The following is a 72,089-nucleotide window of genomic DNA, read 5'->3' on the forward strand; positions in this document are numbered from 1 at the left end:
CTCCCTGAAGGGAGACTGTGGGGAGAGCATCTGTCATTTATTTCAGTTGCCAGTCTGGCCAAACCCACAAAAATTGCTTATATTTCTGTGGTGGGATCATACCTCATCTTCTGTGTGCTACATCTGCTACAAATGACACTTGCTAACAGAGTGTTGTGAATTGGAGGTGGGCCTTCACATGATTTCTAACTGTCTTCTCATTGACTTCAGTAGTTTGTTGTTTTCCTTTTGCTCTGTCTCCATCCTTTAAACTCTGCGGCCACTAAAACATACTCAAAAAAAGAACTGTTAAAAATTACAAGGGATTTTTTCAACTTTTCACTTCAAAATGTATTATTGAATAGTGTGTTAATAATGAGAAGATAATATGAGGGGAAAACCCTAATAAAATCTGGATTTCTTTTTTTATACACAACCTGATTTCAATAGAGGGTAAAGATTAGCTGTGAAATCATGTGGGTCCCTGGTAGCAAGCACTTATTTTGGGACTTGTGAGATCATCTGACCTCTGTTATGACCTAGACAGAGAGAATAACCTCATCTTGAACCACAAAGAGAAGAATTTTCTATCCTCAGTAGGAAGATTAGAAGGGGAGAAAAAAAATAAAATCTTGCTTAAGGCCATCCTTTTTTTAAAAAAAAAGTTAGTATCAAGGGAGCATTTTATAACAGATTGGATTTGATCTTTGCTTGTTTGTTTCTACCTCCCCACTGCAGTGTGAGCTAACCTGCTCACTGTGACATTGTGATCAATTAATCCCCTTAGCCTTCCCGCCCACCTTCCCATTGGTTGACTGTAAGCATAGTGTAGGTCAAAAAGTACTGACTGCAAGCTTGCTCAGTAGTCCATTCACTATTTTAGACCATTTGTAAAAAATAAGCCCCCCACAAAACATCAAAGACGCCATACTTAATACCTCTACTAAAAGCAAATATGTGAATATATAGATGTGCTTGATTCCCGCCAACGGAGCCTTACAGAGTATTAAGGTATAGGCACACAAACAGTGTGCTGGACAGCAAATAGTTGCATAATATCCCTTTCATAAATATGTGATCAGAGAAGTGGGACCAAAATTTTTCGCAGTTCTATATTGTTTTCACTCTTTGGTGTATGCATACACACACACACACACACACACACACGGCCATATTTAAAATGAAATGGGTTTGCAGACCCTCCACCAACTGTAAAGGTTTGACTTGAAGCCACATTGACAAGAAACGGAAACTGATTCCTAACATAATCTGGGTCAAGATGATCCAAGTATACCTGCATGCATGGCAGGGGTTTATATAATGCCACTTGCTGTTTCAGACCTGCTCTCTAGCTCTTCAGAACAGTTTGAAATGCATTCTTCCATAGAATTACAGGAGAATATAAAAATGTTCTTTGTACTGAAATATGAAAAATACATTGCTTTTGGTTTTTACATTTGCCATGGTCCTTGTAATGAGAAGTTGCTGATACTGTAATTAAAACTTTGCAGAAGAGGGTTTGCAATGAACGCCAAAATTCTAAAACCAACTTGGACTTCCATTTTTTGAGAAACTACCTCCTGACAGCTCTCTTTCAGTTATATATAACATGCTGTCATTCTGTTACATTCAATATTAGTTCATCTAGGCCAACACGTGTTAAATCAATGTTAACCTGAAGTGTCAGCTCACTTCATTTTAAAGTTCTCAGGCTACTTCAATCAGTTACAGCAGCATAGTTCAAGGAGACTTGACTGATGTTTCAAACCACTGAATTGTTCAGGTTTTCATTTAAATATACCCCTTTCTCCTTTTTGGTTTGACTGCTTAAAATGTTGTTTATAACTTGTAGATGCACTCCACTGTGTATATTACTTGTGAAAAAGACAGCAAGTGTTTAGATTTCATCAGCTGTCACCTTAACCTTTCTGTATAAGATTAAATTTGTATTATTGAAAGACTGTTCCTGGGCTTCGTCATTGTTAAAATACAGCCTCGTGCTCCTGATGAACAGAAGCAAACTGGCATAGAATGTGGACTGACTCAATCACCTGGTATTATTGAGGCAATTCAAATTAGTTTTGTATTAAAGTGCATATATCAGTTGGTATTCAAAGGGAGGCTCTTCTGAATCTTTTAGTCATAAATGTGTAAGGAACAGGCAATCACACAAGCGTTGATCTTGACCAAACTTGCAGTGTTCATAAATTAAGAGATCCACTGCTCTGTCATCAATTACCGATTAAATACTCTTCTCTTTTCACAACTGCTATAGTTACAACTTTTTATTCTCTTTGTGATGGTACCTGACCAGCACTAGAAAACACAGAGCTTTATTCCAGTTTATGTGACAGTCCGAGCTCACGCAAACTAAAAAGGGCTGAAAACCGTGAAAAGCAGGCCCACGTTAAGGACTTGGGAAAAGAGGACCTTAGTACTGTAAGAGACCTTTGTCCAATTACCTGTGGTGAGCAGATTTCCAAGCGAAATCATAAAATTCTAGTCTTAAGACTAAACCAGCTTGTTTCCTGGCCCCACTGCTGTAGCAGTCAGCACAAGTTAGATGTAGTCAGCAAAGCTGTTGGCATGAACTGACAAACTCTAACGGACTTTTTGCTGTAACAGCAAAACAAAGTAGACGAAATATGATCCAAACCTGTTGCAAACAACAGAGTAGTTTCGGTGTGGTCAAGGAAATATATAGCCAAACTACACACTCAGCCTTTTGGACATCAACATGTCCAAAAGTGACCTGAACAGGAAGATTGGGAGCACCAACAATGACAACAACAAATCAGAAAACAACAGTGCAATTTGAGAACACTAATACGCCGTGACTTATACTGTACCCAAGCCTATAACTAAGGAGACTTAAGAATACTGGAGATAACCACAATATAAAAAAAGACCTTGGTGAGCTACCCCATGACACTCTCCAGAATCCAGGACCATCCCTCTAACCTCCAGGAAACACAGAGGAACCCGGTGGACACCACAGCCCTGAACTATGCACTGCAGCACTGACACCTCTGCGCTGACCCACCCAACCTTCCTCCTGGCTGCATCATCTCTCCCACTGGCTGGGGAAGTCGTGCAATTAGTAAAATAGCAAGTCTGTGATTAAAGTGCCTTGATACCTAAACCCATTTATTTACAGTATCATCTGGTCTTAAACCTGTTTCAACGGGAAGGCAGTTCTCTCTTTTTGTTAGGAAGAAACCATTTTCTAGGACCAGCATAATCATGTTTAAAACCAGCAGGCACCTCTTCGTTCTTGTGTTAGCATTGTCCTCTAACAGAAATGCTGCTTCTCCCTGAGAGGAGAGAACCTTATTCTCTCTGAATCTTGATGAGAAACCCATATTGTCTGCCAGCACTTACTTTGCAGGGCCCAACTGTTTTCCTCTCCTTGTATAAGACAGACACTTCACCTTGCTCCTAGGAAGATTCCTGGTTATGCTTGACTGACGGCCTTCCACTTTGAATTAATCTCTCTGGACATTAACAACAAAACCATAGTCCTGTATTCCAGTATCCTGTATAATGGAATTTGTCTTTTTTCTATTTGAAATAGTTGCTGTGATATAGCCTTGCTTTCTTTCATTATTGTGTCACATAGGCAGGTCTTACGTTCAGTGTTGAGCTCCAAGTTTATAACACGCATCCTTGTTGACCTTTACAGAGACATAGCTTCTATTTTGCACTATTAAATGTCATCTCATTCCCAGTTTTTAATGTCACCTAGCGCTTGCTGATAGTCTGACCCTTATATGTTTAGACAGCACTTTCAAACTCTGAACCATTAACAAATTTTGTTAGCTGGCAATATTTATGTCAGGGTCACTAATGAAAAGGATCTTAAAGACAAACACCAAGATATGAAAATGATCTCATTCCAATTATCTCTCCTTTGACCACGTTTCACAATCATGGCCTTGGCTTGGAATATGAAAGTGATGGCAAATCATGAAAACCAGAACCACAACATTTTAATATAGTTCTGCATATAATTTTGTCTAAATGGCTATCTGAGTTGGAATTCCTGAACACAACACCTCAGAAAAGGTTTTCTATTTGGTTTCTTGTCTGTATGTTGATATTCAGTCAAACAGCAAATCAAAGGAAGATAGCAACCCCACAGGATTTTTATATAACTTTATGGACACATAAAAAAAAATCATTTAGAAGAGATGAATAAATCTTCAGATCAGTCAGACTCAAAATTCAGTATTTTTTCCTATTTTATGTGAGCAGTTTTACATCTGTTGTAACTAACTGTTTTTTTTTTTCTTTATTTTGCTTTTATTTTAAACTAAATCGGTTTCAATATGTGAAGCCATTTTAGATGAGCAGAGGTGAAACTCTGCTTTCATTTTATAGGGTTTTTTATAGTAGCAAGCTCTAGGGAAAAAAAGAGAAAAAAAGAATAGCCATCTAAAATTGAAAGCTGTTATTAAAGTGGATCGTTGTATTGTGAAAACAAAATTGTTTTGTGAGTGCAGCAATTTTTTTCTGTGCAAAATGGCAACAGTAATTCTCCATTTGTTTTAAGTGTCAGTACAAATCCATGGAGACAATATCATGTCAAACTGATAGAAAAATAATTTCAATGCAACTATGCTATGAGACATTATGATGTCAAGACAATGGTAAAAGGATGTCAGCAAAAAAACTTATGGGAATCCGATAATACGTCAACCTAATATTTTAATGTAGGGATTTGGAGATTATGTTATGTTGCCAAGATAATAGCATGTTATCATATAAATACTACTATTTAAAAGTGGAAAATTAAATCAACGCCATATTAAGAATCATGTAAAAGCTCAATAAAATTAAAGTTGTATTCATCATCCCTTAAACAACCTGCTGTCTGTCGGCCGGATTCATGGTTGATTTCAGCTGGCACAGCTTCACCAACTTACCCTAGCTGAAGATCAGTTCCTACGTTATCACCCTCTATTAGACATCCTCTGAACACTAGGAGGTGGAGATGGGTTCATTTGTATGAGCTAAGTAGATAATTAAGCACAAGTATTTCATTAGATGTAGAGTAAGCAAAGTATTTGGATCCTGCTGAGGGTTAAGCTAGCATTTGTATTTCAGGTCAAACCCAGTTTCTGTAGTAATATCTCTCATGAGCTGTCCTGGCAAGATACTGGCTTTGTCTAAATGGAACCTGGAAAGAAGCCTATTCTGTTGAATACAACCCAGAAGGAAGTTATTATGACAGAATTAAAAACTAGTCCCATAAATAATGTGCCAGTCTGGCCTGCTTTTTGGCCCATTTCCTTTTAATGCACATCTAAAATTCTATGTCAGCTTTCTAGAAAAAAAAAAAGGAAAAATGTCAAACTTTATATTTTTTTTTAAATTCTCTTGCCTCTCCATGGTCCGCAGGGAGGCCCCTACACCACGAGCTCTCCCTATGTCAGTATGCAGTCTGTTTACATTTGCTACATGCTACGACATGGTTTCTGCTGCACTGGTCGTGACAGCCCCTCTGACAGACCTCATAAATTCAGTCTGTTTGAATATAGACTGGTAGGAGAGTTTATTTCTTTCTCGTCCCTGATCGTGTTTCTGTTTCCTTTCCCCCCTTTAATTGCTTTCTACAGAACTTGACTTTTTACATCAGATTATGTCGGAATATGACTTCCAGTTTAACCTTGCTCTGCTTAACATCTGGATAAATATACAATTACTGTTTCCCTGTAATTCAATACAAATGTTGCCTTCATTAACTTTTATAAACATTTTCATTAAAGGAACAGGAGAAAATTCTGCTGCACTTGTGAAGTTTCAGCTAAAAGAATGAAATCCACACTATTACTAAATCTTCATATTAAAAACCTCACACTTTAAGGTCTTCAAATCCAGGACGGAACTGAATTTTGTGAGCTTTGTTTCAAATTTTTCTGATATTAATTTTTGTGCATTCAGAAAAGGCATAGGCCTATGAGTTGTTAAGCATATTGAAATTCTTTGAAAATCAGTGCTCTACTAGTTTGAGTTAGTTCTTATTTAAGAAAGTGAACTGAAAACAAGAGGAAGACAATGTGTTTATCTTTTGCCCATTTGCTAAAAATAAAATATGATTATAAAATTATTTACACCTCTTCCTTAGAAATAATACATTTATTATAGCATGTCAAAGTTGAAAATAAAAACTTTTCTGAGCCTTCTTGGAAATGGATCAATAATTTTAAAGACTAACATTCAATTGTTTGCATAGCAAAAAAATCCAAAATATTGGCAGAGTTTCAAAATCAATATGACTATTGGAAAGCAGCTGAAACAGCTAAAACAGTTACAATACAATTGAGGAAATCACATAGAACCAATTATTCCTACTAAGTTAAACTATACAACATCAGGAAAACACAGTTAGTGAGGGTTGAAGGCTGCTTGTGAGAAATAGCTGTTTAATATTTTTCTCTCTGTTTTTAGAAGTGTTTTTTTTTTACTTAGTAATTCCCACAAAACCAATCAAAGTAGGGAAAAGAAAGGTGGCATCACTGAAACCTAATAATTTTAATAATGTGTGTTCAAAGTTTATCTATAACTTCTATGTAATCAAACATTTTAGTTTGGAACTGCTGTTTTGAAGTAAAGGGTCAAAATTTTCCTTAGCAACATAGTGTCTATTAGCACAAAAGAGGCAGCGGAAATTTTAGAAAAACAATTATTATGAATCAGTTACTTTCCATTTTGAAGCACAGTCCAACTCCAGCATTACTTGAAATCTATTTCTTCTAGCTTCATGTGAAGACCAAGGAGGAGTCTCAAAAAGGCTTTATGATGTCTTTTGTGTCAGATATTACTCTCAAGAGTGGGAAAGGAATGAGACGTGCATGGCTAGTTAGGAATTTTCTCCACGGCATACGATCCCAGCTTAGTCTTGTGAAGTATTAGAGCCAGGCAAGGATGTCTGAAAGTGATATGTTGCATTAGCACTTGCTATTATGGGAATGGATTGTGGTTTGTTCTTCTAGATACTGGCACCATTCCCCTTAGATTTGAGTTTCCTTGTATTTATTACATCAGTGCATTGCTTTCACATTCAATAATTAACCTTGCTAGCTAATATCTGTTATAAAGTTTTCAGCATATGTTTGAAATAATTAATGTTAATTGCTTCATGAACTTTGGGTGATCCACCAGGAACAAGTTCATTCCAAAAAGAATATTTTCCATTTGAGCATACAGTCATTAAAATACATTAATCTACTAATTCTTATACCTTTATGCTGTTTCCCTTTTCTTGTGCCAGGAAAACAACAAAAAGGGAATTCTCCCAGAATAATCATTGATTTCGATTTTATAGGGAAGAATTCAAGAGAATACATTTTAAATCTTGGGGGCTGGAATTTCCCTAGGGGTAATGGTTAAATAATGTCCATATTTGTGGAAACTAACAAACCCTGAAGTTTTGTTCTTTTGAATATGAATTGCTGTGTTAATAACTAGTTGAAAATATGGGTGCTCGTGCTTCATTTACCACAGTTTAAATACTGTGCATTTCAGGATATGTCCCAAAACTTAACCTCCTAGTGCAAACAACAGGAAAGGACTGAGAATTGTTGAAATCGTGGCTAAGTAGTACAACTGGAAGTTGGGGGCAGTCTTTGCTGAATTACTGTACGGTGGGGTTGGTAAAGTTACCACAGACTGACCACACAGAGTCAAGTGCCTTCAGGCTGAAACAAACTTCTGGGTCTTGACTAAAATTGTGCTTGTGAAGGGCTGGGTTTCAGTCTTAACCATCAGCATTCCCAGTGTTGATGGAGGGTTGAGCCTCAGTCTCGATGAAGTTCTCACTCAGCTTCTCTGCTGGGCCATGCCCTTAGAAGCAGTGAGGAGAGACTAGACATGAAGCGTACTCAGAAGAGAACACAGTGCACATTCTCTCACTGTGACGCAGCTTGGAGTCCTCTCTTTTTTGTGGTAGCTGGGGAGCAGCTGTTGTCTGGAGTGCAACACGAGTCTGAGTGTATTACCACTTCTGCACCCAGGGCACAGGACAGGGAGCTAATGGTAAAATTATATCTTCTTCATCTTTCCAGCTACCTAATTGTGTGTCAGAATTATTTCCAAACTACATAGGAGGATTTTGTATTTCTTATTTCCTTTTAATGGTTGTCTATAGATTATATCGCCAAGTAATTTGTATAAGGTTTTAACAACCATAAGTGTAAGGCTCAGGAAAAAAACAACAAATTACTAGATTAACTTGTAAGATTTTGGGGTTTTAGCAGGCCCTTTCTGAAATTTTATGATAAACTCTGCAGTTAGACACCCACTGCAGCCACAATGAAATCAGCTGGGAGTAAATGACAGCAGTGTTTACCCATAGCTCTTTTCAGACTTCCAGCTTTTCCTTGACTTGTCAAGGGAAACGACCTTTCTCCAAACCTGCAATTGGCAATTTGTGCTCCACTTTTCTGTTGCCCTGGTGAGACCTTTATAAGCCTAGGGGTTTCAGGAAGAGAATGAAACATCTGCACAGAAGATTACTGAGCAATTTCTAAATATACCTGCTGGATTTGACCATGACAATTTCTGGAAATGATTGGTAGCTCAGTCTGGAGGCTAAACTGATAATTAATTCCAGGCATTGCTAACAAATTCCTTTTTTTTTGATGACAATTTCTATGCAAATGACCATTTCTGAATGTACCGTATCTTAAAGCTAAATAAGATTTTTCATGAAACCAACATGAAAATGAAGAAAGATTCTAATGGTCTTGGGTTCACAGAATAATTATAGCCAGATAATGTAGCAGACACTCTAAGTCAGAAGTTCATAAGGACACAATTTTGTGTAAAACAAATGAAAATCTTAAAACATACTTTTAGTTCATAAAGAATAAGGATTTAAAAGAATTCTTGTGCTGTATCAATTTATTTAATTCAATTCAGATGTCAATTAAACTATGACACCCCAAAGCAGAAGTTATCTCAAACACCAGAGTTTGAGGTAGTTTGGGTACAATATCATAAACCAGGTCAATGACATCTTTCGGAAAAAAATGAAGTAAATTCCCATTATGCAGTTCATCAATATCAAGGATCTTCAGGGTTTCCTTAAGCTTAGTATACAATGAAGCCACCAAATTCCATGTGCTCTGGCAACAAAATCTGGTCCATACACCACACTATAAGAGCAAGTCACCACAGTCAAAAATAAGGTGTTTTTTTTTAAAGAATGTTTGGAGGTCTCAAAATCTGGTTTGAATTCATTGAGAAGTTCAAGAGAAGAGAATCATCTGCAACCTGATAAGATGATAGAGAAGTGTGCAGGGCAACTCCACAAAAGCACTGGATTTTTGGTACAATACAGAAAGAGGCTGAGGACTTTTTTTTATTCTTTTTCTCAACTAGAGTATTATTTCAGATTTATAAGTCAATTTTAAGGAGAAAAAATAAATATCAAACACACGTGTAGTGGGTTTTCTTCCCAAACACAGAAACACAGAACTGAACCAAAGCAATGGCGGTGTCTGATGTTGAATGTGCAATGTACTACAGTGCAAGATGTTTATAATTGATCTGTCTTTGGAAGCTGTGACTCCAGAACAAGCATTCAGTACAATTTCTATTAAGGTGAAAGGCATCTCTGACTTAGAAGACCAAACAGGCACTTATTTTACAGCTTCTATAGAAACACAAGAAAGCGACTTGTCTAGCTCTGCAGAAGCTGTTTCCATCCTGAAATCCTTTTGTTCACCTATAATATATAGTTATACTGAGGTCTAGTTGGTTTGGGAAAGATGCCTGAAACAACACTGTTTTTCTGATGAGAAATTTGGCAACTATGACTAGACTTTTAACAACTTGCTAAGGTGGGCCGGCACTGTTCTCCCACATCCTGAGTTTGCAGCTTCATTCTCAGGTGCCAAAAGTCAGAGGAAGAAGGTGAAGCGGTGCAGCATGATGTGTTAAGAATGGCGTGTCTAGAATCCCTGTCTATGTGCTAGTATGAACTCACCCAAATTAAAATGCTTTTAGCAGTCCAAGACCACTGTAAGACCTCAACCAACCTCCTCCTACTTCTACAGAAAATGCATTGCTGAACAGAGCTTTCCCTCATCTGGGACACTCTTCCTACCTTTTATCATCAACTCATACCACGTATGGGAGATAACAGCTCTCCTCCATGTCAGCCTGTACAGAATTTATGCTTGGGTGTGTCAATAAATATTTGGCTTAGGTCATACTACCTAATCCATCACAGGAGCTGGAGGCTGTGTGTAAAGAGCTCCTGGGCAGAAGGTGTGGGTAGGGGTCCCAGGTGAGGCTCATTAGGGTATTTAAGCTCAATTAGTGCCCTCAGGGCCCTGACAGCGTGTGATTCTCTTATATGTATTTCTAAAGACCTTCAAGGGGTCCAGATTGTACTCCCGAACAGAGGATCGGAATATGTAGAGGGAAGAGCAAATGAACAAGGCAAACTGGAATAAATGTCAGAACTGCCATATACAGGGGTTGTATTTATTACTGATGCAAGCAGTAAGTTGCTCTTTCTTCCATCTTCTTTGCAAGGGAAAGTGAATTTATGCAATTGTGAGCTAGTCTACGCAAAAAGTTGCTCTATTTCGACGAAAACCGTATGTTAAATCAAATTAAGATATGGTCAAAAAATCATATTAAATCAGTGTAAAATAATCTGAAAAACTATAGTAGTTACCTTAGGATTGATCATACTGCTTTTTAGGCTATTAACTGAAAATTAGTTGGTTGATTGCTTGCTGTTCTCTCAGTTGTACCCACAGGAATGACTTGCACACATTGAAGCAAACAGTTGTGACAATCAAAAAAATTACTTCTTCAAGCAGTATCTTCTGACTGTCTGAAACAAGTGCAATAGAAGTGAATTTAAGCTCCCACTTCAGCCACTATAACTGAAATATAAGCATAGGCCCACCTGCATCCATGGTTTGAGGAAGGATGTAATAACCACGTCGGTTAAGAATGAAATGAATGTTTACTCAGGGTTGCTGCAGATTGTGTTGGCTTTACTTGTGTCCCTAACCAATCTCAACACCCCCTTCTTGGTTTTCTCCACTGAGTCCTTTCTGCCTGCCTACCACATGCACGTCCAATTGATCCCAAGAAATTACATATTTCAGCAGTATAATGTATCTTTCCACAGTGATTAAAAAAAAAAAAAAGAAAAACACAATCAAAAACCTAGAGTTCCATACTGATGCTTTCATTTTCTTTTCTGTTACAATCTGGATGAAGTGACTACCATCAGTTCGCTCTCAAGGACACTTTTGCCAAAGTTTTAAAGGTTTCTTTTACTTAACTTCTTTAAACTTGAGACATTCTCATGACATACTTTTTTGCTTTCATTTATTTCTGATAACTACTGTTAAGTATTTTTAAAAACCTTCTACAACTTCTGTTCCAAAATTGATGAAAATGTTTTCAATTTTATAATTTAATCATTAAGAAAAAATAGAACAGCATTTCTCTGTAGACTTTTTTATTTATATAAACAAATTTATATTTAATTAAAATTATAATTGAAACATTTTAATATGGAAATATCTAAAAATGTTCAGGTTACTCATACTTTGATATTTTAATTAATATTTTCTTTGATTTGTGTTTATTTTTATTGTCTGTATTTTTTTTTTTAATAAATCTCTTTTTTACTAGTCAAAGCATAGGTGTTCCCATCCAAATAAACATTCTTCCAAACTGAATTCCAAATGAAATACGATAGAATTGATTCTACTTTCATGTTTTGGCCATTTTTTTCTCCTTTTGAACTTATTCTATGCTATTAAACAGTCAAAGAAGAACCTATGGGTATAATTTATTTTACTCTCAATAGTGCACATTGAACCTGGAGGCATTTTGGTGTCATATAAATTGTACACAGCGCAATAGAATGGCAGTAGGTCACTATCCTCTTAAAAGAAACTCCAAAGAAAATGAGGTGATCGTAACATCAAGTGGGCAATCGGTAAATCTTACAGTGATGCTACCAATATTAAAGCTAAAATGTTACAGGGAGGGCTTGTCTGCCCTAGAGGAGACAAAGAGGTTATAACCACTGGGTGAAGTACTTTGAAATACTGCTAAATTACTTCATGATCACATACAAATGTGCTTGTCCTGTTTGGCTTGTTTTGTTTCAACTGTGCGTATTAGCTCACTCAGAAAACCTATTGTCTATGACTTAGTTTCTTCCTCAGAAGACAGACTGATTAAAAACTGATGGAACTGCTGGCTTTGAAAATTTCCCTACTAAGAAACTCCACTAAGAAAAGAATCATTTATCCATTTATTTTTATTAAGTGGCCTATTTTAACTTATTAATGAAATAAAAAGTCCTAGGCTGTCATGAAATGTTTCAAAATTGTCAAAACATTTTTTGATTCAAAATCAGTGGTTTTGTTCTGATCCGAAATATTTCTTGGATTTTTAATGCTGAGGAGAAATTGATTTTGGAAATTTTTCAGTCTGAAGAAGTTTAAAAAGTTGCTGTATTGAGGCTTTGGAATCATCAAGGAAATTTACTCACTGGAAGGACAAGACAGCAAGACAGATAAGGCAGAACTGGAGACAGGTTTTCAGAAAAGCTTCCTATGTTGCCAAGTAAGGAAAGTAAAACATACACACTGGATGTTACCTCTCCCAAAAGTAAAGGCCCAAAGTGAGTAGATGGTTTCATTGCTCTGAGATCTGTAGAGCAATTAGATGAACCATCACAATCAGTACACGTTCTTGTTGCTGTAGAATAAAAAAAAAAATCCAAATATTCAACTATGTGTAAAGTACTGAGTGAATGAATATGTGAGAATGACTAATGGTACTTACAAAGAGAAAAATTATCAGAAATATGGCTGAACATCTCAATTATCTTTCTATATTTTCATTCCTTTTTTAAATAGGTTTCTGGCAGGGATTCTCAAGAAAACAGAGCCTGTGACTTCTCTTATTTAGTTTCCTTTTTAGGATGCATTTGTTCTTCAGATATTTTTATGGATCTTATTAGCACATGACGTATTTGATATGAAAACCCCAAAATTTTCGGTGGTTTGTGGCATAATAAAGTCTATACAGCTAATGTTTGACATTAAAACAGAAAGAACAGAAGGCCATAATGAGAAACTCAGGTCTTTAAAAAGAATGGCATAGCTGTACAACCACGAAAATAGAAATGTTGAAGATATTTATGGAGATGACATAGCTTGGAAAAGGCTTAGCAAGGCCAAGTAGCCGCAGCTGACAAAGATGATCAGATCATCAGCATACAGCAGTCCTAAATCTTACATTAGTCAATGTTGGTGTGATTCACTCTTTCTTGAATAATTCATGAAAAAATCAGATTTTACTACAAAAGGTCTTGTCTTGCATATTTCTTATGTCTTCTTACAAAAACATCTGGAAACTACAGTGTTCATTCACTGTCCTTGTTACCCACTCACAGAACCTCTTGTTAAGTCATACAGTTCAAGAACAAAGTAGGAAATAAAGATATTAATAATGTGACTCAAAGTAAAATTTGTTTATCATTAAGAAACTATTAATTGTGTATTTTGAAAAAGTAAGGGAAAGATAAGCAAATATGTCATCTTTGTTTGCAGTCACCACAATGTTGTTAAAATTCATGACAAACAGCTACCTAATAAGAGTATCAATTTTTATATTTTACATAATTTAATGTATGAATTCTTTTTATTATTGTTTTAATGATGACATGATTTAATATATATGGTCCCTTCTTTGTGATGCATTTTCTTGTCTGTTTCCTTTTTAATATCATTTGATCACATTATGTAGAAGATATTATAGCCATTATGTCAAAGCATTAATGTCATGGGCAGAATAATGTCAGTTTTTATTAAAATGTTATTAATACACATTTATTTTAATGTCTTTACAGAAAGAACCCTGGAATATTAATAGCTCTACCTTATCTTTATATTACATGCTGTGTCTTTTAGAGTGTTTTAGATATGAATCAGTGAAGTCATTCATCCTTATTTTAAAAATATTTTGTAGCTCAAAAAAAATAGTTTAAAATTCCAAGTTTGTTCTATGTTAATTGGTAGCAAAAGTTCAGGGAAAGTGGAATGATACTTCAAATTAGGTTGGTGACAACAAAATGGAGTGGAAAGACTGAATTTTCCATTCCTTGAATGGAAGGCATCTAATTCTTTGTGCAGACAGGTTGGTCCCAGCAACATTCATCATGCTTAAATTTATCTCATGTATGGAAAGATTACGCATAATTGACAAAACAGACAAGGCTTGTATGATAACCAGCACTGAGTGAACAACTGATAAAGAATAATTTATTTAGCAGAATTAAAATATTCCTAAACTCTTTTCCAACTGTGAACAATCTCTTCCGTGAACAATATTTAGCATACTATTAGTTTGGACAGGATGGACTGACGAACAAGCAGCACTCGTTGCTGGGGATAAGGCCAAAACATGTGGCAGGATCTAAGCTTTGGGCTAGGAACTGGGACTTCCATAGCTCCCCTCCCCCAGGAAGGAGAAGGAAGGAGTTTTGGTCCAGCCTTGAGCAGGTAGGAGAAGGATGAAGAGCCAGCTTCAGAGCTACTCGGGGTGGTGTATCTCTAAGGAGAGGACTACCAGTGGCAAGGAGTCAGCTTGCTCTATCAAACTGCCTGGTGCATGCTTTGCTTTGAGAACAATTCATTTACAAATACTTACCACAGAAAAAAAAAATTAAAATCTCTTAATGAGAAAGCCATATGATGTTGTTTCTTTTCTTCATAGTGACCAACACAACTAATTAAAATGGATTCCTACTTTAAGGTGGAAGAGTTGTCTGTGAAAAGTTCAATTGATATTCTTGTCTGTTTATATTGCTTTTCAAAATTCACTTGTGAATATTCAGGTTTCAAAATTCATATGTGCATTTTGGAAATATTAGGCTGTTCAGTGAAAACATAAAGGAAACACAATTGAAGTGAAGGTATTTTAAAACTTCAATGAACATTAATGAAATGTGCTTTTTTTCTCCTATTTAGCATTTTCATAGAATCATAGAATCATAGAATGGTTTAGGTTGGAAAGGCCCTTGAAGATCATCGAGTTCCAACCCCCCTGCCATAGGCAGGGACACCTCCCACTACACCAGGTTGCCCAAGACCACGTCCAGCCTGGCCTTGAACATCTCCAGGGATGGGGCATCCACAACGTCTCTGGGCAACCTGTGCCAGTGCCTTACCACCCTCAAATTGAAAAACTTCTTCCTAATGTTTAATATAAACCTGCCCTCTTCCAGTTTAAAGCCATTCCCCCCTCATCCTATCATTACTTGCCTGAGTAAAAAGACCTTCCCCAGCTCTCCTGTAGGCCCCCTTTAGGTACTGGAAGACTGCAAAAAGATGTCCCTGGAGCCTTCTCTTCTGCAGGCTGAACAGCCCTAACTCTTTCAGCCTCTCCTCATAGGAGAGGCGCTCTAGCCCTCGGATCATCCTCGTGGTTCTCCTCTAGCCACGCTCCAGCAGGTCGATGTCCTTCTTCTGTTGGGGACTCCAGAGCTGGATGCAGTACTCCAGGTGGGGTCTCACGAGAGTGGAGTAGAGGGGCAGAATCACCTCCTTTGACCTGCTGGCCACACTTCTTCTGATGCAGCCCAGGATACAGTTGGCCTGGGCTGAGATCGCACATTGCTGGCTCATGTTGAGCTTCTCGTCAATCAGTACACCGAGGTCCTTCTCCTCAGGGCTGCTCTCCAGCCATTCCCCACCGAGCCTGTATTTGCGCTTGGGATGTAAGACCTTGCACTTGGCCTTGTTGAACTGCGTGAGGTTGGCATGGGCCCACCTCTCCAGCCTGTCCAGGTGCCTCTGGATGACATCCCTCCCCTTCAGTGTGTTTACCTTGCCAAACAAATTTTAAGCATCTTATGTGAATATCATCCACATACATGAATGCATTAACAATGGGTTATTTGAGAATTGACTATTAAACATGTCTGTATAATTTTAGAAAAGTGTGAAATAAAAAAATAGAATTTAATTACCTATTTGTGTACTAAACAGTCCCCAAGACAGGTCTCATAATATCATCTGTTTAATTATATTATTGACTTTAAAATTAATGCCTCATGTTACTTATATATTCTGAATAGATTAGATTTTTTAAAACATTTTTACTGAAATAACTAGATGGAAATTTCTAACCAGGTGGAAGTTATTTGAAATAAAAGAATTACAATATTTTTGTTATCTATGTTTTGAAATTTGAATCTGTGGAAATATATATTAGTCAATATATTGCTACAAATTTTCTGGAAAATCAGGTATCCCTGTAAAACCATCTCATTTGAATATAGTGTACTACTGTTTGTATTTACATTTGAAATTCTCAACTTAAAAAGTTGTAACAAACCGGTTTAAGTAATTTTGCTGATAATCTAGTATTACTTGGTGAAGGACAGAAAATTCCTTTCTGCTGTAATAGAATATGAAATATTTGAATATTTGATATAAATAAAAATAATGGAAATTAAAATAATAAGCTTAAGTACAACTGGTTGTTTTGTCTTCCTTTTACTTCCACCTGTTATGAAGCCTGTAAATGGGCTATTCAGCGATATTAACTTATAATGTTCTAAGACAGTATTCTTAGATTTTTTTCCAGAATAGAATATAATGAATTATAAGTAGCCAACTACTATTATCTGTGTGACTGACAGTGTAGTAGCACAATTTATTACTTTCTTTTTACTGAATGCAAAGAAAAATACAAGACCCAGGTAGGTTCTTGGTTTAGTTGTCTTTGTCTAGACACGAACAGCTGCCAGATGGGAAGCTGACTGTATTTCTATTTTATCCCTCCTTTATATCACTTTTGAACTGATTACTGAGATGGAACAGTCATTTCCCAGATGGACGCTTAACTTTAATGTTTGGATTTCTCATTTCTATGTTTCCATGCATATCCCATATATACTCTGTGGTATTTACTTTTTAATTAATTAAAATAAAAAAAAAAGTACACTAGGTTATTACTGGCTGCATAACACATATGCTTAATATTCTGCACAATATATTTTGTGGATAAATCCTCCCAAAGGAAGCCCCTGTTGGATTAATAGTAACCTATGCACATTTATTAACCTTCAAACAAATATAGCCTCTCAGTCTTTTCATGGGAATTTTTTAGAAATCAAGGACAGAGAAAGGGAGTCACAGAGGTTGTCTAAACAATTATGTCCAAAAATGTCCTGTGTCAATACAGCATAAGGCAGTACACCAAAGGGACATATCTTCTTTTCAAGAAGCAGACCATATTGTTCTTTTATATTGAAGACCATATTGTTCTTCAGCTGCTCCTCACAGCTTTCTACTGATCTCTCTCTTTCCCAAGAGGAAATGGAGAGAATCACGAAATCATGGAATCATGGAGTTTTCAGAGTTGGAAGGGACCTCTAGAGATCATCTAGTCAACTCCCCTGCTAAAGCAGGATTGCCTACAGCATGTTACTCAGGACTGCATCCAGGCGGGTCTTGAAAATCTCCAGAGAAGGGAACTCCACAACCTCCCTGGGCAGCCTGTGCCAGTGCTCTGTAACCCACACCATAAAGAAGTGTTTCCGTGTATTTGAACGGAACTTCCTGTGTTCTAACTTGTGCCCATTGCCTTTTGTCCTGTCACTGGGAACCATTGAAAAGAGCCTGGCTCCTTCCTCCTTCAACCCACCCTTTAGATACTTGTACGCCATAATAAGGTCTCCCCTCAGCCTTCTCTTCTCCAGGCTAAAGAGTCCCAGCTCTCTCAGCCTTTCCTCATAAGGCAGATGCTCCAAGCCCTTAATCATCTTAGTTGCCCTTCGCTGGACTCACTCCAGCAGTTCCCTGTCCCTCTTGAACTGGGGAGCCCAAAACTGGACACAGTATTCCAGTTGTGGCCTCACCAGTGCAGAATAGAGGGGGAGAATGACCTCCCTCGACCTACTGGCCACTCTCTTCCCTATGCAGCCCAGGATTCCATTGGCCTTTTTGGCAACAAGGGCACATTGCTTGCTCATGGATAATTTACTGTCTACTAGGACTCCCATATCCTTCTCTTCAGAGCTACTTCCCAGCAGGTCTGCCCCTAACCTATATTGGTGCTTTACATTCTTCCTCCCCAGGTGCAGGACCTTGCACTTGCTTTTGTTGAACCTCATTAGGTTCTTCTCTGCCCAGCTCTCCAGCCTGTCCAGGTCACGCTGGATGGCAGCACGGCCCTCTGGGGTGTCAGCCACCCCACCCAGTTTGATATCATCAGCAAACTTGCTGAGGATACACTCTGTCCCCTCATCCAGGTCATTAATGAATATATTGAACAAAATTGGACCAAGTATTGACCCCTGGGGGACACCACTGGTTACAGGCCTCCAACTAGACTCTGTGCCGCTGATCACAACCCTCTGAGTTCTGTCCCACAGCCAGCTCTCAATCCACCTCACTGTCACCTCATCTAGCCCATACTTCCTCAGCTTCCTAATGAGGATGTCATGGGAGACAGTGTCAAAAGCCTTGCTAAAGTCAAGGTAGATGACATCCACGACTCTCCTCTCATCCAGCCAACCAGTTATAACATCATAGAAAGCTATCAGATTGGTCAAGCATGACTTACCCTTGGTAAATCCATGTTGACCACTTCCAATAACTTTCTGTTCCTCAACGTGTTTGGAGATGACATCCAGAATGAGTCGCTCCATTACCTTCCCAGGGACAGAGGTGAGACTAACCGGTCTGTAGTTCCCTGGGTCCTCCTTCTTGCCTTTTTTGAAGATCGGAGTGATGTCAGTCTTCCTCCAGTCCTCAGGCACCTCTCCTGTTCTCCATGACCTTTCAAAGATGATGGAGAGTGGTCTAGCAATAACATCTGCCAGCTCTCTCAGCACTCGCGGATGCATGCCATCAGGGATTATGGACTTGTGAATGTCCAGCTTGGCCAAGTGGTGTCTGATCCGGTCCTCCTCAACTGAGGGAAAATCTTCCTCTCTCCAGACCTTCCCCTTTGCCTTCAGAGCATGGGATTCGTGAGGGACAGCTTTAGCAGTGAAGACCGAAGAAAAGAAGGCATTCAGTCACTCTGTCCTCTCTGTGTCTTCCACCACTAGGGCACCTGTCTCATTCACCAGTGGGCCTACATTTTCCCTCGTCTTCCTTTTTCTGTTGAAATACTGAAAGAATCTCTTCTTATTGTCTTTAACTGCAGTGGCCAAGCTGAGTTCTGATTGAGCTTTGGCCCTTCTCATTTTCCCCCTACATAGCTTTGTTCTATCTTGATAGTCCTCATAAGTTGCCAACCCCCTTTTCCAGAGAATGTAAACTTTCCTTTTTTTCCTGAGGTCCAGCCAAAGCTCTCTATTTAGCCAGGCTGGTCTTCTTCCCTGTCTGCTCGTTTTTCAACACATGGGGATGGCCTTCTCCTGTGCTTCTAAGAGCACCTGCTTGAAGTATGCCCAGCCTTCCTGGGCACCTTTGCTCTTCAAAACTGCCTCCCAAGGGACACTCTCGACCGTGCTCCTAAACAGGCTAAAGTCTGCCCTTCGGAAATCCAAGGTGGCAGTTCTGTTGACTCCCCGCCTTATTTCAGAAATTCCTCAATTATTTCAAAGGAAAGTCAAGTGGGCAACTTGAAGTTGGTTGTGTTAATCTGGGAAAGCCAGCTAACTCTGTCCTCAAACCAAGTGAAGCAAAATGCTCACAGGATCTCCTTGGGAAAGCTGGCATCTACCTGGTGGGTACGCAAAACCAAGTGTGAGTTTCAGTTTCCTTAAACATCAAGAATAGGTAAAAACACTTAGCTATCACAGAGGTAGTAAGAAAAATAAGCTCAATAAACCTGAGAGAAGTCTGGCAATGCAGGTTTTATAGCACTGCAGCTGCATGTTAAACTGCAGCTTGGGATTTCAAGGCAACTCGCAAAGTTGACATGGCTGTTTCCAGCTGGTGAGCTATGATGAATCTCAGTAACTGGAAAGGATTTAAGAAATATGACATTTTAGGTGTTAATCTGAATGCAGAATTTTGAGTACATTTGATTGCCCATTGACATTACAATAGAGATCTATGTTCTTTATTGACAAGATTTGTGTGGGGAAGGAATTTTTCTCTAGGTAGAAGATAATTTTTTAATTGATAAACATTTAAGTTTAATATTTTTTGGTGTAAATTTCACCTTTGGATATTTACCATTTTCAGATTATTCCCTCTCCTTATACTATTTAGTCCAAAAGTTCCCTTTCTTCCAGATCTGGTTTTGTTTGTTTAATAATTTCTTCTGCAAGAGTTTATTTACCATAGTTTATCGCACAAAAGGCAGCCTCTGCCTTTACATCTTGCCTGTAATTCCACTGATTACACTGTATTTTATTAACGACCGGCATACATTTAACTATGCCTTCTGTTCAGGTCTGATCTGTTGTTTGTCCAGTCTGTTCATGTACAGAGAGGAACTGATCTATTCAAAGCTCATTCGTTTTGAAGTACCAGATATTTAGAATTATATTCAAGTTTACATTTTCTCCTGAAAACTATAGTTATTGTAAATGTTGAATGCTGCTTTTCCGGAAACATGTGGAAAGATTGATACCTTCGCTTCCACTTTTCTGCACCAACTGCTATGAAATATATTTCAAAATGCTGTCTGAGTATTTTCCAGTTCTCTGCAATGTTATTACCAGACTGGCTGAGGTGCTATTTTTTTCCCTTTTGGGTTTTCTTTGACTCACAAACTGAGAGTTAGATTTAAGGAATCTGCAGTTAGGTACCATGAACAGAGCTCAGATTTTGACTGGTATTTATTCGTCTGTGACTTTCTGCCTCTTTTTTCAGCTCTTATGCAAAGATGGTTTGTAGTTCTATACAATACTGCCTAAAAGCCTCATTCAGCAATAGGACAAGAGAGGTATACATATACACTAAGATTGGATGCATTTGTGATCCAGATTAAATAGCTCTGGATTACAATTGTCGTGCAAAATCAGCGAGGGCAAGGGTTTTGTGGATTTATGTGAGGTTTTGCTGTTCTTTTCGCTCTTTTTGGGGGGGGGCACTTTTTTTTTTTCAGTCCTAAACCTGGAGTTTTTTGAGTGACCCCTTATCAGAGAAGAGGAACAGTTACACATTATAAACAAGTTCTTACAGCACAAAGTATCTTTACCCTTTTGTTTTTTAAGTTGGTAAGAACAGAAGGATTAATCAACATAATGCCGTGGCAAAGGTAAATGCATTTTCTGAAGTCATAAAATAATTTGGTTTTGGAAAGAACTTTCTGAAGTAGAAGTATTCAGTCTACTGATTCAGCTCAATTGAATGAGGACTCCTGGGTTAAATAGAAGCAGCCTCAAAAAGGAAAAGTGGTTTTGAGCAACCAAAATGCTCAAGCCTTCTCCATGCGAGAAAGAAAGTCCATTGCTCTGGTCAACACAACAGGCACCGTTATGTGGGCAGAAGCCAGCAATATAATTGAAAATTACATCTCTATGACTAAATGTGAGAATTATTACAGGAGTATATAATAATTATATGGTGGGAGTAGACCTGTTTTGTCAAGTAACAGGTGACAGAACAAGAGGAAATGGCTTCAAGTTGCAGCAATGGAAGTTTAGTTTGGATATTAGGAGGAATTTCTTTACTGAAAGGATCATCAGGCATTGGAACGCGTTACCCAGGGCAGTGGTGGAGTCCCCATCCCTGGAGGTATTTAAGGGTCAGTAGATATAGAGCTCAGGGACATGGTTTAGTGGTGGGCTTATCAGTGTTAGGTTAATGATTGGACTAGATGATCTTACAAGTCTTTTCCAATCTAGGAGATTCTGTGATTGTCTGGGAGGATTTTGTTCTTGCAAGTTACCACAACAAAACAGGATAAGAGAATAACAAAACAAAATGTTGCCCATCTGGAGAAGACTAAAAGGAAAAGAAGTCTTAGGGACTAGATCGTACGTGGTGGAAATATTTAGGGTCTTAGAAAGGCCCAAGGGCAGAGCTGAATAACTCTAAGCAAAGCTTCTACTTCAAGGCAAAATTTCCTTCTGTCTTGTTATGTTTATCTTTTTTGTTTTGTTTTGTTTTCAATAAAGTGATGGAGCAGGAAGGACCCTTTTGGATTTGTACACCATTTCCATCAAGTTCTGTAAGATGGTCTGCAGAATCAAGAGCTCTCTTCCTTGCTTAAGTTCGAGTACAAATTAGTACACTGCTTCAGCAGAGATGGAGACTATTTCCATTCCTTGAGCTCCATAGCATATGGCTACGCCATTTTACAGAAGAATATTGCCTCAGTCTTTGCTTCTGGAGAATAAAGTTGAATGGCCTTGAATATTTTCATGCTAAAGACATCATCTAGTCTTTAATTTCTTGAATAACTGTCGTGATAGGAGAAAGGGTAATGGTTTTAAACTAGAATAGGTAGATTTAGATTGGATATCAGGAAGAAATTTTTCACTATGAGGGTGATGAGACACTGGAATAGGTTGCCCAGAGAAGTTGTGGATGTCTCATCCCTGGAAGTGTTCAAGACGAGGCTGGATGGGGCTTTGAGCAACCTGGTCTAGTGGAAGGTGTCCTTGCCCATGGCAGGGGTGTTGAAACTAAATGATCTTCCCAACTGGGTTGGATCCTTCCAACCCAAACCATTCCATGATTCTATGAATTATAAGAAAAATAGGTTAAGCTTTCTGTATATTTTTAAAGTAGTCAACAGATGATATTCCCTGTGCCAGCTCAGTGCTGTTTGTGTTAATACTGCAAGGATGATTTACATTAGTACTACTTTCTAGGGATTGAGATTCCTCGACACGTGCTACCAGAATCCTGGTGGAGTTCAGATGTCAAGCGCAACACAAGTTCTTAGCTTGATGTTTCTGTATGTGCCTTGACAGAGACTGGTTATCTCAGCAAAGCATTACTTTACTTTGTATAAATTTGTACTAAATCTTCTCTGTCATGATTGCTTGGCTTTAAGACCCCTTTTCTTTTTCTTCATTTATTTAAGAATAATTGTAGCTTCACTACAGCTTTTTTCATCCTCTGCTCCAAACATTGTGATTTTTCTTCAAGTATCCTCTGTTACACTATTTACTTCTGGCTAAATAAACTCTACCATTCCCAAAACCACAGCAGAAACAATTTGAAAACATATCGAATGAATACGCTTAATGCTCATATTGTTTATGTCTATAATGCTTCTGTCTTTTTTATTTTCTCTGGAACTCTACTGTGTGGTGATTGTACATCACATAATGTGTCTGGCTGACTCTTATTTTGCTTTCTATTTCTAAAAAAATAGTGATTTTTTTTTTCAGTAACTGCATTTCTGTTACGATAATTTCTATGCCCACATATACTTTCTGTTTTATATTTTTAGCCCATACCTCACTTAAGTTCCCATTACAGCTTGTTCTGTCCACACTGGCAAGTGAGGCTATTTGATCAGTAGTGAGAAGAAAAAAAGAGAGCCTCATTAAGAAAGAAGGATAGCCCAAGAGTCATACAATTAAATGATAAAGTCCCTGATTTATCTGGGGCTTGCAAACTGGCATAAATTTCAGCAGTTCTAACAGTTGGATAAGAAGCAGTTACCAGCATTGAGGTCTTTTATGATTGTCCTGAATTGTTGTGGATACAAGTATTTGTCTTTTACTAAGGAACAGAAGAACTGTAACAGGCCTTGCTTCCTAAAATATATTTCTTCTGCAGTAATATTTTTTTTTTCTGAAAGTTACACTACGGTAGAGCTTATGCCTGTCTATATTTTCGCTAAGGTACCCTGAGATTTAATGTCTGCATTTATTTCTGCTTGACAGGCTAGGATAAAATCATTCCAATATATTATTTGTTTTCTCCTGAGTGAGCTCCAGTGAATACTTGGCTCAAACAATGCGATGACAGTAAGGCCTCAGTTAATTCTCCCTTTATGCCTTGTTGGCAGTCACCATAAGCTACTGTAAGTTCAATTTAATGAAAACCCATTGCTGCATCAAGTTTCATTCCTGTCCAAACAGGACCGAAACCCCTTTGGTTCAATAGAACAGCATAAGAAATGTTAATAATAAGAATATAATGCTCTCTGGGGGGAGAAGGGTTGCATACTCGCTGTACCTTTTTTTGCCCAGGGTGTCATAGTGATTCTTTTGAAATTTCTTTCCTTTGGCATAACCTTTCACTCTTACTCTTCAAAAATTTAAATTGTTCAATTCCTGAGCTGCAGAGGACGGTTCACTAGAGATTTAGGCATGATCAGACAGCCCCTTAGAATTTTTCAGGATCACTATTGTTTGCCTGTAAGCCTTATGATAAGGGAAAAGTCATGTCTAATACTGGAAAACGGAGGGGAAATCACAGTTACACCAACATAAAGATCCACAATATTAAAGTTTCCTGACTTCTCAAAGTTCCAGTCAGCCTGATGAAGTGAGTCCTGGCTACTGTGAGTTGACATGTAGTAGCTCTCACCATGTTTCTGTGAAAGTGGAGACTAAGTACCGACTTTGAGTAATACATGGCTTTTGCCCTCTGATTGGGGCCCAAAGAGTGAGTACATTGAGTAAGCATCATAAGTAACAGTATCATAGAAGATTAGTTAAAATGACATTTATTATATGGCTGGAATTAGCAAGGCAGAAGGATGTTTCATTTCATCAAGAAAGTGCTGACGCTGCTGAAGGTTATAATTCTTGCTGATATGTTTACTACCTACTGTATCCCTGTATAAAGAAATAAGTCATAGTTATATACATTTTAGAATATGTGGATATTAATCCACATAAATCTGAGTCTAAATGCTCACTTTCTTATGCTCTTTTATTCTGCCTTTGTCTCTCTTGATTCCAGTGGAGTTCAATGCAGAAACTATTTGCCAGCGTTAATCTGTATAAATAGTTAAGGCTGGAGGGAAAAAGGCTGAAAGGGAGTATGATTCCTAGGAATCATTTTTTCCTCTCTTATTCTGACAAGATCTGGAGCTTTAAAAAGGAACTCATATTTTTTCATTCATGCTTTTCCACCTTTTGTCTAGAAATTTCCTTCACGTGACTCATCTTTAGGTAGATATGCTGTTTTAAGGATCTTAACAGCAGTTCCCTAGTTAATGGGAGACGTGGCAATGGTGTCCTTGGCCAATCTGCAATATTTTTTCACAGAAAATTGAAACTGTTAGTATACCTTGGAAGTTTAGATAAGTTCCATAGAATCATCCAGAACTAATATAGCAACTCTAGGGTTATACCAGCTCTTTCTTTGTCCATTAAAAGCAAGCAAACAAATGAAACCATGACTTTAAAGTTATGATTTGGCAATTAAATACAAATGCCCTACAGTACATTTCCATAAAATCCAATGCGAAATTTCAAAAGAATAATATTTGTAATATTCCGTGATATAAAATTGGACCAGTTAAAAGATTTTGAAATACAGTCTTATGCTGGTGTTAAAGAATTTAGCTGGGCAAATGCTGTAGATGTTAGAAATGCAGATTGCTGTCCTAATAAAGGATAACAGCTCATTCCAAATAGTCACTATTCATCATGGAAACTCATATTTATAGACTTCTTTGCCGCAGTCTATGGCTCTGGTATATCCTTTAGTAAGCAGATTTTAGATGAAATAGACAGTTACAGTATATTTATAACCTTCGTAGGTCACTGATCTTTGATAAGATGTGCAGTTATGGCTCTCAGATGTTTCTGTTATTGGATGACTGGTCTCTTAAGAGATTATTTCAGTGTCCAACATTCACAGTGAAATCATCTGCTAAGTAACCCTGTAAAAATCCTGCTGCAACCTACTGTGTGCACAAACCTTGTGATCTTTTCAAAGTAATCTGTTTGTATTTGTATTATTTAAGCTAGTCATTTAGGACTGTAGCACTCAAATTCTTAATACAAAAATAAATGAAATAAACATTGAAACCAAGATCTACTAAAAAGAAAGTGTTTGCAGTGCCTTTTTATCCTGCTAGAATTTCAAATGAAGAAGCAAAGGTAGGAAAATATATTAAAATTTGCCAGCTGTCTGGAGAGTGCATCTGCATTAGCAATTTAATTCGGATCGGCAAAGAGCTTTGGAAATGAAACTCCCAATTCTTTCCACTTACCCCACTTGATTTGCATAGCAGAGTGCTCTTGAAGCATGGATTCCTTGTGGATGCAACTTCACCAAAGGAGCTGCATCAAGGTGGTCTCTGGCTGTTACTGGAAGTCTGTCCATGAGAATGGTCCAAAGCTACTCCAGCATAACCGCTACACACGAGGGGCAATGAAACACATGCGGTGGGGATGTCAGGCCCTCAGCACCGAGTCTTCTGCTCTGCTGGCCTGTTTCTATCACACCACAGTTGTTGCTAATAATAATGATGTTTTCAGTGTTAACTTTTATCTAACAGAGAAGTGCTGTGCACTATCAACATTTGCCTTGACAAGTCATAGAAGACTGGATCAGTCTGAAACCTGTAATATCATATTACTGATGCTTGAACTGTGAAAAAAAATAAGCTAAATATTAATCATTGTGCTTTCATGTAGAGGTTGCTCAAACTCATTTAATTCTTCTTGGCCAGAAATAGCTTGAAGTCAAAGCTAACAAGAATATTGAAGTTTCCATTACTTCTAAATTCCAGGTGGAAATAAGAAAACCCACAATTCAAATTTTTCCTGCAGTGTTCCTGTATATATGCTTTCAGTAAGGATATGGTAGTCTGCAGATTTCCTTATCCAGCTTTGTTAAAAATAGCAATTTACATTGATGTTTGATATGAGACACTCTTTGGAAAATAGATTTCAGAAAGTTCATGTACAGTAGGGTTTACTAAACTCAAATAGATTTTGATTTGTACTACACGTTTGGATGAATTTACAAAGAAGGGAAGAGAGAAGGAAAAAAGAATGGACATAGGCCATTATTTCTTCTCTAACCCATTATAGTTTGTTTTCAAGAACGTCTATAATAGCATATGAGGAAGAGGTATGAGAAGATGATTTTTGCTTTTGCTTTTTTTTCCTTGAAGCAAAAATGGGAAAAAGAAAGGACAAATCTTTTATTTGTGAAACATCATAGGATTTGCTTGCAAAGTATATATGGGAAATTACTTCTTTTCATGATTACTATAAAAAATGAAAATGGAAATATGGCTTCTCTATTGAGTATTTCCTCAATTTTTTCCTCTTCAGCCTTGCAGCATATTTTGTCAGTAAAACTAATTTGTGTTCTAAAAAATGAAAACTGTGCTTCTGCAGTAATTGTTGTGTGGAATCAGAGAGAAATAAGTTTTCAGCTGCATATATCAGAAGACACGGTGGCTTGCACAGTGTTTCTTTTACATCTTTGTCCATATAGCTAGATTATGTAGTTACTATCCACAATAATTTAATATTATTATATAAAGAAAGACCAAGTCAGCCAAAAACATTGGTGTCAGCAGCTCTTGTAACACTGAGTTATAATATTATTAGTCTGACAAGAGTCTGCTGACAGATTAGCATAACATAAGATCGTACTGAACCAGTCTCACATATTAATCAAAACAGATCCCCCGCCAGGATAAAATGGTTCAAGAGGTCACAGACAATGAAATGCATCTAAAATAATATGAAATAAAAGAAGCATAATTGGGCAAATAGGTGCAATATATGCAACAGAGAAAACAATGTGATGAACAAATATCTGGCTGCTTTGTGACTGGTTTCTTCGTCCTCTATATAGAAACAGTTGCTATTCTGTGCTTATTTCAGATAGTCAGGTAGCTGAACTCACTGTTAAACTAAAAGCCTTTGACAACACAGAATAAAGATGGCAGGTTGAGGTTTCCTGGGTAAATTTTCAGCTGGCACAGAAACTAGAAAGCTAGCTCAATGTCCTGCTTCTTCAGAAGATGAGATACTTTGCAATGTGAAAGCCAGAGATGAAGGATGCAGCCAAAATGCACCATAACAGTCATGCTACACTAAGCTATGCCTGGAACAAAAGAGTGCTTGTTCTTTCACAGATGCTTTTGACTGTCCTGGGTTCACTAATTTCTGTGCTAGCCTACGGATATGCCTGTGCAAAACGTTGTGTTTAGGTAAGCTTGTTTTAAATTTACCATGTAAGTGCATCTCTTTCATTGAAAAAGCGAAGTTTTCAGGTGCAAGGTGCATCAGGTGTTCAGCTGTTTAATGGAGGACCTATTAAATAGAGAATTGAGATTCAATATAAATAACTTCTCACTCTTGCTCTACCACTTTTCTACCCTACTGCTTTTTTATGTTCCCTGAATATTTTTTGCTGCAGTCCTATGAAGAGTCCTTAGTCCACCATATTGCAGTCACACAAATGCATATATGACTGCCATAAAATGGAAAACGTGCAGCTGAATAGTCCATTAAGAAACCTTTAATGTGTCACTCAGACCATCTCCTGTCTGCCAAGATAACCTGAGAATTTCCTTTGAACTGCAGAGGTGCTGCTCAAAATAGAGTAGACGTCCAGGTAGATCTTTGAAGACTGTGACTCAGAGAGTTTTAAGGTAGAGAAATACCTCAAGGGCCAAGTCCAAAAACTGAGGGAAAGAAGACAATGTTATTTCAGAAACTGAGGAGGAGAATTCAACACTTATCCTTTGAGTGATTTAGATTTCTAAAAGAACCAGGAGAGACAAACGATCCAGCAGCTGCTTTGTAGAGCAGGATAAGGGTGCTTCCCTTACCTTTACTTGGAAAGAGAGTTATCAGTGTCAAAGCTGCTCATGGAACTGTATCTGCTGTTGTGTAAGGATGAGCTCTGTAAATAAGTACCTCAAATAAAGAAAATACCCGACTCAAGTTTCTGCTTCACGTGATCTAAGGCTACCAAAGTGCAGTATAGCTTGAGAAAAGAAAAATTAGTCTTGTATTACCCAGATACTGGAATCTAATAGCTGTGTAATGGAACATATATTTCAGAATTTAACACTATTAGATCAGTTTAGACTTCACAAATGTGAAACAAATCATAGTTAATATGCAAAATAAAGAAAATTGGGCTAATGTTGATATTGACTTTTTGTACAGTTTTCATAAGAAGTCAGAGTGTTGTTTCAGAAGCAGCTTGATATCAAATGGGCAAAACATGAAAATCATACATTCAGTGCACCTCATCAGAACACGAAAACATTTTTGATCCAGTTTCCTCAGGAAATTCAGAATTATATCATTGCCATCCAAAATATAAATTGTTGTAACATGTATTTATAAGCACCTAAAAATGTGGTTTAATATCTTAGAATGTATTCTCCCTGGAAAACAGTTTAAACAGACAGCAGCTAGGAAAAAACAGTGTCGAGAGAATGCAGTAAAGAAGGAAAATGATGCAGAATTCTTACCGAATCTAACATTTTTGCAGTGTATTATATTATTTTTTACTAGTTATCTGTACATAAAATGACCTCTTTTTAAAGATAAAATTAATCTGGATCCCAGTTAAAAAAAAAAAAAATGGAGCATTTTGGATCTGTTTACTTAACCCTGTTTTGTATAAAACACTTTAAAACTGCAGGAATTGGACCTTTTCCACGTTGAAATACAGTTTCTGCTTACATCCTGATAAGCTTTACAACAAATCTGATTAAATGCCATCTCCCTAATTCTGCATCTGTGTGTGGGGCAGAAAGCTCTAGGCAAGTATCCAGTCACTGACTACCTTTGACATAGCCACGGATGTCTGAAGACATCAGGACAGAGCTCTACATACACTGTCAACATATTCTGAATCCCACAATAGACAGCACTAGGAGAATCAGTAAGTATTTAGATTTTCTCAGATTAAGATAGGAATATTGTTGGATCCCACTGTAGTTCTTGATATTGGTGTTACTTGTTTTTAATGAAATTACAAGCGGAAAATGCAGAAAGCTAAGGAATCTACAGACTTCTACAGTCTATTTATAGCACTACAGATAACTTTAGACTTATAATTAATCTTGGTTAATAGAAAATAGGGCTGGAAGATGTCTTTAAACACCACTGAGTTGATCTCTGGCTCAAAAGATTGTCAGCTGCAGAGTTGACACAGTTGATGGCTGATCAGCTGTCAAATATAACTAAAAATTTCCTGATGTATAAGAGACTTGTTCTTAAAAATGTTCAATGATGAAGATTCTGCTACTTCTTTATATGATACATATTAGTATTTGAATATCATTAAACTGTTGTTTCCAATATCAGCTAAATCTCCCCTGCTGCAATTTATCTAATTACTCTTTGCACTATTCCAAAAAACCACAGGGAAGCAGTTTACTACTTTCCTCTTTGCAGCAACTTTTTACATGTTTGAAGGTTGTTAACAAATGTCCTTTCAGTCTTCTCTTCTCTAGAGTATAGGAACCCAACTGTTTCAGTGTCTTTAATAGGTCATATTTTATAGACCCTCCAATGAACCATATTTTGTAAAATAATATCTTGAGGACATGGTAAGCTTATTTTTTTAATTGGAAACTCAGAAGACGGGGATTATTTCAGTCATCCACTCAAAGGTAATTACCTGATATTAGATGTACATTTTCTACTGTTTGCAGACATAAGCAGGAGTAATCCCCAGCAGACTCCATCTAAGATTTTTTCTCCTTTTCACATGAAATAACCAGTTACACCACAATGATAATGATTCTGTCGTTAACATACTGTTATCTGGCATTTATTTTGTTCTATTCTTGTTGTAAGAGTAGAAAAACGAGTGGAAGGTTATTGGAGTTATACTACAACAACAACAACAACCAAAAAAAGGCAGATGAAACAAGAGAAAGTTTATTGGACTTTATTAAAATTTGACATATATGTCTTGGCAATGGAAGTAATTACATGAGTCAAAGGTGTCACTTTTATATTTGAAAATGGTAAAACAATCATCTGTGACTCATTTTGTCTTGTTGTTTTTGTTGTTTGATTGCTTCTTTTTATTTTGGGGGGCTGCTTTTTTTTCTTTTTATAAATGGGAAAAGTATTTGTTAGTGACTTATTTTGCAACACAAAATGTGGAGAGAGTTCATCTTGGGTGCTGTGTATATTTTGAGGGCTGGCAGAAGGTGAAGCCTTGGAGCAACTTCTTGCTGTCCCAGTAAGGAGGACGGCAGCTGATGGGGCTGCCATTCTGCTTGTTAATGCTCTCATCCTAGCCCAGGAGCTGAATCTGCAGGGTATTCTGCATAACTACAGCTGCTGACCCAACTATTCCCTGATAGGTGGGACAACAGAAACAAGGTCAGTGCTATCTTTAGTTTTATGTCTTCCCCAGACAGCAGACAGTTAGTAGAGGGATCTGCATGGAGTGTCCCACTATTTCCACCTCTCAGGGTCATGCACAAGCCTGGAATACTTCCAGTTGTGACTTTTTTTTCTCCCCCTTCTCCTTCTCTCTCCTGCCATTCATCTCGGGGAGTAGAATATGCGTGATATGGTCCCTGAAAGACTAGTCGTGACCCTTTTACTCCAGGGATGGAAAAAGCAGATAAGTAGTAACAAGAGCAGTACACTCATGAGTTTCAGCTCCTGTAAGGGTTGACAGCTGGAGCTGTGCAGATTCTTGTGGCTTTCCGACGCAGGAGGCAAAATGGCTGAGATCATTCCATTTTCTGATTTATTTCCTTTCCTTCCTTCCTGAGATGAAGGGCAGTGAATGACAAGGATTCCTTAGTTCTCTTCCTTCTTTCTTGCTTTTTTGTCTTCTTTTTCAGTGCCTCCTCTCTCTGAGCAGAGAGAGTGTGCATATTTCTGTTTGAGTGTCCAGGCTATGGTAGAAAAGAAGCAAAGCCCTTTCTAAAGAACACAAGAACAACCAATAAAGAATAACAAAACTAAATCCTTTACAAAGCTCATTATTAATTCCCCCAAAGCTTATTATTTTAACTTCACCAGCTTGAAAAAGCAAAGGATAATTGTTTTGCTTGACTAGACTGTGATATTGCTACACTAACTTGTGTGATCTTGCTGCAGGCTGACAGGCAACATAAAACAAATGAAGCTCATGTAATAAGTCAATCATCATTGAAATTGGTACTATGCATATGAAGTATGGCTTATCTGCACACTTATTCCATTTCATGTCCCATAATTTAAAAAATGCTAGGTAATTTTGCAGCCTCTGTTCAAATCTGGACAGAGTACTTTACAAGTGTAATGGGGTGTCTGCAACCAAGTTGCAGATCAAAGTTCAGAGGCAATAACTTGGAAAAGAGTCTATGTGTTCCGAAACTCATTTTTTTTTAGCAAACACCATGATTCCTTGAGGAATTAGGTATATGTAGGTAGAGGTATAGTTGTACTGGATTATCTGGAAAGGGTCTGGATTTCTTTCAGACTACTTGAGACTAAACTGCCTTTAGTAATGGTGTATTCCTTATACAGCCCCTTTTTGGGCTTTGAGCATAAGGTACCTTTCATTTAGTTAGTTCTTACCACGCATTCCATCTTTCTTAATTTTTTTCTTTGTGTACTTGAAATATACATATCTTTTTTGAATTCTAATATCATAAACATATTAAACCTAGAGGAAAACAACTTACCACAACATATTCTGCATAATGGCCTTGCCCTGAGGAGGCTTTATCAGGAAATGTCGTATGCTTTTTAATATTTTCACTAGAGGCTTGTTATCATTATCTTTTTCATAAATATTTTAAAATCTTGATACAACTTTTTTGACACAGCCTCTGATATCTTTTAAAGAACATCAGTTGCTTTGTAAAAAAATGAAACAACTTTGTGTCTTGTAAGTTTTACTTGAACAATCTGCAGGTTACAGAAATCTGTAAGTTTGTCTTTGTTCTTAAAAGTATTTTGTTTCTAAAAGAAAAGCAGAAAAAAACGTGCTGTCTGTTGCATCAGAAAACAGTAGTGACTGAAAAACCTTGCACTAGAAGGAGTCGACAGTACAATTTTACCTTCCAAGTTTATGTTGCTGAGGTTGGGTAGTATCAGACGATTGATACACGGTTCTTAGTTCAGGCAGTGGCAGACACCAGTCATTGTTAATTATCAAAAGTTGATTTTATGTTGTACAAATAGCTTTCTTATTATTATTCACTATTCTAAGCAATTTTAGTTTAAAAATATACATTTTAATTTTGTTCACGTCATGGAGTACAATGGCAAAAGTCTGGACAGACAAATTAAATACTAAATGTAACGGTGAATTGAAATATGTACTTGACTTTTTGATTCATTTAATCATTGAGTTCTCTACAGCATATCCAAGAATGTGGCAGAATGAAGGCCAACAACTAAGCTGTTAATTTTACAGGAAAACAATAATTTTCATGCTTTTCTTGCACCATCTTTTCATATCATCCTTTACCTCTGCCTGATGAGACTCAAGAAAAATTATAAAGGCCAAGATTGATTTCAGCGCTGTCGCCTGTATTTCCCTACTTGTGACTAACATGGAAGGAATTTAATACAAAAAGGTAGTGGCAGTGACTCAAAATAGTGCCTTATATTATTATTTATTTTATCACTTATGATGCCTGTATATAGCCCCAATAATTTGGAAAGATTCCTTCCATAGAAAAAGCTAGCAGAGTACCACAGTTGCCCTATTCATGCAAAAAGACAGAGGAAAGGAGAAGGCTCTCAAGAGAGAGAAGAAACATCCAGACAGCAAAAGAGAAAGGGACAATGCAAATAGGTGACCATCACTCAAGAGAAGATGACTCTGCACCCCGAGCCAGTCAGACTGCTGACCAACCTTTTACTCAGCCCATGATCACCAAAAGCTGAGTGATATGCTATCGAAAACATAGAGAGAACCTTCAAGCAGATGTGGCCATACTTGTTTGACAATAACAATCTAAATGTTTTCCAAACTGAAGATTGTAAATGGTTTTAATAAAAGACCTGGACTCAGGAACTCCTACATTTCAACATATTTAGAGAGAAGTCGTATTCTATAACAACAGAACAAAATCATGCCACACTACCATTCAAAAATAAGAAGGCTTTTAAGACATCATTTTTCATGATAGATAAAGGATATTGAAAGACCATAATGGGATTACATCATAATCCACAGGTAAGAGCAGGATTCATATCAAAGGATTCTAGCTATAGTTTCATTAAGCTTCCCTCTTGCTTTCAGAGATTAACTAGCAGGACAATATCTGACACCTGATACAGCAACAGAAAGGATTTCTGTGGTTTTCATTTTATATATTTGACAGTACCACTAATGGAAGAGCTGTGAGCTGAGCAGTTTTGAAAGGTTTACTCTCGGCAGTTTATGAGTTTGTTTAGAATGTGCTTTCAGAAGAAAGTTCACATTTTTAAACTACCTGATTTAAGTAGATTCAGGATTCATGAGCCATTTAGGAAATTTAATGGCCTTGATGTAAAAAATAATTACATGTGAAGATATGATGATATGAAAAGCATCTATGTAGATATGCCTAAGATAAAGACCTTCTACTAAATAAACATGATTTTTTTTTTTCTTGCAAGCTTGAGAGAATAAGGGAGATTTCAGCATTTTCCTGTGACATTAAGCAATCAGAACAACATGTATGAACTGAATGTCTGTATATATGACAGTGAAATAATCAAAATGCTCAATTTCATCAGGATGGAATAAGTTTTGTGCAGAGCTAGAAAATACATAGATTGTAAAAAAAAAAAAAAACAAAAACGTTTGAACTGGTAAAGGATCATGGTACAATCTTTAGCACGCAATTGTCATTTCACATAAATGACATGAAAACAAAATGACCTCCTAAGATGAGAGGTCCCACTTCACTGTATTTCTAATTCTTTTTTTTGTTTTTAACTTTCAAAGTCTAAGATGTGGTTCTGCACTTGATACAAAGAAGTGTGTGCTGCTGATTTCTTTATTCTTAGTGTGCATGTATGTCACTGCCAAAACAACTTGTAGTGTTAACAGTTGCCACTTCTTGCTTGTCTTATATTGCTAAAATTGATGGTATAGAGAAGCAATTGTAATTCAAATTGTATTTATTTTCACTGCTCTTTTATACTAAATCTTCCTACTGGAAGGTAAGACAGGTACCCACCTGGAACTCCAAATGGGGCAAGCCTGTCCCAAAGTTCTATGTTGTCAATACAAGTTCATTTGAAAATTCAATTTATTTTTTAATTAGACATTCTGATAACATAGGAGTGAAACTACATGAGTCTTTATTACCTTTGTTTCTGGATTCTTGGTGAATGTCCATGTAAAACAAAGTAATGAGACTTTCTTTTTACTAGTATAGGTGGAACGAACCTGAACAGTTACAATGAGGCTGCACACAAGAAAAAAATCTTTTGTACTTTAGCACACACCTAATAAAGAATCATAAAGTAATAATAATGGGGATCATTTTTTAGATGTCTAAAATGAACAGGCAGAATACACAGAAACAACTACCTGTTTTTATTGCATTTGAATGATATTTAAAAAAAAAACAACTTACTGCTGCTGTTGTAAACAGATCAGCAATTAGAATGCATAATATTACCAAATTTTGCATTTAAATACAAATATCACCTTTTATTTTACCCTTTGTTTGCTGGCAATAAATTATAATATAATTTTATATTCTCTGAGATAAATAATAACTTTGTGCTTCATAGACTGAAGACTTTTAGTACCTGCCAATGGACAATATTTAATGTTTGATAGATAGTGACTAAATTAATCTTTATTTTTCAGGAGGACTTTGTAGATTTCTTATATCTTTAAGGCTGGTAGAAAACACCATAACTGTTTTGACTGACCACTCACTATAGAATTTCAAACTAGCCATTAAAAGAGAAAACCTATAAGTTTTTTCTAACCTACAGAACATATTTAAAGAAGCTAAATAAATTTGATATACAGACTCCAAGTGATATAAAATTAAACTCACGGAATCACGGAATCACGGAGTTTTCAGAGTTGGAAGGGACCTCTAGAGATCATCTAGTCCAACTCCCCTGCTAAAGCAGGATTGCCCAGAGCACATTACTCAGGACTGCATCCAGGCGGGTCTTGAAAATCTCCAGAGAAGGGGACTCCACAACCTCCCTGGGCAGCCTGTGCCAGTGCTCTGTCACCCTCACCGTAAAGAAGTTTTTCCGTGTATTTGAATGGAACTTCCTGTGTTCTAACTTGTGGCCATTGCCCCTCGTCCTGTCACTGGGAACCATTGAAAAGAGCCTGGCTCCATCCTCCTTCAACCCACCCTTTAGATACTTGTACGCCATAATAAGGTCTCCCCTCAGCCTTCTCTTCTCCAGGCTAAAGAGTCCCAGCTCTCTCAGCCTTTCCTCATAAGGGAGGTGCTCCAAGCCCTTAATCATCTTAGTTGCCCTTCACTGGACTCGCTCCAGCAGTTCCCTGGATAATATAATATAATTAATATATTAAATATATAAATATATATATTATATATTATATTAATATATTAATATATTAATATAATGAATATATTAAACAAAATTGGACCAAGTATTGTCCCCTGGGGGACACCACTGGTTACAGGCCTCCAACTAGACTCTGTGCCGCTGATCACAACACTCTGAGTTCTGTCCCGCAGCCAACTCTCAATCCACCTCACTGTCACCTCATCTAGCCCATACTTCCTCAGCTTCCTAATGAGAATGTTATGGGAGACAGGGTCAAAAGCCTTGCTAAAGTCAAGGTAGATGACATCTACGACTCTCCCCTCATCCAGCCAACCAGTTATAACATCATAGAAAGCTATCAGATTGGTCAAGCATGATTTACCCTTGGTAAATCCATGTTGACCACTTCCAATAACTTTCTGTTCCTCAACGTGTTTGGAGATGACATCCAGAATGAGTCGCTCCATTACCTTCCCAGGGACAGAGGTGAGACTAACCGGTCTGTAGTTCCCTGGGTCCTCCTTCTTGCCTTTTTTGAAGATCGGAGTGATGTCAGTCTTCCTCCAGTCCTCAGGCACCTCTCCTGTTCTCCATGACCTTTCAAAGATGATGGAGAGTGGTCTAGCAATAACATCTGCCAGCTCTCTCAGCACTCGCGGGTGCATCCCGTCAGGGCCCATGGACTTATGAATGTCCAGCTTGGCCAAGTGGTCTCTGACCCGGTCCTCCTCAACTGAGGGAAAATCTTCCTCTCTCCAGACCTTCCCCCTTGCCTTCAGAGTACGGGATTCGTGAGGGACAGCTTTAGCAGTGAAGACCGAAGAAAAGAAGGCATTCAGTCACTCTGTCCTCTCTGTGTCTTCCACCACTAGGGCACCTGTCTCATTCACTGGTGGGCCTACATTTTCCCTCGTCTTCCTTTTTCTATTGAAATACTGAAAGAATCTCTTCTTATTGTCTTTAACTGCAGTGGCCAAGCTGAGTTCTGATTGAGCTTTGGCCCTTCTCATTTTCCCCCTACATAGCTTTGTTCTATCTTGATAGTCCTCATAAGTTGCCAACCCCCTTTTCCAGAGAATGTAAACTTTCCTTTTTTTCCTGAGGTCCAGCCAAAGCTCTCTATTTAGCCAGGCTGGTCTTCTTCCCTGTCTGCTCGTTTTTCAACACATGGGGATGGCCTTCTCCTGTGCTTCTAAGAGCACCTGCTTGAAGTATGCCCAGCCTTCCTGGGCACCTTTTCTCTTCAAAACTGCCTCCCAAGGGACACTCTGGACCATGCTCCTAAACAGGCTAAAGTCTGCCCTTTGGAAACCCAAGGTGGCAGTTCTGTTGGCTCCCTGCCTTACTTCCTCAAGGATTGACATTTCATGGTCATTCTGCCCAAGGCGACCTCCAACCTTTACATCCCCCACAAGATCTTCTCTGTTAACAAACAGTAGGTCCAGTAGGGCACTTCCCCTAGTTGGTTCCTTCACCAGCTGTGTTAGGAAGTTGTCTTCCACACACTCCAGGTACCTCCATGACTGTTCCCTCTCTGCTGCGTAGTATTTCCAGCAGACGTCTGGGAAGTTGAAGTCCCCCACAAGAACAAGGGCAGATGATCGTGAGACCTCTGCCAGCTGCTTATAGAATACTTCATCGGTTTCTACATCCTGATTGGGAGGTCTATAACAAACTCCCATCACGATGTCTGCCTTATTGGCCTTCCCCTTAATTCTTATCCATACACACATACAATGTCATCCACACTGTTACGTTCCCGACATTCAAAACTGCCCCTAACATAGAGGGCCACCCCACCACCTCTCCTTCCTTGCCTATCCCTTCTGAAAATTTGGTAGCCATCAATTACAGCACTCCACTTGTGTGTGTCCTCCCACCACGTTTCTGTGATAGCAACTATATCATAGTTTCCTCGCTGTACAATGGCCTCCAGCTCCTCCTGTTTATTCCCCATGCTGCGTGCATTAGTATAGATGCACTTCAGGTGGGCTAATTGTCCTGCCACTTTCTTGGGGGGACAAGTCCTAATTCGCACCTTATCATGCTCGGACACTACTGTAGTTACCAAATTATCACTACCCCTCATGTCTTTGCCATTCATTCCCATATAAATCATTTCAATTCTTAAACTCTGATAAAATATATGCATCCTGTGCCCATTCTTACTTAAGGTTCTAACTTGTATATTTTCTTAAGTTTTGCTCTGCTAAAATAGTTCAGTTTCACTATAGAATATCTTCTTTAATGTAAAATAAACCTTAGTTATATTTTGTTCCTCTTGCCCCATCACCATCATGTATTCTCAGCATTACTCTTTTCCTGCTAAATGAATACTTTATAGCAGCTCATGAGGTTTGGTGTTTCAAAGGACCATTCCAAAATACAAGTATACCTAATGCAAATTGAGCAAGGATACAGTGCTCACTGATGATGCACAGAATACATAAAGACAAACAAATGAATAAACATCAGTTACAGAATTATCTTTTTCTTCCCCCCCCCGAGGAATTACTTTGAAATAAATACTGGTCCTGAAAAGCTTTATTCAACTGTAATGAAAATACCTATGCAGGAATCCAAGATCAAGAAATATGATGTGACAACTAAATGCGACACCATGGAACAAATTCCTATATTTGTTATAATATTAGTTCAGGTCTTTTGGAGCAGGTCTGTGGCATTGTCATGATTTAATCCCAGCCAGCAACTAGGCACCACGCAGGTGCTCCCTCACTCTCCTCACTGCAGGATGGGGAAGAGAATTGGAGGAGTAAAAGTGAGAAAATTCTTGGGTTAAGGTAAAGACAATTTAATAAATAAAGCCAAAGCCACACACACAAGCAAAGCGAAACAAGGAACTCATTCACCACTTCTCATCGGCAGGCATGTGCTCAGCCGTCTCCAGGAAAGCAGGGCTCCATCACGCATAACAGATATTCGGGAAGACAAATGCCATCCCTCCGAATGTCCCCCCTTTCTTCTTCTTCCCCCAGCTTTATATACTGAACATGATATCATACGGTGTGAAATATCTCTTTGGTCAGTTGGGGTCAGCTGTCCCAGCTGTGTCCCCTCCCAACTTTTGTGTAGTCCCAGCCCACTCGATGGTGGGGAGGTGTGAGGAGCAGAAAAGGCCTTGTCTCTGTAAGCACTGCTCAGCCATAACTAAAGCACCCCTGTGTTTCCAGTACAAATCCAAATGTAGCCCCATATTAGCTACCATGAAGAAAATTAACTCTACCCAGGCTAAAACCAGCACGGGCATGTCTGAAATTTAGAGTCGCCTAAGGATTATCTATGATAAAGACAAACAACGTACTAAAGAAGCTACGCAATCTCAACAGAAATGACTATACATTTTGTGATTTTGGATAAAGAGTTTTGTCTTGCTTTCCTAAATATGGAAAAAAGAGTTTTATATAAGACATGTAAACTACAGTAGTGTCAGTCCTAGACTTGCTTTGTATTTGACTAGGTTTGGTGAAATACCTTGGGGTTTTAGTATGTTAAAATAAACAAATTGCTTTATTGCCCTGTTCGTGCTTCACATTAAGCATTTGAGTAGTCTCATTGACATCAGGGGATTAAAGCTAAACATGTGCAACAGATCTGCATGACTCAAGCTTTTACTGTGTGATTATAATTCATAATCACTTTTAACAGATATAACTCTCTCAGTTTCTGTTTTCTATTAATAAATCAGCATTCCAAAGGCTAGATCTTGATTTATACTACCCAAGATCAACACACAGATGTTTCAGTGCTTCACACAGCTCTTGATACCTGCTTCATGGGGTGTTTGACTACTCAGTAACTCTGAAATTAAAATGCTTACCCATACAAAACACTGGGAACATCCATAATTAACTTGAATACGAACAAAAAAGTTACTGTTTGAACGCTGAAGTTTTCTTAGTCATCATATGTCTATAATTTCTTCTATCCAAGTATCTAATAATATTAATAACAATAAAAAACCTCCTGTCTGTAATTAGCCTCTGAAATATTCTCACATCTCCCTCCTTCACATACAAACACAATTTTCCTACATGCTTCTACTGCAGAGGAAGGGAGCTATTTGACAGCCTTCCTGATTTTTGTGCAAGATAAAACATGTGGTGTACAAGTTGTCATACTTCTCTTCTCTGTCACTGTTCTGTTCTCAAAGGATTGCCACAAGGGGAAAGAAAGTAATTTGCTTTCCAGCTTCATTCAACTATTGTCAATGACACTGATGCTGAATAAAAGAGAGGGCCTGCTGTTGCTACTTCTTTACTAAGAAATGAAGAAGACAATAATTTCTGCAAGGTATGTAATAAAGTGTTAATCTAACATGTATCAGTTGAAAGGTTGCTTTGGACCTGTAACCTGGCATAAAATGTCACTGTCTGTTATTGCTGCTTCACAAAGTCACTCAGTTATCCTTCAGAATCTGCTTAAATGAAGAACGCTGTATGAAACATTATTTACCTACCCTAAAGCTACCGTGTACCTTCCACGTTAGCACAAATAAAATGCAGTAAGCCCATCATTGAAGTTTGTTTTGTGTGTGTTCCTTCACATGTCCACCTCATCAAGGTTCACCCAGTGATCTGTGAGGCAAGCAATTCTGCCTGTCAGCTTTCCTTACACATCCAGGAAAAATGAGTGCAACAGAAACTGACTTCAAGCAATATTCACTTCTGATTTGTTACTTTTCATCCCAGACTTGGGCTATGCCCCATTACTTCCTATACATTGTTTCAGTACTTGAATCTGTCAGAAAAAAAAATAGTGAGAAGGAGAAATTTTCTAGTAGAGCACTGCAGACAGGGAACACAATTTTATTTTAATTCTTTACCCAAAGAACTATTAGTTTCCAAAGTGTTTGGAAAAGATTATAAGTACCAATAAAAGAAAAAAAAATCTAGAAAGTAAATATGAAGTTTGTAGATGTTTAAAGTTTAGAAATCTCAGTAATTTGCAAAGAGTTTTAACAGTAGTATATTAAAAAGTTTCAGACTGAAGAGTTGATCCAAACAGCTGGGAAAATAACAGTGAATTATCACTAGCTCATGCTCATGAGGCTGTAATAAGATGTACTCTACAGATTTCATAGACCATAAAGTCAGTATTATAAATGCAGTATCTTACTGGGATAGTTTAGCCTTCATCATACTCTTGCAGGAGTCATTTCTAGCAGGTGTTCAGTTGCTTTAATGGGAGCAAGAATTTGTGGACACCCCATCCAGGCTGGGTTCAAGGTGGCAGCTTTAATTTGTGCACTCAGGGGTAGGCAACAGCAGTATCTTTCTTAACTAGTGCTTAAAACCATCAACTTCTAAGATAATTTTAAAGTAGTTTGTATACATGTCATCAGAATGCTCTGTAGTTTATGGTAGAACTTCTCCCAGGATTCTAGTGTATTCTACATGTCTTCTGAGTTTTATATGTTATATCTTATTAATGACATGATATTCATATCAGCTTACTTGCTCTTTTCACTGGTTGTGGAAGAAGAATCTTCATATCTTCATTGTCTCAACTTTTTCCACTCTGATACAGTAACACTACACACGTTTGCAAGGAAATGGAGTTCAAATTAGTTTGCATCATATGAAATTTTCAGTCTTTCTCCTTTTATCTATGAGTTTTCACTTTATCTCCATTGGCCATCCCACTGGAGCTGACCCACACAGCCATTTCACTGACAGCAAGCAGCAGAAAACCAAATGATTTACTCACTATCCTCTGCACTATTTGTGCTTTCACTGCATTCAGAGCACATTATTCAATTCCATAGGCATAGCTTTCTGCTCCATTTTTTGTGGGAGTAAGCAGCAGGATAAACACCTTCTCTGCTCCAAGGAGAGGAGAAATTAAGGGCTGGCTGTTGGAAGATGAATGTGAAAACAAAGACAAGTGCTTACTGCAAAAGAGGAAAAAGTGACACCAATGGGTGGAGAAAGAAGGATAAAAATTCTTGCGGCACCAGAATTACCTTAGTAAACTGAGCGAAGAAAGTGTAAGGAGGGATACTTATATAAGTGAAGAAAAGAAGATGAAACTGAACAACAGAGGCCATGTAGTGTGGCGGAGATAGTTTCTGAAAAAAATTTGTGGCTAGATGTGAAGAATAACAGACAAAATGGCAGACTTTGCAGGGATTAGGAAATTGAAGGACCTTCGTCATTGCAAAAATGTCCTTTATTCGGGGTTGAACCTCTCATTCTTCAGCAATTTTTAAAAGTCAACTGAAAATTTCTCTCAGCTTTTTCCTCTTGCAAATTCTGTCTCTGGTACAGGAGGGCTGATGGAGAACAACAACTTTACCTTTACCAGATATACGTCCAAATACATCCACAAAAATATGCGCATTCAATACTGTTGTGATGGCCCTCAACTCACAAAAATTCAGCAGCACAGAAATCTGTGGTCTGTGTTTTAAACTAAAAGACAGCAACCATGTGAAAGGACACAGGATTTCAAAAGCTAACAAGGAATCTCATTAAAATGACCTATACTGCAAACATTCTGAGTTGAAGGAAAAAAAATAAAATACCAAAAATAGAGATGTCTAGAACTACTACCTTTCATAAAAGCTCTCTCTAGGGTGTGGATTTACCACAAGACCCAGATCGGTTAGCCCTTCCTCTAATATTTAACATGTTGAGACGTAATAAAACAGTTTCAGTCCAATCTTACATAAAAGGAAATATCCTTTAACAAAATCTCCCCACGAATATTTATTCTTTAAATAAAGTTCCAAAGAATCTCCTGAATTTTCACTTAAGGTTTCAGGCATACTAACAAACTCTTAAAAATAAAATCATAATACTTCAATTACACAGCAGTACCAAGAGGCTCAAGATGGTACAACCGAGCCATTTCAGTATGAATTTAATAATCCTATTATAGTCCTAATGTTTCATCACGTCATGCCCACAAGAAACGGACTGAGCTTTTAGAACAGTGCTTTTTGCAGTCTGAAGTCCATGTTTTCTGAGGCAGACCACAGACCTAATGTGTTCATGGGTCTAAAAGACCAATGTTCCGGCAGCTATGGAAAGAAGAATCACTGTAGTTCAGTATTCAACGGGCCAGTTCTTTGCTAGAATAGTAGCTGAAAACAGTCAAAACATAAAAATCTTGAAGACTATTGCTTAAGAGTATTTGATATACATCAGAAACCAATGAGGAGATCACACATAAGAATGTGAAGCCTGCTTACTAATTATTAAAACATTAAAGCTAAAATCAGTTAAACCCTTCAGAGCTGCTTATTGGTTGTGATTTCTTCTTTTATATTTGTAACTTTGATTTCACCAGATCTAAAAGAAGGTGCCAAGCCACAATAGGGGATCCGAGGTGCTTTCTTCTACAGTCAGCTGAGACAGACAGCCATTTACTGCCCTTACACCTGCATAAAGAATACCAAAATATTGAGTGGAAAGGAAAGCTGAGAGTTGAGTGGCAGGAAAGGGATAAAGGGGCAAAAAAATCCTACCCATGGCAGGTGTTTAGACTCCCTTTCTGAAGTTTTGGCATCTAACTCAAGGCTTTACATTAGATACCTCCCTGTGACCCAGAGCTCAGAGTCCTGAGGGAGAATTTTAAAGAGCTTCTTGTTTAAATAACTCAGAAGATATTGTTTTTGGGGTTTTTTTTTGGCAGAAAAAGTGCATTGACTATGTTTGCAGTACAGGAAGAGAAAACCTGGGTTCCAGGCTGCTGCAGCCTGAGGGGAATTAAACCCAGGCTTTAATGTTCCTGTTCACCAGGCATCAGGGTTATCTTGCTGAAGCTGTCCTGTATGTAGCAGATGATGCAATACTTACGGGGACAGAAGTAGGATGAATGAAAAACAACCTAATTAGCAGGCTAGTGACTGGAATGCTCAGCTGAGAGTGTGCTGGTCTGCTTTCCACTCATGGCTCCTTGGAATACATCTTTTTGTTCCAGCTGTTGAATAATGTAAAATACATAATAGGGAACAGTCCAAGTGAAGGGACTAAAGCTTTGATTCAGGCACTGCCAAGCTAAGGACAACCTGAAAGAGATCTTCCACCTCAGAGAGTTTCCCTTTCATCACGCAACATTTGTGGGCCAGGTGTGGAAAGGTTGATAAGTAACATGTTCTCAGCTATATTTTTTTTTACAGAAATACCACGTGATTGTACAGAATTGCAGGAAGACTTGATGACTTTAAATGAATTATGTCTTTTAGGGATCAGTATTATCTCTGAGGCTTCTCTTTACTGAACAACATTTTCCACCTTCAGATTCAATTTTTTTCCTACTCAGTCACAATTTATTTCTATAGAAATCTATCCTTAATTGAGTAATTCTGGAAAAATTATGTGATTAAACTCAGTTTCATCTTTTGAAACATGAAAACATTTAAATTTATCATATTGTGATGCAGATGTACAGGTCTGTCTGGAACCACCCTAGTAAGACAGCTAACTTTTACTATCCCCACATTTTGCACAAACAAGCCAAGGCAAAATGAAACTCAGTTGCTTGCTTGAGATAATAGGGGGAACTGAGTGGGCAGAATTGGGAATATTCTTTTAATTCCTAGATTAATGCAGTTTCCAGAATACATAGAAGAGGTCTATGTGTTAAAATACTGTATCTGCTGGAAACTTGTCTACAAGTCAATGGCAGATTGAGCCATTAAAAGCAGGACCTTCTCACTGAAAGGAAGGTCTGAATTAGTAATTGCAAGAGTACCTGTGTATCTAGGCTACAGAGTTAGGAGAGAAGCTAGATCATAGAGCTTTACTTAAGTTTTTCTCTTTACACTAGAGAAGATATTTACCTTGTCTGTTTTCCCATTTTTTTTTGCTTCTGATGGTGAATAATTGCTCCCTTCAAAAATTATACAATCTTTGGTTAATCAGTTCTCATAGAATACTCTGAGTAGCTTCAGTGGAATATGTACTCTGATTTACAAGGGTTTATTTACGTGTTTCTGTAAATTGGGGAAAAAAAATAATTTGGTCTTGAAAGCTAGTGGCTTGGGTTGTTTTCTGGTAACTCTTTTGGCTTTGATAGGTCTTGGCCAAATTTAACAGCTGAAAATGGGGCCCAGAGATCAGTATAACTTCTGACATCAGCTCGGACTCTTTCTTCATTATTCACAGAAAGTAGTTAGCGTTGATTGCTATAAATAATCTTAACTGATTCAATTATGTGAGCAGGGAAATCTATATCCAGTGCTTCCTTCCATATTTACAGATGACATCAAGTAGCAGAAAATCTGTCTAATGATCAATAAAGTTCATTTAAACTCACTGATTACATTTATACACTTTCCCATCAAAGAGTTTTAAATTAAATTTCTTAACTCAAGTTTCCAAATCCATTCAAAACACTTCTGCCCACTCAAGAATTTATTAGAAGTCCTATTATTGTAATGGTTGGATACATTACCGGATTCATGGCCAGTGAATAAATCATCAAAGTATTGAAGATGGTGTAGATCAGAGTAGTGGACATATCACTTAATATGAATTTGAAAAGGCTGTGCATGTGTTCACATTTTTTTCAGAGGTGATTGTTGATTGGTAAATATAGATGCATAGTGTAAAAAAATCTATGCTTATCCAGCAGCTTTTTAATCCTTTACTGTATTTATAACCTTAACCTTAATAATTTTGCATACAGCTGGGCATACTGATCACAAGCTCACTCTTGCAGCTAATCATATTAAAATGTCTTCGTATCATCCAGTTTCTCAGCATCAAGTACATCAATGGATTTCCAACACATTTCACCACATTTTTTCAGAAGTTACTGTGATGAATCAACAATTAGAAATGATCAGCCAGTAGATGGCCAACAACTGGCTTAATTTACAGAGGCCTGGGAGTTACCGCAAGTTTTCTCAACCTATCTATGAAGCCCTGAATAATCCACCAGGACTTCAGTCTGCAATGAGATTTATAAAAGCATCCTCAGAGATAGCCTTTCAGCTGTTTCTGCAACATCTGTGCTGGAGAAACCTTTTTATGGGAGGAGATGAGGGTGTCAGAGGTTTTAGGACTGAGGATACAGATATAGCCATTTAGGCACAAAGTCCTACTGTTGAGTTAAAGTATGCACGAAGCCTTGTTTATTTTTAAATACTGCTCACAAATGGTTAGTACTGTGTATTGTCTCAAGTGAGACCACACGTTCTGTCCTTTTTGAATAAGCAGTGGCAAAAAGGAACGGAATAGGGATAGGATACTTTTTCCCTCTGAAGGGATGCAGCTGATGTAACTCAAAAGAGTAAGAAAAGTATTGTTCTTTAACCACCAAAAGAAAGCTATTAAATGGAATCTTTGTCACTACATTTTGTCCTAGAAATAAAATAAAAGGTATTACTTCAATTGCGAAACCATCAAGGGCAAATGCAAGATATTGTTCTTGTTGTTAAACTGATGCGTACAGTGGCCAGTGTCAGCTGGTTTTCCAAAAAGCTCTTTATCACAGATGGCCATGTTTCAGCAGGACCACACAGCAACCATAGCTAAAACATCATGTAATTCATGCAAACTAATTTTACATCTTTACTGCGTTCCAATTTTTTCTGTTCTGCTTCTTCACTGAAGGAGAGCTAGACTTGATCCATTCTGGCAATACCTTCTTTACTTACCTAGAGATCAATAAGACACCTTCACTTTACAGTACTGCTAATTTTTCATTTCTTTAGAATCAGGAATATTGTTTATTTTGCAAACACAGAGCCCTGCAAATCAAGCCTAAGTTGTTTCTGTCACACCGCAGTAACAGTAAACTACAAGTCCACCATCCTACATCACAGTAATCTCTTATATTTAGGAGAGACATTCTTTTCCGTAGCTGTGTGTTATCCAAGGAACTAATAAATATGCTAAACTAAGTAGTGTCAAACACATGTATTTGTTTGCAGTGGTTTATTTTTGTTGACTATTTCAGAGAACCCTTAAATTAACAATTTTCCAGGGCAATTATACCTGTTCTAAGAATTCTAAAATGAAATTGAACAATTTCAGCTCTACCATTTTCACCTCTTAGAGCATCCCCACCAGACAGCCTGCTCAGCACTCAATTCAGGGAATTACAGGCCTCTTGGCTTCTGTTCTTCACAGTCAACCTTGCTCTTTCCTTATGATTGAAAAGACAGAGCCAAAACCAAGCAAGAGAGAGACTGAGCAAACTTTGTAGATGTGCATATTGAAAGAATAACGTTTTAATGAGAAGAAAGAAAGGAAGGCGCTAATTTCTTTCACTACATAGGTTTTTTATGGAAATAAGTCACTTCTAGCCTTAGGGAAGAACTCATGACCAAGCTGTAAGCAGATAGAGAGGAAGGAAGGACCAAGAGTCAAGAAAAGAGCTAGAGTTCTTGGAGATTGTAGCCCAAATTTCCTGCTTGACCTTTCACAAACAAGTAATTTCCCGTGACTGATGTAACTTTTGGTTGCTGAAGATGTCTAAGATGAAAAAGAGAAAGCTGGTTTAAGACTTCCTATAAAGCTATAGGTAAACTTCAAGCGCTCATAAATAGTATCCCCATTCTGTTTTCTCATTCTGTAGGTTTTTGTCCTGTAGATTCAAGAGCTAAAGCTACTAAGAGACCGTGTAGCACTATTTGTTACTATCAGACAGTTACACTTTCCAACAAAGAAGTGGTTGCATTTCAGCAAGAAGAAAACTGTTTTACGGTCTATATACAAGCATCCTAGGGAACATTTCAAGGCGGCACACTGGAAATCAATTATATAAGAAGATTTAAGTTAACTCGTGTTGCTTGAGGCCAAGCACAAATGTAGACAAGCTTTTAATTGCTCAAATGCTTTAGAATTCTCTTACCCATGACTTTTCTAACCTATTACAACTAAAAAAATAAGGAGATGGAATACAACCTGGTAGGTACTTCAGGGACACACGAGTAAGTTCTGAACTGTTGATGCTAATATTAACGTGTGTCAGTAATGAGTTATTTTATGTCTTGTCATAGGCTATCCAGTAATCAGCCTTTGCTGTGGTATCAGCTATAGATTCTTGAATTCTTTACAATACTGAATATATATCACCATCAGATGCAGGAAAGCTGAAGCATAAAAAAGTAATGGCCCGATCCAATGCCTGCTCAGGTGGGTGAGACTCCCTCTAGTGACTCAGCTGGGCAGTGAATTGTACAAAAAAAATATATTTACTCGAGGTCTTTCAACTATATTCAACTGCAGATGAAGATAATAGCATTTTTCAATTTCATGTTCTACCTGTGGGATAATGCTTTCTTTTGCCTATTGAGGGAAAATGGAGTTAGAAACAGATATTTAGCATAACAAATATTTAAAAAGCAGAAAAGGCCTCTGTGTTTATTTGTGTATCGTTCTTTTGGCACTGGAACGCATTCTGGCTTTAATAATTATTCTGGCAGCTCAAGTGTTAAGAGTCTCTGCTGCACATTCAAATCACCAGTGGCTACGAAGGCAAAGAAATATTTGCTCTTCAGCGTCACCACTATCCATTCTGAACTACATTTCTGACATTGTTTTTCTTACAAATCATAATTCCGAGATTGTCAAGTACCATTTTTTAAATTGTCAGAGGTCTCCGTGGAGATTCTTAGAGGAGTTCTTATTCTGTGGCGATTCTTTCAAGTGAAACAAATGAAGGTTGCAGAGAAGAAGGTTACACTTAACAGAGGTATGCAGAATATAGTGTACAGAAATGTACAGCTTTATTTTGACAACACTTTAAATGGAAAAACCTATTTAATTTTCTTTTCTTTTTCTATTCAACTTGACTATAAGCATAAGAAATATTTTGGAGAATCTTAGGTTATTGAACTTGTTCTTTTTTTTTAATGTAGAGCTGTATCTGTTCCTTCTGCTAAAGAAAATGCATTGCAGAGCTTACAAAATAGATCAACCTTTCAAGACATCTTTGGAAAACTGTAATTTATTTAAATTAAATTCTGAAAACAAAATGCTACTTTACCTATTTTTATAGGTGACCTGTCATCTCTAATTTTCAAGTTCACTTGTAACAACTCAGCAAAACACCATAGAATTTGAAACCCTTTAGCAGACACTGCATAGTTTGCTAACCTGGACAAGTAGTGTTGTGGTCTTCCTGACAAGCAAAGCAGGTGTATAGAATTATTGTGAAAATCGGTTTATTCACTTGAATCAATATCCTTAAAAGAAGAACCAGTACCTACAGCAAAACAAACATTCATTCTCTATCTGTGTTTAAGAAACCCTTGCAGGACAGTGTGACCCATCAACTGCGAATAAGTGCACAACATTAACTAACTACATAATTGAGACTGAATAATCAAAATATTTTTCTTTAGGATTTTCTACTCTCTGGACATAGTCTGAAGTATTTGTACTTTTGGACAAGACTTTCAGCTTCCATGGCATGGTAGCATGTCACTTTCTGAGTGTGTTGGACAAACTGAATATTATGTGCCACAGTTGGTCTGTATGTCACATGGGAGTATATCCATAATGTGATGACGTGGTGTTGCAGATTGCACTGTGCAGCAGAGACAGAGGAATAGAGGAAGAGAAGGATGAGGAACATTTTATCAGAACAAAGAAACAATGGGTCAGTGCTCTGAAGATAACACTCTTGCCTATATCATGGAGCAGAAAGATTTCTAACCATAAAAAGTGATGGGACAATATTTTCCCAATTACTGGGTCATTTTCCAGTGGAAAAGAACTTGGGCACAGATGTCCATGGGGGTAAGTCAGAAATCAACAGGTTTCTGTAAGTTGTGGGAAAAGTTGTCAGAAATGCTATTGTTATATGCACTAACCTACATTATTCGACATTCAATGTTACCTTTAAAACATTTCAGCGTATCCATATTGTGTCAAGACAGTGGAAAATGTGGAACCTTTCAGGTTGTCTATTTATATTGATGTATATCTATTTTATGTTTTCTACAGTATTTGCCGTTAGAGACTACCTGAAATACTTCAGTGACTATTCTGACCTTGTTTTTGACATTGATTCAGATGTTGATTGACTACCTACAATTATGGAGGAAGTACAGTATGAGAAGTGATTCAGCTCCTGAGGTAGGACTGAGTTTTGTCCTCTCAAATGAATTCTAAATTAATCTCTTGTCACAGACCAAGAAATAATTTCAAACAACAAACCTTTCAGATATAGCTATTGAATTGCTGTCAAAACCTATTAAACCATCTACTCAAAGATCTCACTACAAAAATTTTAGGGAATTTATTTCTTGGGCAAGAAAAGGAATTGAAAATTCCACTGAGGAAGTGTCCACTCTGGTTATAGATTTTCTGTCAGGGCAAATTAATTCAATATCCATTTAAAATATATGGCTAAAATTTACCATGTATTTTTTCTCTTCTTGGACTGGAAAACCAGTATGTTGTTTTAGTATGGGAGACTAAGGCAGGTTTATGTTTTTATTTTCTCTTTAATATTTACATAAAGGAGAAATTATTTTTTAAAAATGTGCTAGTACTGTGGAAGTAGCACCAGAGTTTTAGAAAGAATAGGTTCTAATTTTAAAACACTATTAATGCTAGTGAGTTAAAAGAACATGGACCAGACTTGTTGCTACAAATTATTTGTGGAAGTTTATCACCCTGCCTGTCCCCCAGATTTTTGATGCTTTTAGTAATTATATAAGCCACTGATTTTTTTTATAAGAAAGGAAACTTTAAAGTATCTACATTTTAAACATAGCAAGAACTATCATGACCGTTGTATTTTAAGACCCTCATAAGAATAAGGATAAGGATAAAGAAGGAGAAGGAGAAAAATACACATAGCAATGAACAAAATTATTGGAAAAATGAAAATTAAACAACTGGCATGTATCATATTTTTGTAAGAAACTGGGATTCTCAACAGAGAAATACAAACCATCTTATTAGAGGAGATGAAGGCATCTTGAGTCTGTACATCTTGATATTGGTGAACGCTTGCTTCATAGAGCTCTCTATATAGGCACACACAGAAATATTGGGGGGTGTATACATACATATATGAAAGTGTCATGGTTTCGGCTGGGATAGAGCTTACTCATACTAGCAGCTGGTATAGTGCTATGTTTTGGATTCAGGATGAAAATAATGTTGATAATGCACTAATGATTTTTTGGTTGTTGCTAAACACTCAAGGCCTTTTCTGCTCCTCGCACCACCCCACCAGCAAGTAGGCTGGGAGGGCAAAAAAAGCTGTGAGGACACACAGCCAGGCAGCTGACCCCAACTGACCAAAGGGATATTCCATGCCGTATGATGTCATTCTCAGTGTGTAAAGCTGGGGGAAGAAGAAGGAAGGATGGGAACGTTTGGGGTTATGGCATTTTGTCTTCCCAAGTAACTGGAACATATGATGGAGCCCTGCCTTCCTGGAGGTGGCTGAACACCTGCCTGCCGAAGGGAAGAAGTCTATGAATTCCTTGGTTTGCTTTGCTTGCATGCATGGCTTTTGCTTTGCTTTTTAAACTCTCTTTATTCCAACTCAGGAGTTTTCATAGAATCATAGAATACCAGGTTGGAAGGGATCTGGTCCAACCTTTGCAGGCAAAAGTACAGTCTAGACAAGATGTCCAAGCACCCTGTGAAGCCAAAGATTAAAAGTGTCCAATGGTGGGCAACATACCACTTACCTGGGGAAATTATTCCAATGGCTGATTGCTATCATTGTGAAAAATTGTCCTTTTATGTCCAATCTGGATCTCCCCAGGAATAACTTGTACCCGTTACCCCTCATCTTTTCCATGTGACTCCTTGTAAAAGAGGAGTGTACACCTTCTTTGTAGCCACCCTTTAAATCCTGGAACATGAGGATAAGATCTCCCCTAAGCCTTATTTTCTCAAGGTTGAACAAACCCTGTTCTCTCAGCCTTTCCACACATGGCAGGCTTTCCAGTCCTTTGATCATCTTGGTGGCCCTTCTCTGGACCCTCTCCAGCCTGTCCACATCTTTTTTACATAGCAGGGACCAAAACTGAATACAGCATTCCAGGCGTGACCTAAGAAATGCTGAGTAGAGCGGAATAATGACTTCTTTATCTCTGCTGGTGATGCCTTTGTTGATGGAACCCAACATCCTGTTGGCTTTCTTTGCTGCTGCAGCACACTGTTCGCTCATATAGAGTTTCTCATATTTACTCTTCAGATTCTCTCCCTCATCCCACTGAGGGGGGCCGAGGGAATGAGCAAGCGGCTGCATGGTCCTGATTGCCAGCTGGGGTTAAACCATGACAGAAACAGAAAACTAAGACAGAATTAACTAGCTTACTAAAATAACAGAATGACTTGAACCTCTAAGAATCTCTCTAAATTATTAGAGATTAAATAATTAACTGGGGAAGGACTTTTTACTAGGGCACGTAGTGATAGGACAAGGGGGAATGGCTTTAAACTGGAAGAGGGCAGGTTCAGATTGAACATTAGGAAGAAATGTTTCACTTTGAGGGTGGTAAGGCACTGGCACAGGTTGCCCAGAGAGGTTGTTGAGGCCCCATCCCTGAAGGTGTTCAAGGCCAGGCTGGACGTGGCCTTGGGCAACGTGGTCTAGTGGGAGGTGTCCCTGCCTATGGCAGGGGGGTTGGAACTCGATGATCTTCAAGGTCCTTTCCAACCTAAACCATTCTATGTTTCTATGAAATTGGGCGAATTAGTTTATTACACAGCTAGACCCTGTATGATTTCTCTGGAGGTATTTATCGTCTGTATTCTCTCTAAAAATAGTGGTGCACTGGAGATATGATTTCTGTCCTTAGTGGCTGTCAGCTGGTTATCTGGTTTCCCGTGCCTAATACAGGTTATAGTTAATCTTTTCTTCTTTCCTCACAGACTCACTCTACTTTTGTGAAAATAGTGTAATCCATTATTATTTCCCGATTATTCTTTGCAAGCTTTTTTTTAAATTATTTTTTATCTTGAGCATGCCATGATTTTCCTTTCAGCAGAAATAGGCCAGAAATATCTAGTAACCTGGCCTAATAGCAGCAGGTTGATGTGGTATATAGGGTATTTGGCTAAGGAAAGGAAATTTTGATCTGCTTTGAACTCTGTTACCACATGTCAGTTCTCCATCTAGTTTGTCTCCTGTGAAGTGGATTTTATATTTCTAATACATAAGGTTTATGTTTACTTTCCCAGTAGTTTTCAAAGATGTTCTTTAAAAAAAAAAAAAAAAAAAAAAAGAGTCTTGCAGAAATGCATAGCTCTGGTCAGCAAAACCTAATGGATTTAGGAGATTACATTGTATTGAAAGTCAATGGGATTTAGATGGCATCTATATTTCAGACTACAAGGACAGGGGAAATAAAAGGTAATATAATGTATATTTGTGATTTTACTGTAAAGTATTAGTCAAGGTTAATAGGTAACAATTATGCTTAACTCCATCTTTATCCCCTGTTGGACTTGTAGACTTGGAAACGAACAGAGTCAGACGTATTTTGTTCAGCAGCTGAAGTCCAGCTTTGATTTGTATGGTTAGAGAAACCAGTCCTTGTAGAGGCCCACTGAAATCAACAAATGCAAGGAGACCCATGCTTAAAATAGTTACTAGATTCAGAACATCAGGTGGCTGATCATTTACTTATAAAGGTGTTTTTGTAATCCAGCCTTCCCTGCATGGAACATGGATTGATCCATTTTTTTCTCTTATCCTTAATTGTCTGTTTACTGTATCTGATTCTAGAGAAGTAAGCTGGAATTAAAAAAGTGGAACAGAAACTTTATGAATTAAACTTCATCATCATCAGAAATGATGCTGTTAGCCATTATTCATGCATTTGCCTCTTTTCTCCTACCAGAATGATGCTTTCAAACTGATGAGAGGAAAAACAAAACTGACATATTTGTCCCTCTCTTTGGAGCAGTTGTTTTCAATGATCAAACCAAACTGCCACTGGAAAAGTTGATGGCTTTACTTAACTAATAATCTCAGACAGAAGCTGTTTGACACTCCATACTAAGCAGTTACTTTTAGATATGGAGTGATGCTGAGTAGAAAAAAAAAAAATAAAAGAGCAAACACAAAGCAGAAAACAGTTTGGAAAGAAGAATGAAAGAATTTGTGCTAAACTAAACAGAAGAAACTCAAGTAGGAAGGAAACGGAGACATTCACCAACCCAGGAAGAGTTAGTGATAGCAGACCTTGTATGTCTCAACAAATTTAGGACAGGTACTAATTAATTATGGAGTCAGTATCAAACCCAAAAGAAAAGGCAGTGTGTCTTTGTGTCTTATCCTTCTGTATAAGTCTCTCACAGGTGTCTGTATGCTAGAATTTTCCCATACAAAATGGCGTTTCCTCATCTCAGAGGGTTGTGTTAGGTGTTAGATAAAAATAAAATTATTACTGCCAGTAAGGTATAAAGCATAAAAATTTTGAGACTGGGGGCTATATAGGAGCTCATCTGCAACCTGACCTTACCTAGAGTGATCAACTAAGCAAAATATGGAAGACTTCAGATAAAGCCAGAGTTCTGCTTGCACTTCTGCTTTCTGCAACTGCAAAAAATGTCTGTAGCTGTATAAAATGCACATCTAAATATAGGCGGAGAAATATACACTCACTAGTTTATAAAAATTTACAAGCTCTGCTTCTCTATCTTTAAGATTGAAGAGCCTGTAAATTCCATAAACTGCGTAAGAAATTTACATGTCAGGAGATTAAATACTTCAGAAGCTGGAAGAAGTTGTAAACTCCATAAACTGAAGAGACATAAAGGCAGAGAGGGAAAAAGTGAGAGAAGGAAGGAAGGAAGGAAGAGGGGAAGGAGGAAAGGATGGTTGGGAGGACAGAGGGAAGGTGGCAGCGGAGGAAGGACGGAAGGAAATAACACTGAACTTTTGTTTTGAAGAGCTGAAATTACACATAGTTTAAGAAACCACTCTGTGCCTCTTCTCTCTCATTGTTTTCCTTGCTTTTATTGCTTATGCTGAGGGAAAAAGATGAGGATTGTTTCCCACAGTTTCCTCTTTGCCACTAGTTAAATATTTTATCTGAACTTGAGCGGTGTATCTGTCCTTTTAAAGAAGTTTCTTCTGCATGTAATTCTGACACTCACTGCTCTTCCTGAAAAGGAATCTGGACTAGAACACACAGCAACATTAGTGAAGTAGAGTTGAAAGAACAAAAAGAAGACATTACTAATTATTAAAAAGAAAAATTGACGTAACCTACTTTTGAATTGTTTAAATGCCTTTGATGAGAACATCAGGACAGAACCTAAAATCTGTTGGCTTGTGTAGCACTGATATATGAATAGAGTTTAAACCAACTGAGAGCTTGTCTTAGTGCTAGCTTTCCTTCCTGCAAAAGAAAAGGCCTCCAGTGTCAGAGAGGAAAGGTTAAAAGATCCAGACACCTACAGCAGGACTTGGATGGAACTGACACAGTAGTTGCGATGCTGTTGCCTAAACTTCACATGAAGCCTCATTTAACTTTGAAATTCCCAGTCTGGTTTGTGAGTTCTGATTCTGTAACACTTTCGGTTTGCCACAACTGAACAATTTATCATCTTTCTTTACTCACAATTAGTGATAAAGAAGTTAGTTTTTCTCATTTCTTCTGGATTTCACAGCCTGGACATCAGGTGCACAAGACTACAAGAATTTGGTGGATAACTAGAGCATTGGGTATTCTAATGTCATAAGGGTACCAGGGGGAACAATTATCTGGATTTCTGGAACGACAAGAGAATCCCAGCAATTGGCTATGCTGGGGGCTGAGGTGATCTTAGCAGGGAACAAGTCGTAGAAGCATCCTGTCGTAACCGGCCTGGAAGATCCTTGTGTCCTTGGCATTGACTACCTTAGAATAGGGCACTGCAAGGATCCAAAAGGGTGCTGGTGGACCTTTGATGTAGCCAATGTGGATGCAGAAAAGATTAAACAGCTGTCTCACTTTTTTTCTCACTTTTTCTCTTCCTATTCACTCTGCTAGTTGACGGAATCGGCAGCTGTGTGGGTGCCTAGCTGATGTCCAGGGTCAACCCACTTCACAAGTCACATAGGCCTTTGTAAAGAATGATCACTTTCATGTTTGTGCTCCATCCAGAAAGTGGAAAGATGGAAGAAGCCAGAGCCATCTTTTGTGTCTTCTAAAGATTTGTGGGTGGATCCAGAGCTGCAGTTATTAGTGGTACCATTCTAGCCTGGGCTTTAATGCCACAGTTTTTGAGAAAGATGAAACCATATCTTGGTATTTTTAGCTTGTGACTTAGAATATAATTTCTTTAGATCACTGCCTCACTACTGATGGTTCTGGAAGAAGGAGTGTAGATGCTTCACAAAGCTTTAGATTCCTCGGTAGAAGTTAGATGCTGCAGCCTCTCTTGACTCTGGCCAGTTCCTGTTTAAATCAGTATAAAGACTTCACAGGGAGCCAGACAACACTGCAAAATAGAAACAAATTTTGTAATCATGTGAGGATTCCTCACATGACCCTTTTAAAAAAAAAAAAAATCTGCAAAATTCTTTCTCATGGAATGGGGAATTAAAGGATAATATAGCAAAATACTGACCTCAGGCATTAAGATCTTCAGAATTGATGTGACAAAACTTACTAGTTAAAATAGCAACACACATACATTGATACTTCTGACAGATATAGTTTCTAAAGAGTTTTTTCAAAATAAACGTTCAACTTTCCTTTGAAAAATATTGCAGGTTACAGATCGTGAAGGTCTTGAATAGCTTTTCTGATTTACTAATTGAGATTTGCCTTAGTCTTGGACTTAAATTTGAAATTAATTGGCAGTCCAGAATAGAGTTTTTTGCACAATGCTGTTTGAGTGAATAAAACAGAATCTGTTTTATCTAATTTTAACTATAAAGTCTTCTCTGCAAAAATTACTTGAGTTCCTGAATTAGATTCCATACGCATTGTACATAGCTTTACTTGAAACTTCTCCCTTCCCTCAGAATCCTTTCTCTGGATTCCCAAGAACAAAAATTATTTGTTCAATAAGTATCTGTTTATAAGTGGGTTCAACAGCTTTCTCCCTATCCCCACGCCTAAGAGAATTGTTCTTTTCAGCTTGGCAGTTTTGTACTCTAGGCAGGAATTGGTTTTGGGATTGTTTCTTTCTGCTGCTCAGTAGGACATAATGGTTCTCAAAGAAAAAAAAAAAATTGCAGCTTCTAACTGTATATATCAAATTGTGTGAGTGTGTCACTGCACCTTTAAGGAAGACTGCCTGAGCGTAGGGGTTAACACATAGCCACGGGCAATACCAAGCTGCAGCTGTCTGAAACTGTTGTGGAGTTTAAATAAATACTATGATAAAAAATAAATGAACGTTTAAAAATTATTTTTTAAAGAAACCACTGAAATCAGAAGCAATTAAGGACAGAAAAAAATGCTTGGAACGGCAAAGAAATGCCCTGTAAACAAAAATAACAATTAGAATAGAGTTCTTTTGATACTTTACACTGTGCTGTTGCAGCCCTCTACAGCTGAATTCCTGTCCTGAAGGCAAAGTTCTGGGCCTGTGACCAGCACATTTCTGCCACAGGAAGATAAAAGAGAAAGGAATGGGAAGCTCTGGGATGGAGGGAACTCTCCCCATAGCTGACAGAAGAGTTAGCTGGCTCTCCTGGGTCCTGGCATGAGTGAGGCAAGCAGGGAAAGCCATGGCCCTTCTGTTGCCTGCCCTTGGCAAGATGCTGTGCTAAGCGACCGATGACTTTGCCTGAAGCTGACCCTGATGCTTGAATGTTTGCACCTTTTGTGGGTACTCTACTGCATAATGTTCAAGGCCAGCGAATCAGACCAACGTGCAGTGACATATCAATAGAATTTGCACAAAACTCTTCAGTATTGACCTAACTCCTATTTCATTGATATCAGTGTATGCTTTACAGCTAGTTTCAGTTGAAGAAGAGCCAAGCCATTGCTGAGCACTTTTGAGAATCCCACTTTAATGACATGGGTCTTAATTAATAAGGTAAAAAACATTTCTTACTATCTCAGGACTTTGGCCGAACTGTGAACTGAGGTTGATGGGGAAGCTCTACTTGAATGAGGTCATGAATCAAGTGATGTTCATTCAGTCTGTTACTGTAGTGATGAATCATATGCAAATTGCTCTGTGTGGCTTTTTAAAATGGAAACCAAACCGATTTGGTTAGTGAAAGCTAATTTTTACTGTAGTCTTATAGTTTATTTTTTTAAAAAGTCAAAGTAAAATTACCAGGAGTGTATTCATATGAGAAAAAAATGGGAAACTTGTTTTCAGGAGCCCTCATAAATTAATTTCTTCACAGTTTTAACATTAAGTAATTATTAAAAAATGAAAAAACAAATAAAAAGTATCCTTGAACTGAAGCAGAATTTCAACTTACTTCATGAAATAAGGAGAATCTGAGAGCAAAGGGCAGATAAGACAATTACCTGTTGTACTACCTTTGTATTTTACTAAGCTAGTCTCAATTTTAGCTTCAGAAATACGAACAATAGCATATCATTTGCTGAGACTTACATGTTCCATATACAGTCAAGATGTACAACTACCCCCTGAAATCATCTTTTGCACTGGAGAGAACAGTTATATAACCAAGATGAGCTGAAACTGGGAGAAAATATTACAGTACAAATCTGGGCAGACAGGACTGACATAGCCTAGAAAGAATAGCACAGCCACAGTTAATTACAACTATGCATCTCCAGTACGGCTTGAAACAGCCTGGGTAAGCTTTAAGTTTTAGTAGGTGCTGTGCTTATTTTCCAGCTACGTTTCAGAGATTCCTTTTTGCCACTTCTGAGTTTCTTTGACACCCTTATTTTTTCTTTTCTTTAAATAACAATACCACTTATGGTATAAGCCTAAAGAATATCCAGTACCACAATCTTTCTGAATTCTGTGGCCCGTCACAGACAATTGGCCCATCCTACAGCCTCTTTGGTCAAGGTTTTCAGATTTGAATGTTGCTACAGACTATTCCCAATTCTTCTCCCAGGATTAGAGGATTTTTGAAAGTTTCCTCCTTCAAGTCCACTGATTTTTGCTTCCTAGGATTTGGCTTTTTATTTTTCATTATTCTTCCAATTTCTTTGGTAAAAATGTCTATATTGCATAGTCAACACCTGTCCTTTTGTCATGTTAAAAAGCAAAAATCAGAAAAATTAAAAGTTATATCTGTCCTTGCTTTGAAAGATGGGGTCAGCCTTCGATTTACAGAGGCTGACATAAACATTTTTTTATCCTAGACAGTTATTCAGTACATTGACGTCCATTTTCTACTGCAATTCTAGTTCTTCATTCCAAAAGTAATAGCAATCTTATCCAACAAACTTGTTCTCTCTGTCCCTGTACAACTTGATTGTCCTCACAATAATCAGTTCATTCTTTTTCAGTCAATACTTCAGACACAGACCCTTGCTCTAAACTGTGATCCCAGATGTACCTCCTGCAAGCCACTCCCTCCTGTAAATTATTCTTCCTTCACTGCCAAAGTCCCCAAACTCCCTTCATTCTTTTGAATATACCCAGTGGCTAAAATAACCCTATATGAACACATTAAGCACAAATGTGACAACCCCATAAAATAATGCATTTCTGTATCAAATTCAAGTTGTAGTTTTTTCTTAAAATATAAAAGGAAAATAAAAAAGATTTTACTGATGTGTCATATGCAAAGCAGCCCTGTTCAGGGAATCCATTAAGGATATGCTCATGTTCCACTTAAGTGTCCCTCAATGTAGCGTTCTTTCATTCTTTGTCATACAATAACAAACTAGAGTTTATTGAAAATAGACAATGTCACCTAGGGCAGAGCTGCAGAGCTGTGTGTGTAGCAGCCAAGAGTATGTCTGCATTATTCCTGTTCTCCCCACGCAGCCCAGCACAAAGCACTGGGGAGTAGGAGTGAAGGGGAGCTGCCCTTCCTGCTTTCAGTCTCCATCACACCTGTGTCTGCGCTTAGATTCAGGGTCATCGCCACCATCAGGGTGGTTCATCTCTGCAGTGCTCTCAGGCCTCTGTCCCTGGACTGTCTACATAATATTTAAACAAGGACAACTCTGCAGCCTCTAAGACTAAACTGTGCCATCCCACAGGGTAACCTCAGATTCCTTCTGTCCTTTCCTCATTTCCTCAGGGCATTTGTCCCCCATCCATTGCTGTATTTTACAGAGGATACACTGCCCTCCCTTGCCCACTCTTTCCCAAGCTGTTCCTGTTTTCTGGTTCTGAGTGAAATAGGATTCGTTGCTGCTGCTGTTGCTTCACAGCCTCCTTTTGGTGACCTAGAGCGACTCATTCCTGGTCACAATCAACCTAGGAAATCCCATCTTTCCAACTGATTGAGAAAAGGCCATTGAAAAGGGAAATTTATGAGTTTACAGATGGCTCTAAATGTCAAAGGCACATTTGACTATCATTAGAGTTAGTGTGTAGTGAGATATTAAAAAAACCTCAGTATTTACCTGCATGCTTAGGTGCTTATACCTCTAAATATCCTGTGCTACGTAAGAGACAACATTATGCTGTACAAACTCCAGTTTCACGTGAATCTCTGTAATACAGAAAGAGAGTAGTCATGATGGATTTAGGAGAGGAGAGATAAAGCTATAATGTTTCAGAGTTGCTGGGCAGAGAGTGGAACAAGCGAGCCCTCATTTTCAATGTGTCATAAACACACATTTCTGCAATGCAACAGAAGAAAAGTAGCTGTCACAACCAGTTATTCTTATCCTTTTCACAAACTAGAAGCAGTTTAATATTTTAATTCTATCAGGTACTACATTAGTTTCAGCATCTAGTAATGAATTGAAATAATTACAAAGCGTTTTCATCTAGAGCATTCATCTTTAGTAGTGAGTACTTTTGGAAGAAAAATAAAAGCATATGTTAATTGTTAATAAATCTCAGAAGTTTAAACCATGCTGCATTACACAACTGAGCTAAGCCTTAAAAGCATCAGGTGTGCCATAACTATATCTGTAATTTATGATATTATAATTATATAGTAGGCACTGGTAGATATTGATGTTACAATGCAAAGAGGCACCAATTTTATCTGAAGTCTTCACTCATTTATAAATTTGAACAAAAGTTCCCTTCTGGGGGTGGAAATCTTTCATGCTTGATTCTTGCTGAAGATCTGGAATTGAGAAAGCAGGCAGCGCAGGTTCTTATCAAAGGACGTTTTGCATTCTATACCACTTAGTGAGTGAACAGCATCATCCTTTATTAGTTTTAACTCCTAAAATTAGCATGAGAAATTTGTTTCTATATTAGGCAAGACTAAAATTGGTATTTAGCAGTGAGGATAACGCTTCAAATTCAGTGAGAAGTTATAGCATTTTGAGGTAGTCAAGTCTGTCTCCCTGACATTCCTGCTTAATAAGGTAATCCCACTCTTTGGCACAATAGGGGCTGCAGTCAAGAGGAATGATGGGGGTCATCCTCACCGTTCACATGATGGCTGCATCTGAAGCCAAGTCCTGGGCCACCCATCCCCCAGGGCCAGACTGAAGAAAGCCTCTAAGGAAGGGAATGTTTCAGAAGATGAGGCAAGAGGCAGAGGACAGCATTCAGCACTAATGACGTTCATGCTGCCCTATCAGGAAGATCTGTAGAACAGTTGAACTTATCTGGAACTTCCAGTACAGCCCCGGTTGGATACCTTCTGTAGAGAGCCTTAGTTACAGTCCTCAGCAACTTTGTCTGAAGTACAACCCTCAGTTTCACAAGAGCTGGTCATCAGCTAGCTATTGGAAAAAAAAAACACATTAAAACACATTCTGGGGATAAAACACAGTCTCAGGCATACAAAAGATATATCTGAATAAGAAAAGCCTAAAAGGCATGCCACTGGAAAAGATGATATTGCTAGAACCAGACATAATAGCGCTGCCCAGTGGAGGCAATTACAAGGAGATAATAGTTCTTCTCCATCAGCTGAAAGAGACTTGATGAAGCCCTAGAACTGATGTAGTGCTGTCATCCTATTGATTACAGAGAAGCCCATACTGGTACCTCTTCTCAGGGCATATTGACTTGAGCACAGCATTGTCCTAATGTGGCTGTATGGCTTGCTGACAAGAATTTCTTTAGAGAAGGCCAGACTGGAAAACAGGCAGAACAGGCATATATTTGCGGGTACTTGGCCATATAAGGCTACCCCTGCATTCCCTCCTTATGAGCCATCTCTCCCTGAGCTTCACTTTACTCATTTTCAGAATTTAAGCCCATCTAAGTGTAATTAAAAAGTCCAAATTAATGGGTAGTAACAAACAATGAGCAATTTTTCTTTTACTGAGCAGCATTATAGTACTGTACATACTAAGCAGAAGGGACAGGCAGTGAAATACGATGCTAGACTAAAAAGAAATCAGAGAGTTCACTGCAGTAATATGTCATTGCTAGTAATTGTGCCATAAAATGAAAGTGTTTATTTTCAGTCTGATTCTTTTATTAAAATAAATCCTGTTGAGGGAATTTACCTACAAAAGTTATTTTTCTATGTATGCAGCAAATCTTTCTAATTATCCAGTTACTCCTGGGAAAACTAGCTACCAGTGAAATGCATTGATATGTTTGTGAAAACAAAGATTTATATTCTTTTTCTAAAAGATAACTCATTACTGACATTTTAATTATGTAATTCCTCCTTAGACTTATAATTTCAATGTTGTTTCTATATTTCACAAGGAAATTGTTATGATACTTCTGAAAACAACTTGATAATATATGTACTCGGTGATCAAACAGAACAGGTCTGCAAATTCTGAGCAGAGTGCTAATACATGAGCCTCTGCATAAAATACATATGGAAATAATATGAAAATTGCACGTCTGGATAACACTGACAAAATACAAATTTTAACTGTGGATAAATTGTTCCCCACAGGGGAGGTTAGGAATAGTTCTTTTGTTTAGAAACTGAGTGAAGGTACCTGGTGCTGTGCAGGTTTTGCTAAAACTCCTAAAATAGACAATGAGGTCTTCAAGCTCTGGGTGCCAGATTTTTTTCCACGAAAAGGGCAAATTCTGTTTCCCAGCTGGAAAACATAAAAGGACACCCTGTGAGAACAATATTCTCCAGGGACAATAACAGGGCACTTCTGAGCTTGGGTAGTAATTAACAAACCTCACTGTCTGCTTCTGCAGTGTGAAATTTCTTTGCTTACACAGTACTGAACTGTCTGGATCTACAAATCGCGCTGAACCTGAAGACCTCAAAATATCTTCAGTAGGTCTTGCAAAACACGGAAACAATTAATTTCTATTTCCGAGAAGTAATGACAAGTAAAACCCAGCACTTTATTTTTATTTTTTAAGCAAAAAAAAAAAACCAAAAAAGGAAAAATCTCTGAACCTTTGAAATCTACATGATGGGAAGAAAAAAGAAAAGAACAAGCTTGAAAAGACAACCCACATGCTCACATGTCCCCTTAGTCACCTACTCATAACAAACAAAATGCTACTCTGAAGCATCAAATCACTGTTTTCAGAGATTTTTTTCTTGATTTTGTTTCCTGCATAGATGTATTCCTTTATTCGATCTAGTAAACAACTCATTTTTTTTATTAAAGAAAACAGCATGTTGCCACCTTCTTTACATTCTGCAGCATCCGTCTTTTTTCCTCTTGTCTTAGACTCATTCAATTACTGCAGAATAATTTATATATGTTTTTAAAAACATGTATAAACCTTAAAAGTTTTAAGGTACTTACATATGTACTGTAAAAGCTTTGACTTATTAGACTGCTCAGATATATGTAGGACAAGACGGCAGTGGCTCAGTCTCTCCCAAAGTATGCTCTTTCCTTCTGAGCTTCACATCCTTTTGCAGCATCTTCTAAACAAAAACAGCTTGAGGAATAAGCAGCCGGGGCAATCACAAGCCAGGAGGAGGCACACGTGAAGGCAGATAACAATGCAAGTCATGCAGCGTGTGGGGTGATGAGGACAAACTTCTACTACAGGTGCTAGCAAAGTCCCCACAAGTCTAAAGCTGACTCAGCCTCCAAACATTCCCTGCCTATGCTAGGAACTGTTCAGGCCATAGCTTTGCAAACTGTTATGAATAAATACACCCTGATCTTCTTTTGCTGAGCTACTTATGTATACTCAGCTGGAGTTTGATTCATGCTTCTGTGCACTTCCTATTAATCATAACTGAATTAAAAAATGAAATGACTGTATACGATATATCATCACACCGGCATTCAAATGTTTTCATATTGCATTGACTTGTAAAGAGTGATGTTTATAGCTACGCCTTTAATTTAGTTAACACCTAAAATCATGCTGTAAAGATGTGAGCCAAAGTCTTAGCAAAGTCAGAGGCTTCACATGTGAGATTGTCTTCCTCTCTATCTTTCTTCTCAGTTCTCCAAAGTTCAGTCTGGAGAAAAAGAATCTGATTAAATCAGGCCAAGTAGGAATCAAGGGAAAGGCTTTCTGAATAATCTTACCAGTTGGTGGAGATTAGCTGCTTAAATATTCTCAAAAATCATTCTCTGGGTCAAAGAAAAGATTTAAAGATCTGGACATTGCACAGTCACGATTTGTCTTTCACTGTGCTGGAAGTGGTCTGCTGCATGTGGAAGGTAAGGTCAGGAAGGAAGGTTAAACAGATCTTCTCTTCTAAAAATATATAATGTAGAATTCACAGTCCATCTTCTAAAACTATTTAAGGTGGTTTCTTAGGAAAAATGCGATGCCTCACTTCAACATCATCAAATCTGAGTCCAATATGAAGACAGAAGCAATAGCTAGCAGGGTACATAGTTTTCAGCATTTCCACAGACCACAACATACCCATATTTTTGGGACAAACTGTTACTACCTGTGTGTGTATAATTAGTGAACTGTGAACTTCGACATCAAAAAGCACCCATCCACATTCTGCACTAAACTACATTGCTATAAATGTGGGCTACACTGAGGTCCTCTTCTTTAACGTCAGTATAGCTGGCAGCAGGCTACGAGCTTTGGAATCAGGAAACTATAGTTCTTGCTATGTTTATTTTGGAAGACTGATTTAATTTCAGATTGCAACACTTCAGCTCATTCAACTTGTGTTTAACAGAAACTGAATTCAATGAACACATGGAAAAAGAAAGTAACATTTCACAGACTAAGACTCACCAGTTTGTTTAATCCAAAATAAGAACAGTTTTCACAATAATTTTAATAAATTTAATAAATTTAACAAATTTAATAAATTTAATAAATTTAAAGTTTTGTGGGACCTAGTGAAGGAAAATAATCTCTATTTCTTTTTTCATGATCGTCTAGTTCAGACTTGCAATGGTCAGATAATCTCATTGTGTGATCTATAATACTGTGGTTTAAGGATTTAATTCCTGGTATGTTGCAATAATTTTGTGTCTAGAGAATATTGCCATCAAATGAGCAGAAGTAGATCTAAAGACTCATAAAACTAAATATGGTATGTTACCTTGTTTCTGTAATCGTTAGTTAGCATTTTAACTCCTGCTGTGTGCAGTTGACAGCTTCATACCAAACTATGGGATGCCCGGATGACATCATCCAGTCTTCTGAAATGGGAACCACTCCAATAAAGGCCTGTCCTCAGTGACAACCATTCTTCGTGCTGAGGAAAACCCTCTTGGCTTCTGTGGCTTTTTGATCTGTCTTCTTCTTGTCATTGGCAAATGGAGATAAGTTTTCTGAAGTATTGTCAGTGCTGAGACAGCTGAGGCCCCTGGCATCTACCTGGGATCATCCTTTGGTGCAGAAACACGGGCCTTCTGTGTGGAGTTAATGGCTGAAAGCTGACTTTAAACAACATAATCAGAAAAATTCCCTTTTATAAAAAAGTTTGTGACTCATCAAAAAAGGTTCAATTGTTTATCTATGCTGATGTGGTCCAAACCATCTTGCAGGGGCTCTCCATGCACCAATATATGCTGGGGACCACCCACCTGGAAAGCAGCTTGACAGAAGGGGCCCTGGGGCTCCTGGTGGACATCAGGTTGAACTTGAGCCAGAGAAGTGGCCTTGCAGCAAAGAAGGCTAATGGTAGGCTGAGCTGCATTAGACCAAGTATTGCCAGCAGGTTGCAGGATGGGATCCTTTCCCTCTACTCATCCCTGGTGAGGCCATACCTGGAATACTTTGTTCAATTCTGGGCTCCCTGGCACAAGAGAGAAATGAACATACTGGAAAGAGTCCAATGAAGGGCCATAAAGAGGGTGAAGGGACTGGAGCATCTCTGCTATGAGGAGAAGCTGAGAGAGCTGGGACTGTTCAGCCTGGAGAATAGGTGGCTGTGGGGGGAATCTCATCAATATGTACAGATACCTGAAGGGAAGGTGCAAAGAAGGGTGAAAGGACCAGAGGCAATGGGCACAACCCAAAATACAGGAGTTTCCTCCTGTACATCAGAAAATATTTTGTTATTGAGAGAGTGCCCAAGTACTGGCACAAGTTGCCCAGAGAGGTTGTGGAGGGTCCATCACTGGAGATATTCAAAGGCTGTCTGGACAAGGTCTTAAGCAACCGATTCTATATGGCCCTGCTTGAGGAGGGAGGGTGGGACCAGATGTCCTCCAGAAGTCCCTTCCAACCTCAACCACCCTGTGATTCTGTGATTCTGAACAGCAAAGAGTAGTGTCAGAGAAAGAGACCTCTGGGCAGGGCCCTGAGTCCCCATCCCCACAGTCCTACCTTGCCATCCCAGGGCCATATCTGACCATGGTTCCCCTCACCAGGACTAATTCCGACCCTCACCCACAGGCTGACGTTCCAGTCCAGCCTCAGTCTGTCCTTGCCTTCAGGGAGGTCTCTGAAGTCCAAGGCTGGGCTGACACCAGAGTCCCCCAGCTGCCCTGCTCCTGGCTGGGGTGGTGGGACAGGCTCAGCTCTGTCTGCTGGATTGTCCCCTGTGAGTTAGCAACTCACCACAGAGAATCAGAAACTGTATCTTAAAATTTACTATTTATTAGTTATAGAAAAGAGAAAGCAGATGAAACACAGTAACGTAGTTGGTGTTTGAGAATTTGAAAGGCTCTCTGAAATCATGTGATAAGAGGCAAGTTCCTTGGAGAAGATGTGGATGTTAACTATTTTCTCAGCTCAAGTATATGACTGGATTCAAATAAGAGATGATGATCCTGACTGAATTACTCATTTTATCCAAATGCCATTATTTGTTTTTGCATTTTAGTGAAACAGTAAACTCTATATTTGCTACAAATTTGTACTTTTATATTTTATATGCTGCAAAAATATACTACAATATATAGTACATACCACAGATGAAGGGTCTAGATGCTAGAACAAAGACAATAAAATAAAATAAATGATCGCTGTGAAAGTAGAGTAAGCAGAACCTGGATTTAAGTTTGCCTTTTCAACATTATTTATTCTTTCAAGACAGTACAATTGAGACATTTCTGAAGACAAGACAAATAATCTGAAAAATGGTATTTCTGCCTCACTTTTTTTTGTTTGTTTTGTTTGGTTGTTTGTTTTTTTTCCTTACTGCATAGCTGAATTTAATATAATAATTTTCCAAAGTATATTAACTCATGATTTTTTTTCAGACCGAATGTCATTTTAGTGTTGCTCACAACGTTAATCATTGAAAAAACCTCTGATTCTTCAGCATATGAATTAGAATGAACATGGGTGAAAATGTTAGCTATAACTGGACATAACACATGTTGTTTTATATAAAACCAAAGTATTTTTTCGAGCAAGATTCTGTGAAACTGCGACTATACCAACTTTATTAAAGTGCAGTTACATAACATCTCTTTCATTCCTTTAATCCAATATTACTCAACTTTATCTCTGTCTTGGGTTCAGGAGTGTTTATAGGATATGCTGAAATGGCTGTGCTACCTTTGCGGAAAAAGTGACATTAATATGTAAAGACACATAGCAGACAAAAAAATAAGTAAATTATGAGGCAAGTTACTGTATTGTTTGGATGAGAAAGAATGTTAGATGCAATCTCCCAAGTGGAGAAACTTTCTAAACACATCATTTGTTGTAGAAATGAAAATAGGTTTCAGTCTCTCCAATGTTCTTTATTAATCATAAGGAATATGCAAACAGAGAGAGCAACTCACTGTACCTCTCCAGTGCCTTTTGCATGTACTACTTGCTTTTGGATAATTGGCATCTGTAGATGCCTCTAAGACTCTACATGATATATTTTTCATGGAAAGCCTGGGAATTAAGGATTCTCTCCTCCTTCACTCTCACAATATCACATTAATGTTTGAGATATTTTTCTTATTGTTCTAGCAGATTAAAGTCTGTTTAAAGGTAGACTTTTCTTCAAGATAGGTTTTATTGTGCAATCAAATTTCCACATTAATACAAATGCCACGTGTAATCCAAGGATGTTCTTTTTTTTCTTTGTTTTTTTCCTTTTGTCCTGTGTGTCTGCTATTCATCACTGCAGAATTTTCCAAAGGGATGGAGAAACTCGAGTCTCATCCTTTCAACCTTGTGACTTCCCTTGTTCTTACAGAAGAAAGCAATTTTATTTTAAAGGTATGTTACATTGGAGAAGTACAGAACTAAAGAATGACATATAGAAAATTATTTATCCTGTCGTTCTAAGTGTGTCCTTGAAACTGTTTGCCACAAAGCAATGTTTTATGTTCATACCAACTGCATAAAGACATCTCATAGGAGCACTGGGGGAAGAAAATTTACTGTATATGAAATGAAGTCCTATATAAAGTTGTTGGAAGCCACGTGAAGCGATTCTGAATGTTTTGGTTTTAAAAAGAAAACTTACCCTCTTGTACCTGGCTTTCAACACATTCCCCTCACTTTGGCCCCTTAACAGGGTGAATTCACTAAATGAAGAAATAGTTGAGTGCTCACACAGCTACTATAGCAGAAAAAAAAAAGTTGGATTCCCCAAATTTTACATGTTTTATCATGTATTTTTATGAGATTTTGTTTTTTAACCATTCATGCATTATTAATTATTTCCCATCTACTATTCATTATTATCTTATTAAAATTTTCAGTCATCATATTAGGGAGCAGAATAAATAAATAAATAAATCGTGTGGGAATCAAAGTTCATGTCTGACTGATTAAAGAATAATGAAGGAAGGAGGCATTCTAAAACTCACCAATGCCAGTTAAAGAACATTCATAAAATTATTGCCTTTCTTCTCTGAAAATCTCCCTTTCATCAAGCTAAAATTAAGGTTTAACCAATCTGATAACCAAAAGGGAAGGATATCTGTAATAGATACTTTAAACAACTCCACATCGTACAGAATATAAATAATGTAATACTACACTGCATTTTTCGTAAAACCATATAAAAAGTTCTGCAATTAATCCTGGAATTATATAACTTATTTCTAGTGTGGCCTGTCCCTTATGAACCTTCAAATCAGCCTCAGACCCCTGCAGGGGAAATATCACTCATTAACCTAACCCGTTATTTGTACATACCTCAGATTTAATTGTTTATTAATCATACTGTTTAGTGAGGATGAAAGGAAATTTAATTAGCTCAATATCTCATGCAGTATATGTCCATACTTTCTGCAACTATATTATAAAATACAATCACTGGAAAACTGATCCTAACCTCTTCCTAGAATTTAAACTGCTTACTAACTAGTCAATTAAATACCATATCAATACACTGGGAAAACATAGAGAATGAAATACTCCTAGCTGAAATCTCTTTCAGTGAAAAATTTAACCATATTTTCTGCTTTTAAAAACTAAAAGCAAGACCGGCACTTGACGTCAGATGTACAACACACAACTATTAACTAAAGATAAAACTTTGTCTCACATAAGTATCATCATGAACTGAATATCTTAGAATCACAGAATCATAGAATGGTTTGGGTTGGAAGGGACCTTAAAGGTCATCTTGTTCCAACCCCCCTGCTGTGGGCAGGGACACCTCCCACTAGACCAGGTTACGCAAAGCACCATCCAACCTGGTCTTGAACACTTCCAGGAATGGGGCCTCCACAGCTTCCCTGGGAAACTTGTTCCAGTGCCTCACCACCCTCACAGTAAAGAGTTGATTCCTAATATCTACCCTCTTCCAGTTTAAAACCATTATTCCTCATCCTATCACTATACTCCCTGATAAAGAATCCCTCGCCAGCTTTCCTGTAGGCCCTCTTTAAAGTACTGGAAGGCTGCTATAAGGTCTCCTCAGAGCCTTCTCTTCTCCAGGCTGAACAAGCCCAACTCTCTCAGCTTGTCCTCATAGAAGAGATGCTCCAGCCCTCTCATCATCTCCGTGGCCCTCCTCTGCACTCGCTCCAACAGGTCCATGTCCTTCATATGTTGGGGGCTCCAGAGCTGGATGCAGTACTCCAGGTGGGGTCTCACCAGAGCAGAGTAGAGGGGCAGAATGACCTCCCTTGATGTGCTGGCCATGCTTCTTTTGATGAAGCCCAGGATGCAGTTGGCTTTCTGGGCTGTGAGTGCACTTTGCTGGCTCATGTTGAGCTTCTCATCCACCAACACCCCCAAGTCCTTCTCCTCAGGGCTGCTCTCAATCCATTCTCTGCCCAGCCTGTATTTGTGCATGGGATTGCCCCAACCCACATGCGGGACCTTGCACTTGGCCTTGTTGAACTTCATGAGGTTGACATGGGCCCACCTCTCAGCCTGTCTAGGTCCCTCTGGATGGCATCCCTTCCCTCCAGCATGTCGACCACAACACACAGCTTTGTGTTGTCAGCAAACTTGCTGAGGGTGCACTCAATCGCCCTGTCCATGTCACCAACAAAGATATTAAACAGGACCGTCCCCAATACCAATCCCTGAGGAACTCCACTCATCGCTGTTCTCCACTTGGACATCGAGATGTTGACTGCAACTCTTTGAGTGCAGCCATTCAGCCAATTCGTTATCCACTGAGTGGTCCATCCATCCAACTGATAATGTCAGTTGCTCTTCATTTATCCGCCAACATTGTAACCCCATTGTAGAAGGCCACCAAATTTGTCAGGCACAATTTGCCTTTAGTGAAACCATGTTGGCTGTCACCAATCACCTCCTTATTTTCCATGTGTCTTAACAGAGTTTCAAAGAAGATCTGCTACATGATCTTGCAGGGCACAGAGGTGAGACTGACTGACCTGTAATCTGTGGGACTTCCTTTTTTCCCTTTTTACAAAATGGGGGTTATGTTTCCCCTTTTCCACATAGCAGGAACTTCACCAGACTGCCACAACTTCTCAAATGTGATGGATAGTGGCTTGGCAACTTCATCCACCAGTTCCCTCAGGACCTGAGGGATCATCAGCTCCCATGGACTTGTGCACCTTCAGGTTCAGTTGATGGTCTCAAACCTGATCTCCTATGATGGGTGATATCTCATTCACCCAGTCCATGCCTTTGCCTTCTGCGACTTGGGTGGTATGGATAGAGCACTTGCCAGTGAAGACTGAGGCAAAAATGTTATTAGGTACCTGAACCTTGTCCATGTCCTGGGTGACCAGGTCACCTTTTTCCTTCCAGGGAGGAACTGCATTTTCCCTACTCTTCCTTTTACCACTAATGTACCTGCAGAAGCTTTTCTTGTTGCCCTTGATGTCCCTGGCAGATTTGATTCTATCAGGGCTCTACCTTTCCTAGCCTGATCCCTACCTGTCCTTACTTCCACCCTCTGTAGGCTTCCTTTTTCTCTTTGAGTTTATATCTGCAACATTAGCCAAGAAACTGATTTCCTGAGCGAGTCTGTTTTAAATATATTAGAATATCTTTTTAGAGTCACTCAGACAATTCACCTGGCCACTCATCCGATCTCTATGCAAGCTTAACTGTCTATCTACGTGAATTATGTTGAAAACAAGGCT

This window comes from Vanellus vanellus (assembly GCF_965231255.1).
Source record: "Vanellus vanellus genome assembly, chromosome: 2".
NCBI lineage: Eukaryota > Metazoa > Chordata > Aves > Charadriiformes > Charadriidae > Vanellus > Vanellus vanellus.